Consider the following 71,244-nt stretch of genomic DNA (forward strand, 5'->3'; position numbering starts at 1 on the left):
ATTCAATACTGTCAAGATGCCAGCTCTTCCCAACTTGCACTATAGATTCAATGCAATTTCAGTCAAAATCCCAAGAAGTTATTTTGTGATATCAACAAACTGATTCTAAGGTTTATATGGAGAGGCGAAAACCCAGAACAGTCAATTCAATATTGAAGGAGAAGAAAGAACAAAGTGAAATGACTGACACTACTTGACCTCAAGATTTACTATAAAGCTACAGTAATTAGCTATTAATAGTTACTGAAAGCTACAGTAATAAAGGTATTGGTGAAAGAAAGACAAATAGATCAATGGAATGGAATAGAGAGCCCAGAAATAGACCCACATAAATACAGTCAACTGATCTTTGACAAAAGAGCAAAGACAACACAATGAAGAAAAGACAGTCTTTTCAACAATGGTACTGGAACAGCTGGACATCCACATGCCAAAAAAAAAAATTAATCTAGACACAGACTTTACACGCTTCACAAAAATTAACTCAAAATAGATCACAGGCCTAAATGTAATATGCAGAAGAAAACATACATGACCTTGGGTTTGATGATGACTTTTTAGATATGATACCAAAGGCATGATCCATGAAAGAAATAACTGGTAAGCTGGACTTTATTAAAATTAAAAATTTCTGCTCTGCAAAGGATGCTGTCATGAGAATGAAAAGACTAGTCATTGGACTGGGAGAAAATATTTCAAAAGACATCTGATAAAGGACTGTTATTCAAAATATACAAAGAACTCTTAAACTCAACAATAAGAAAACAAACGACACAATTAAAAAATGGGTCAAAGACCTTAACAGATAACTCACCAAAAAAGATATACAGATGGCAAATAAGCATATGAAGATATGCTCCATATGATGTCATTAGAGAAATGCAAATTAAAAGCACAATGAGATACAAATACTCACCTATTAAAATGGCCAAAATCCAGAACACTGACAAGGATGAAAAGCAGCAGCAACTCTCCTTCATTGGTGGGAATGCAAAATGGTACAGCCACCTTGGAGGACAGTTTAGCAGTTTCTTACAAAAAGAAATACACTCTTACCAAACAATCCAGGAATCACGTTCTTTCCAACCAAAGGATTTAAAAACTTTCAATGCAAAAACCTGCATATGGATGTTTATAGCAGCTTTATCCTAGTTGCCAAAATTTGGACACAAACAAGATGCCCTTCAGTAGGTGAATGGATAAATAAACTGTGGTATATCCAGACAATGGAATATTATTCAGCACTAAAAAGAATGAGCCAACAAGCCATGAAAAGACATAGAGGAACCTTAAACGTATATTAACTAAGTGAAAGAAGCCTCTCTGAAAAGATCACGTAATATATGATCCCAAGTACAGGACATTCTAGAAAAGGCAAACTATGGAAAAAGTAAATAGATCAATAGTTGCCCGGGGTTGGGGGAGGGAAAGATAAATAGGCAGAGCACATTGGATTTTTAGGCTAACGAAACTACCCTGTCTGATACTAATAATTATGGGCACATGTCATTATACATCTGTCCAAACCCATAGAATGTACACCAAGAATGAACCCCAATGTACACTATGGTCTTTGGGAGATATTGATGTGTCAATGTAGGTTCATCAGTTGTAACAAATGTACCACTCTGGTGGGATGTTAATAATGAGGGATGCTTGGGGCACCTGGGTGGCTCAGTCAATTAACTGGTCTTAGGATCGAGCCCTGTGTCGGGCTCCCTGCTCAGCAGGGAGTCTGCTTCTCCCTCTCCCTCTGCTCCTCCCCCCACTTGTGCACTCGCTCTCTCTCTCTCTCACTCTCTCAAATAAATAAAATCTTTAAAAAAATGAGGGGGGCTATGCATGTGTGGGAGAAGGAGGTATATGGGAACTTTCTACCTTCTTCACAATTATATTTATTTTTATTTTATTTTTTATTTTTTAAATATTTTTATTTATTTATTTGACAGATGACACCCCGGGTGAGAGAGGGAACACAAGCAGGGGGAGTGGGAGAGGGAGAAGCAGGCTCCCCGCTGAGCAGGGAGCCCGATGCGGGGCTTGATCCCAGGGTCCTGGGAGCATGACCTGAGCCGAAGGCAGACGCTTAATGACTGAGCCACCCAGGTGCCCCATTCTTCACAGTTTTACTGTGGACCTAAAACTGTTCCAAAAGATCAAGTGTATGTATGTATGTGGGTGTGTGTGTATATATGTATATGCATGTATAATTTTAAGTTCAAACATATAGTCTCTATAATTAAAAAAAAAAAACCACAGTGTGTCTTCCTATACTCATATACTAGGTGAAAATAAGGGCATTACTACTATCACATTCCCTAAGCTGCAGGTACTTGATACATTATGAGCTATTTTGTTTCAGGCATTGTGAGAGGGAGCCTAGAGTTCAACACAGATGAACAGTCTGCACTCAGAATTTAGATAGTCACATAGACCAACCAATTATTGAATTACAGTTGCACGGAGATGCAGCAGTTAAAAACATATTAAAGAGAAGGATGTGAAATGCAGTTAAATCCATCATTTTCCTATACCAATTTCCTGGATTTTTGTGTTTTATTATATAGGAAATGAGAAGAGAATAGTAGTAAAGAAAAGTGATAATGAATGATTCTTTATGGCAGGTGGGCTAAAAGGTCTGTAAAGACTCTCTTTCCAATCTCATATAAAAAGTATGTAATCATACTACAATTATAGACATAGAGAGGGGGTAGAGCCTATACTACTTGAACAGAGGCTAATGCAGCTGAAGGAACTATTACAGGACATCTGGCCCACCTCTTTCATTTTGCAGATGGTGACACAGCAGATGAGAGATTAAATGATATGCCCAAGGCCACTCAAAATTTCCCAACCAGTTAATGAGCTCCAGGACTAGAGTCCAGGCCTTGGACATGCTGACCCACCTGCTATGTGCTCAATGGTTAAAATGGACCAGAGCAAATAAATTACTTTATTATAGCAACAAATAAAATTATCCGTGTATTAGTATTCGCTATAAGATAATTGTATGCTTTTCAAATCTGGTTTTTAAAACTTGCTGATCTTAAAAACAAAAGACTTACAGAGGCCAAGGTGGACATTCAAGATAGCATCAATAAACAAAGATTTTGATTTAAGTCAAACCAACAAAAACAATCTCTTCAAAATAAGAAGCTGGTTCAGATGAAGCACGACAGTAAGAATCCATGAACATCTGCATATGAGTGCTCTTGGCAACCCTAGCTCATCGGAACACCATGAGGCTTAGAACCTCAGGTTCCGTTCTGCGTGAAGAAGGTTTTTCTACCACAGTGAATAATGGGCTCAGGGTCTGGTACCATCTTTCCACCTAGAACATTCTTTTTCCTGGCTGCTCCTCTCAGTATGATTGCCCTCTCAGTACCATTAACTATGACCCTCTGTATAATTTACCCAGATTTCATTCATGTCATGAGCTTGAGGGGAGGCAAGCAAGGGGGTCGTACACCACCCTTGGCCGTCAGACCCAGGATCCTGCCTGAAGACTGTGAACTGACCATAAAGTTTCACTATTATGGACACAAACTAAACCAGGAATAAGATCCCTGGAAATGCTAGGAAATAAGGCAAGGACGAAAGGAAGCTGTTAGCACTTGGGTCTTTACCAGTTTTTTCAGTCTTGGACCCAAGGCAGTTGAAATTTGGACATTGCCTTGAATCTTCGGGGTTTTTTTTTGTTTTTTGTTTTTTTTGCCTAGGACTCTCATTATTGAAAGTACTTACCCGTTACCCTCATGAAGCCCAGTGCACCAGGAAAAGGGCATTATGGGTTTTTCATTAAAGTTTGCTCATCATTTTGTCCCAAACTTTACACGGATACAATTATAGAAAGGGAGAAAATTGCTGAAGTATTTCATTCACATGGTTGCACTAAGCTCAAAATATGACTCTTTTGGGATATGTATTTGTCACCTGTCAAGCTAAAGGCATCCACCAAGAGGATGTTCTCATCATTCAGGAGAAAGCCAGAATCTACTTCCACAAGTCCACAACCCGATGAGAGCAAAGTTTCCCAGTACTACTCTTCATTTCTTCATTTCAAGCTACATCTTCCTTAAAGGCAGCCACCACAAGAGCCAGCGGGACAATAATGGGGAACGCAGACATGCACCTGCCTCCTTCTGTCGCTCTGGGCTTCATGAAGCTTCCATTGGGTTCTGCTTTTGCATAAGAGCTGTCAGCCGTGAGTCCTTCACAACAGCAGAAATTCACGAGGACTCTAAAGCAATGACAGGCTTCAACAGCCACGGGTCAAAGACAAAAACATTGCCAATACATCTGGATTTGTATTTTTTCTTCCCACAGAGGAGTTTCAGAGAACAGTGAACATGGGCTGGGCTGTCCCTCTTAAGGTGGCACTTCGTCCTCCCAGCAGAGCACCAGTGGTTCTCCCCAGGTGCCTCACCTACAGTAGAAAATGAAAGATCATGGCCGCCATGGGTACATAAGAACATAAGCGAAGAGGGCGCCTGGGCGGCTCAGTTGGTTAAGCGACTGCCTTCGGCTCAGGTCATGATCCTGGAGTCCCGGGATCGAGTCCCACATCGGGCTCCCTGCTCAGCAGGGAGTCTGCTTCTCCCTCTGACCCTCTTCCCTCTCATGCTCTCTATCTCTCATTCTCTCTCAAATAAATAAATAAAATCTTAAAAAAAAAAAAGAACATAAGCGAAGAGCTTCCTAACGAGGCCGTATCAACAGAAAACCGGAATTCGAAAGTATCCTCTCGTATCCACACATTCACCAAAGAAAGCTCATAGGCTCCCCCAAATGATATTACTTTTAGGAGGCAAGGCTAGAGGAGTAAGTTCGGAAGTATTTTCAAATTGTATAGATGTATGGGGGAGTCCGAATTTTAAATATGGTGCCTGGCTGGAGACCCCTCATGAAATTTCCTCCCTTGCCACTAAACCACCGGGATAGCCCGGATGTTCTACAAATCATTCAACTTCTGGATAGATTTCCAGTTTGCTTCCAGCTTTTGGCTTTCATGAACAATCACCAATACTGTAATTCCTTCTGGGTAGATCTCTCCACCTCTGATGTCCCACAGGCATTCCAAACTCAAGGGGACTTCAGAAGTTTGCTAAATACAATTAACAATGATTGTTGCTCGTATGCAGAATGAGGGAAAGTTGGGGGGGCACTGTGGAGAGAAGAGTGAATGAACAGCAATTTCTGTTCTCATGGGGTACAAATCCTGGACAGATGGCAGCAAAATGCAAAGTGAGGTAGGCTTCAGTGGCTCTAGGCCAGGTACTGATGAGAGAGAGAGATCACATTTGATATGAGAGTCAGGAAGAACTCTGCAATGGAGTAGTATATGCTGTCTTCAGGGCACCTAAAAGATAGGACTCTGATGGGCAGAGAGGGGAGGTGGTAGTAGGTAGGAGGGAGAGGAGGACATTCCAGCGAACAAAGATCCGGATAGCCAAACTGTGGAAAGAGCCCAGATGTCCATCGACAGTGGAATGGATAGAGAAGATGTGCTATATACACACAATGGAATATTGCTCAGCCATCAGAAAATGAAATCTTACCATCTGCAACAATGTGGATGGAACTAGAGCGTATTACGCTGAGTGAAATAAGTCAGTCAGAGAAAGACAATTATCATACGATTTCACTCATATGTGAAATTTAAGAAACAAAACAGAGGAGCTAAGGGAAGGGAGGGAAAAATAAAACAAGATGAAATCAGAGAGGGAGACAAACCATAAGAGACTCTTAACTGTCGGGAACAAACTGAGGGTTGCTGGAGTGGGGCAGGGGGATGGGGTAACTGGGGGATGGGCATTAACGAGGGCACGTGATGTGATGAGCACTGGGTGTTATATACAACTGATGAATCACTAAACTCTACCTCTGAAACTAATAATATACTATATGTCAATTAATTGAATTTAAATAAAATAAAATTTTAAACAAAGATCTGGAAAGAAGGCAGCACTGCTCTGTTCAGGAGATGGAGACCTAGGAGCTCATCCATCCACCCTGCTCTCCTCTCCTGTTTCCCTTTATTCCTTCACACAGGAGGCTAAATTGGGCACTGGCCTACGTAGGAAAGCCTATTCTTAAGTTCAATTGGCAATGAAGAGCCCCTGAAAGTTTTGAGCAAGTGAGTGGCATGGTAGGCCTCTGGCAGCAGGGGGCGGGAGTCTCTTGGGGCTAGGGGACAAGGGTTATTAAGACCTGGGGGATCTCCAGCAGACACCTGGACATGTGGATCTGGAGCTCAGGAGAGAAGTCGGGATGCTATATCCCACGTCTGGGAATCATCTTCCCAGAGAGGCCAACTGACGCTGTGAAGGCCGACCAGCACCAGAAAGGGGTGGAGGGACAGGAGGTCCAAAGGCAGAAGCTTCCCAAGCAGCCATCCCCAGGTGACCCAGAAAGGAACTGAAGCTGGTGGGGGGAGCCAGGGATGGTGGTCAAGATGCGCAGCCTGGAGGAGGACAGGGAAATGGAAGCCAAAAGAGGGGAGCTAAGGAGGCAGCTCTAAGCCAAGAGCTCAAAGCTCTGGTGTTGTTCATGCCCAAGGAGAAGCAGGACTAGAAGATGGATGTGGAGACAAGGCACCAGCTGCTATTCCTCCCGGCCAGGTCTCCCCCTTGACACCGCCCCTGCTCTCATCTTGCCCTACGGTCATGCACCCCCGCGCCCTGTAGATGCCACTTTTACACCCTCGTCAGCTGCGTGCAGTCTGTTCTGGCCACCCTTCCCATCCCCATCATTATCCCTCTTCCGGGCAGTTTCACTGTGGCACCAAGGCGACCATCTCCTGCCCCTGCGGAATTCCTTCTCCACTCCATCCCGTCCACTTCTGCCGGAGGACTCTTCCTAAAGTGAGCTCAGGGTGTCCTCTGCTCCAAGACCCTTAATGGCTCCCGGATACCTACTGACTAAAGGTCTCACTCCTCCTGATGGCAAAGCTCCGATCTGCAGCTTACCACTAGGGCACCTCCTACAAAGCTCAGCCGGCTGCAAACGAGCTGTTCTCCCTAGTTGCACTCATTACTCCTAGGCGCACCCCTGCATTCTGCCTCAGACCAAAGACAACGCTTTACTCCCCTGTGAGCAGTACTAGCCCACCCCCACTCCCTTCCGGTGCTGGGGTCTCCCTCTTGTCCACCTCTGGGCCTTGTTACATTCTTCTCTGAGAGGTCCGGTCCTTAAGGCTGCTCTTGCAGACAGGACTGAAGTCCCTCCCGGGAACTCAGAAAGAAAGGGGAGCTGGGCCCCGCAGGAGAGGGAGCCCCTGCCCTTCATGGCTTTCCTAGGGCTGGAATCTGAGTGTGGACGTGAGGGAGAGGGTTGTCAGTGATGAAGACGGCCTCTGCCCGAGGAGGAACTGGGAGGGCCAGCACTCACTTGAAGGGGCGCAGGTTGAAGACGACCAGTTTCTCTCATCGCCTTCTCTAAGTACACGTTTCAGACACCTGCCACGTACCAAGTGCCGGGCTGTGTGTCGGCAGTGGTGGGCTGAAAAGCTGGTAAGACAGAGCCCTGACTTGCAGCAATTGCCTGTTTCCATGGTATGAAGATTCATGCCATTGCTGATTTCCAGCTCGCCACAGGACGGTCCCGAACACGGAGCCGGGAAGCAATGCACACAGCCCGCTCCAGGGAGTGGGGCGCGGGGCCGGCTCCGGCACACCACGGCTGGGGCCGGGGCTGGGAGGAAGAGGGCCAAGTCAGTCATGGTCGTAGAGTTTGGTCTAACGGATTAGGTCACTGTTTTACTTCCACGTCCTCTCTTCTATTCCCCTGGTGGGCTGTCGAAGGCCGGGCAGGGCGGGAACCGCAGCTTATACCGGGCTGTCTACCCCTCCCCACCCCCCACCCCACACCAGGCAGGGTGCTCTGCTCACCGGATGCACTCCAGCCTGCAGGGCAGGGAGGGTATGTATGCACTGAAAATAGGCCCTCCCATACCTGCCACCCACCCCAGAGGAGCGGAAGCCACCACAAGCCACAGGTCAGCTTTGCGCAGCACAGGGTTGGCCTTTGGTAAAATGACGCCAGGGCGAGCTTACCTCAAACCTTCCGCACTCTCTAATCCCTCTTCCCCACCCTTGCCGATGGCTCGTTCTCAGGCCTGGCCTCAAGTTTGACTCTCCACCCTCACTGAGGCCTTAGGTGGTGATGCTGCAGGTAGGTTCTCTGACCTCCACGCCATGTGAAGAGTCAAGACTTGTCCCTGGCTTTTCAAAGGGGTCTGACACTTCCCTCCACCCCTCTTCTATCTCCAGAAAAGGTTTAGTTATCTAGGAACTATGTGAGGATTCTGGTCACTCTTGGGCCTTCCATAAAGAGGGACCCTGATTGAACCTCTGCAAAGAGGGGTGTGTGTGTGTGTGTGTGTGTGTGTGTGTGTGTGAGAGAGAGAGAGAGAGAGAGAGAGAGAGAGAGAGAGAAACAGGCACATCCCAGGTACCAGGGCTGTGCATATCATACACTCGCAGCCCGTCACACTCACACGTCCGCACTAGGAAGGAAAACTGCCACCCTCCCTCTTCGTGGAGAGCAAAGCCAGAGGCGGCTCTTGGCCCTTGCCCAGGTATGATAATGTGACCGTCCCCGGGCTGCCTGACGTGGGGATCTGCCTCCATCTCTGACAGCTGACATGGCACTTTCTACCACAGTCATGGATCTGGTTCTTCATGAGCAAGGCTAGACTAGGCGCCAGCCCCACGGATTACACTCCTTCTCTCCATCCACTCTCCTCTTTTTTCATATTCCCACCACAGAGCCCACAACGCTTCAAAGATCAAGGCTTTATTTTCTCTAGCTCCAGTGTCACAACTGTAGCAGCAAATCTGAGATATCCCCACACATAAACACACATTTGTCCCTGTTCCAAAGAGCTGGCAACAACTGGAGGCAGCAACTGTGCTATTTGCCCCAGGCCATTAAGAAACACTTGCTCACCCTTGTACATTGTGCGTCTTACAGGTAGGAAGCAGCAGTCCATTCGCATTTAACAGACACAATCATCCTTAAATAAAGTTAAATAAAACCTTATTGGCATAACAATGTGTTGGAGATGCAGCTTTAGGGGGACTTTGGAGGACCGCGCTTGGAATAAGACATCATCATTAAAGAAAAAAAAAGAAACAGAAATAGAAAACACACAGAAGGGTGTAGGCCAGTAAACAGCTAGATTCAATACAAAGTTAGGAAAAAATAGGCGTGGACTGAAGCTGTATCACCTCTGAGGAAAATCAATTTTCTATTCTAAAATAAAACTCTGATCTCCAAGGGACTGAATCTCACATCATGGCCTGGGCATAAGAGTTCACGCCTGTATGCACATGCACTGTTACGGAGCACCGTCCTCAAGGGGTGTGCCTTACTGCAGAGGTCACCCCAAACACATGAAAGACCAAGCACGTGCCATGATTATGTTAAGCTGGTCATCACCGGGGTGGGGCGAGAACATTTTCCTATTTAGTTACTTCTCAATGTCAAAGTCACAGTTGACAACTGGACTGTATAGTCTGCACAAAGCAACAACACAAACTTTGGAGCCCAGAGCAAGGAGGAAAATCAATTCCCGCAAGATTAAGACCACTTACATTTGTTCAGTGCTTCACAACTTTCAAAACCCGCTCAGATACATGGCTCATCCAGCCTCATGAAGGTCCAGGGGGGAAGGCAGGACAGGTGCATCGCCCCATTTCCTGGCCAGTCCATCTGTGCGGTGAGAGGAAAGTGTGGGCAGACCTTCCAGCTCAGTCCACAGAGCTCTCAAACCCCCTTCTCACCTCTCCTTCTTGCATCGCTTACCCAAAGGAGCTTTCCTAGAGAAGTGAACAGTTTCTTTTCTGAATACCATCAGAAACAAAATCCTGTGGTTTTTTTTTTTTTTTTTTTTTTTTTTTTGCAGCAGTGTGGCACATCTTAAGAGGAGGAGAAAGAGTGGTTGGGTAATTACTTTAGAATTCTCTCTCTAGTTTTCTTCCTTTTGCAGAATGTACCAGTAATACACAGCATGTTTTAGTAGAGGATGTAAATACTTCCCAGAGCACCAGGGTCTCTCTCCATGGGCTTTTTGCAACCCCAGGTAGGACAGAGGCTTGCTACAACTGGTTTCCAACTGGCAGAGGGTGCGGAGTGGTTCATTCCAAAGTGAGAGAGGCCAGCAGCTGAGCCCTCCCAGCCCAGGAGCAAGGTCCTTCTCATGGGGCACACATGGGAGCTGCCTGATATGGCACCCTTCCGTCTCTGACCTCAAAACGACTCCTGAAGGCGGCGTGCGGGGTCCCAAGATGAAACCTGTTCCAGTGCCACCTGGAGTTCTTGGCAGGAAGAATAGCCTCCAAAGGAGCCTGGGTCTGAGCCTCGGAGAGGTGCACTACATTGACCATGGGGCAGGTCAGGGGCAAAGGGCAAAGGCCGAAGGTCAGGGCCAGCCCCACCAGATTGAACATACATGTGCTTCCTGCTCATTTTTAAAGGGCTCCAGAAGGAAACTGTGAAGCCATTTGGGCTTCCCTTGGAGATGCCTGGCAGCCAATCAAAGGGCGTGGCCAGGGGAAAAAAGCTTGCATTTTCTTAGTGATAATCGGGCTCAGATGCACCATTTCAGAGAACAAGGCAGTTAGGCCTCGAGTTCTCAGCTGGTGCAGCTAAGTGAGGCTGACGATAGCTCTGGAGAGACATCCTGACTTGTGCACAAGCGTCTGGGTCTCACTTCAGCGGCTGGGCTTGGCCTGAGGGCCTGGCCTCTGTCACTGCAAGGTGAGAGGCTCCGTGCCAGGTGAACTAATGGTGGACAGAGGGATGGGCACGTGCCATAGACATACTTGCTATGCTTTTTTTAAAAAATCCCTGAAACAGCCCAGGGAAACAGATTTAGTCAACACACAAGAATATCTGAGGTGCCAGAGTTAAAGGCTGAAGCAGAAATAAGTTCTAGGGAGAATTTATCCCAATCGCCTGCTCAACAAGTAACAAAACCTTGGCATTTCAAGAGCTGCTGCGTGCTGGCCCAGGAAGGCAGACATCCGCATCCCTTACAAGGAGGAAGGGAATGGTGTCAGCAGGAATAAGACTAGTCATTGCACTCCTGCCGGCGGCCGCCATCCTCCAATGTGACCGATCCTGCCACCATTAGGTGTGCATGTGTATGTGCCTACAGCAAGAGAAAATGCCCCAGGACCGATCTTTGGTCCTGGAATTTTCGGTAAAGACAAAAGGAAAAGGCACACGCAGGTGACTGACTGGATAAAAGGAGAAAAAAAGTAGCTAGGAGTAATATATCATTATTTTGATTTTGTTTGCAACGTAAATTCAAAATATAAACTTTATTATTTTACATTCAAGTGAAACTTCCATCTGGGGGCTCCACACAATCTTAGGCCACATTCACTAATTTATCACTTTGGTGCCTTTTCACTTAACCCAATGGAAGAATTCAGCCCTCTTATCTTTTTAAAAAACAAAAAACAAAACAACTTGATATTCCCAGCTGTACCACTTATTCGCACACACACACACTGGCGTGCACACGCGCGCGCGCACACACACACACACACACGCCCAAAAACTTCTACATAGAAAAATAAAGGATAAACATTATCCATCTATTTTGTACTGTGTACTAGAACTTTTATATACAGAATTCTCTTTTTTTCTTTAATGCTTTCAGTCACTGCACATCTTCTCCCCTCCCTTGTGAGCTGCGATCGTAGGGCAGGAGACGGCTACAGGGAGGCAGAAAAGCTACATTCCTGTCAGGGGAGGGAGAGCAAAAGCCATCCCTCACTCCTCGTCCAAAGTCTTTCCCCACCTGCCACCTCAGACGTCCCTGTGGACGGCCTTCCGGTCAGCGGCTGTCCCATTGTCCCTGCTCTCTGAGGCGTCAGGGAGCAGAGGGCCCACCCTGCCAACACCCCACCAACATAACCTCGGTGTGAGGTCAAGGGAATGGAAGCAGGCAGGAAAAAGCCTTTTTAAAATAAAAGATTCTGGAATCACTGCCCATGGCCCGTTCCTTTAGTACGGAGCTCGATTTTCCAGCTTGTGCTTGGTGAGAAAGTACTTGAAGAACTCATAGACAGACCAGGAAATGGCCGTGGAGGGCATCTGGTAGATGACACGGGCCTGCATGCCTTTGAAATAGCCGGGTAGGCCATTGAGCTGGTACACCATCCTGAAGGCATTGGCCATGCCCGACAGCCGGCCGCTGATGTTGGCCAGGTTGAGGGCCATGTTCTCCTGAGTGTTGAGGAGGGTCTTACAGACGTCCAGGGGGGTGGTGGCGGCTGCGGCGAGGGCCCCGGCCAGCCCACCCGAGATGATGTGGGACTGTGGGTTGTAGCCCCGGTGAGGGTTGACCTGCTCCTGCAGGAACTCGTAGGTGATGAAGTGGATGGACTGGAAGGGAATGTTCATGGTCAGCTGTGTGGTGTAGCTCCGGTAGAAGGCCCCCAAGCCCTCGGTCCTCCAAACTGTCCAGACGCAACGGAGGGCTGACCGGTGCGGCGAGTCGTACATCTGCATGCGCTGCTTCACAACTGTGGTCAGGGCCACCGGCAGTCGGGCAGGTGGTTGGTTGGGTTTGGCCCCACCCCGGGTCGCAGTGAAATGGGCAGCCAAGCCATAAAGAGAAACAAGCAAGTTTAGACACACTGGTAACAGGTCCCAGAGAGCTAGCACACGCACAGCCCCAGCCTGAGAATCCAGAGCCGCCAGCTCTGGGCTCTCCCGTTTACAGATGTGACCCCAGGACCCGGTGCTCGGTTTCTCTTGCCTGCAGCCCGCGTAAGGGAGCCCCCGAACCAGGCAGCCACTTCAGACTAGATTCAGTGATCTGATCCCCCAAATCCCGGAGGCCTCCAGCATTGCACCTGCGGCAAAACTAAATCCCGCCCCCCCATCTCTCTACCCTCCACCGTCCCAGCTACACATGTGTCCCGTCTTTCATTCTCTGTATGTGGTCTGCACACGCCGTTTTTAGCTTCTGTATGTCACAGCACTCTTGGAAGAAACACTGGAATTATGTGAGCCCAAATTCAGTGACACACCCCAATGAAGACCCTGGCTTAAAATACAGAAGTAACTGCTGGTTCAAAGGCTATGAGGCAACCGGGGGCCTCAGGCTTGAGTCGTAATAGTCCCCACGCACTGCCAAGTGAACAGATGCAGTGCACTTTGCTTTACTCTTAGAGAAATGAAGTCCTTAATCAGTATGTCAAAGAGAAGAGAGGGAGTTGAACCTCACTTGTTTCTCTTTGAAAAGTAGAAACAAAATTCTTGCTTGGTTGACATGGGCTAACTGGTCACTGACCAGGTCCCTGGATGCACTGCCTTAAACACACAAAAACAAAGCCCGCCTCTCCCAGCCTGACCCATCAAGTCCCTGAAGGTCAGAACAAGTCCCCTGTCTGCGAGGGGCTGGGAGGCAGCTGAAAGCAAATAAGAAATGTTCACCTTAAAAGACAAAAACAGACAAACTCCTAACAAAAGACTTGAAATGTTGACATTTTACCTCTCATTTTCCCTTCTGGCAAGGGACCAATTTTTAGTTGGGGAGAAAGGTGGAGAGAGTCCTACATGTCACACCGAGAATAACCCAGCTGCGAGGACGCCCAGTACCAGGCCCCAAAGCTCCTCGCTGGACGGACCCGAGTCGGCTAAGGACTCACATCTGCACGGCTGACAACTGTTTTCCAGTGTTCCCCAAATTCAAAATAATAATTTAAAAAAAAGAGAGATAATGTGGGAGGGGCTGGCTAAGGCAAGATGGCCAAACGTTAAATCACAAGTAGAGTGAGGCGCACACGGCACTCCAAATACTCTTCTCTCTATGTCTGCGCACGTTTGAGATGGTCCGTAATAATTTCAACTCTCTTTTAAAAAAGCAAATTGAACCTAAGCCCTAATGAACGGCCTCTGACGGCTTCCCCCTACATCTGTCTGGGATTGATAAAGGTTAACAAAGGCCTGTGCGTGTGAGTGTGTATGTGCCTGCACGCACATGTACACACACACACAGGTTTTACAGGAGTGCCAAAGACTACTCAAGGAAGCTTGTTAAAACAGATTCCCTGTCTCTACCCCCCAGAGACTCCGATTTAGCAGGTCCGGGGTGGGACTCGAATTAGCATTCCTAACATGCTCCCAGGAGATGCTGATGCTGCTGGTCCGAGGATCACAGTCCCACTCTCTGTTCAAGAGAACAGGAACGCCAGAAGCTCAAATGCTCAGCCCCTTTTCGAGGCCTTTGCTAACGTGGTGAAGAATTCCGCTTATTCTGACCAGGGGCCGGAAGTCCCCTTGCCCAACCTTCGGTCTCCGCCCCCCACCCCGCCACCGCCCCCCACTGTTTTTGCTGCCCCTTCGCACATCCCCTCCTGCCATTCCCTGGGACCATGAAGCATTACCTTCTGCTGGATTCATTACCGCATCGTGGAGCAGGGTGGCCATACTCCCAGCTATCCCTGCAAAACAAACTCCAGAAAATTACCCTCCGCGACCGGGAGTTCTGAGGAAGTTCCTGGAACGGAAAATCAGATGGAACCCCGCACAGAGCTTTCTGAGAAGCAAAATCTATGCCCAGCTGCTCCCAGGTGAGCATTGACTCTTCAAAACGTAAAGTTATGATGGAATTGTTGAGAAAAATGAGGACGATAACATAGGCGCCACTGGCCACATTTTCATCCTGCAGATGTGTAGTCAATGCTGGGAAAGGTTAGACCTGCTGATGCCTGATGGTACCCAGAAACCACACTTCGTGGCTTTTCCCAGTGGAAAACTGTCCAGATTTTAATTCTCTCCTGTCCCTCACCTTTGTCTACAGACTAACTTACTCTGTCCTTGAGCTGGGGCAAGCAAAGGGGATGATATTATATATACAGCTAAGAGGGGAGAAAAAGAAAAGAAGTTTTAAAAGAAATATCCTTAATAAAATCCAGGCATTTTCGAGAAAACAGGCAGGAGAAGCAGACGTCAGGAAGCTCTGCATATGGCAGATTTCCAGGGTTGGTCTGCAAAGCGATGACTCATCTCAGAGATGGCAGACCCCATCTTGAGGCTCACATCTGGCCTGGTTTCAAGAACCAGGAACCTCTGAAGTCTAATTCAGGCCTGGAATTTTGCTTTTGGCTTTGGGTTTCCTCCCTAGGCAGGTGACACTGCCCAGCAATTAAGATTAGCCCCGGAAGGTGGGAGGAATGAGCAATACCAGGATAATGCTTCAGAAATGCATATAAAGCCCCCTTCCCCCCGCCACACACACTTACGATTACCACCAGAAAGGTCAAAATGCAACCACAGCATACATCGTCGCGAAGCAGTAACGGCGCTGGGCAGAACTGTGTTCCGTCCAACCACCTCCAAGGGGTTCAGTGACCAAGGGACTAAACCATTACACAAGGCAGTTTCAGCAAGAAGCAAACCTCGAGGCCACGGACTCAGGGGACAGCGTCAGAGTGTGACCCTTGGGGACTGTCTTGACAAATGCAACCAGGGGCCCATTTGAAAAAAAAAAAAAAAAAGCAAAATAAATGCCTGCAAACCAGCCAGGTAGTTATTATTACCAGGGTTTGCTGGTGGAAGGGATGCTTTTGGGTTCTCTCAGCACAAAAAGAAGGGGTAAAAGCTGTCGATGGTCACTCTCCCTCTTCCGTGTTGAAAAATTAGTTTTGTTAAAATAAGGACGCCTTATTCCATGACCAAACAAAAACCAACAAAAGCAAAACCCACAGGAGATGGGGAAAGAGCCACCACTGAGCCCACTGAGCCCACTGAGCCGGGCAGGTAGGAGCCGCCTGCCCACCCGCCCACCCAGGCCCCCTCCCGCCGCTCTCCCTCAGAACAACAAAGGAAAACTACTCCAGCCCTTGCTTGCTGAGAGAGGCAACGGAGACCAATGGAAGAGAACGGGGGCGAAACCCCCAGATCCCCAGAGGCTTAAGGTGGGAAAGGTGGCCTGCGCTGCAGCAAATCCTTTGTCAGCCATAAAACTTCTTGACCTTTTAAAGCTTAGTTAGATCTTGACGTTGCAGAGACCTGTTGAACCAGTTTTTAAATAGTCTCAAAGAAGCTGTCCAGATAACTTTTTTTTTTTTGAATCCAGCATTTAAAAGTTTTGTTTCTATTCAGGGTTTGTTTTTTTTTTTTTTCCTAGATCTGATCATTAATTGCTTTTCAATGTCTTAAAAAAAAAATGAAAAACCCACGCAACAATGCAAACTGAAACACCTCTGTCACCGACTTCCCCCAGGCTTTAGAAAGCGAAGGAGGGGAACAGAAAAGCGTGTGTGTGTGTGTGTGCGTGTGCACGCGCGTGTGTGTTTGGGTGTGTGTGCACACACGACTAGAGTTCTTTATTCGTAAGCAAGCACGGCGGAGATGAGGCGTCAGGCTGCTGGGTCACAGGGAGGAGAACCCTGGGGAAGGGTCTGTTGAAGGAGAGAGCTCTCTAACTCCAGACAAACGCTTTCAAAATACCGTTGGCTAGGTGGCTGTTTCCTTGGTGGTGGAAAACGGCATTTAAAGTCCTTTTCATGTTTTCATAGCAGGCAAAATACATGGCGTGGGCCGGCCCTGCGCCCATCATCATCACGTTGAGGCCTCGCAGGGGCCTCCAGAAGCCTTCAGTCCGAATGATTTTCTTAAGGGCTCCGTAGACACTTGTGTACTGCGCTTTGGGATCTGGATTCAAACTCTGCATTCGTGTCTGGCGGGGGGGGCAAGAAAACAGAAACGTGGAAGTTAACAAGCATAGTAAAGAGGAAAAAAAGACTCAGGGAGACAGGGAGAGCAAACTGTCCATTTTCAGTTTCACGGGATTTCTTGGTGAGGAAAACACCGATTCCCTCCTTCCTGGAGTACTCCCCCCCTCACATACGCACATTTGCATGGATTTCATTGTGGCCAGCAGCGGGGAAGGATGGTTGGGGGCAGGATATGAAATAGGAAGATGTACCCACATGCTGTGTGAGCCCTGAGGAATCCCTTAACCTCTCTGGACCTCAGGACCCCCCCAATTAAAAAAACAGGATGGTCACAAACCCTTAATAAACTCAGAGGCCTAGTCAACTGGAAGTATTCTTAACCTGTGGTTGCCCCTCTCGTCCTGAAGTCTGTGTCCTCACTTATCTGAGACCTCCATGTTCTGAATGCTCCTTTACAGCCCCCACTGGGAATCTCCCAGGCGTCCTCCAGACCTCATCCCACAGCTTCTCTACATTTTGTCTTTAGAAGTTAGCACTTACACATAAATGGTCCTGTTCTTAATTTCTTCCTGTGTGGAGCCTTGCCTCCTCGAAGCAGAAGCTCAGCTTTCCCCATCTGTCATCCCTGTCAGATGACCAGGGCACTTAAGTGGGTATACAGTTAATCTAGGTGTCAACGGAGCAAGACCATGGTACCCACAATGGCTCCAACTATGACCAAACACTAGTCTAGATGTTGCTATGGAGTTATTTCTTAGATAAGATTAACATTTAAATCATTAAATTAGACCCTGAGTGAAACAGATTACCCTGTGTGGTATGGTGGGTCTACACACACACACACACACACACACACACACACACACACACACACACACACTCTCTCTCTCTCTCTCTCTCTCTCTCTCTCTCTCTTTCTCTCTCTCTCTCTCCCTCCTGACTTGGTCTCTCTGGAGAACCCTGACTGGTTCAGGAGATAGTATCTGCCAGGTGAAAGACCCACCTTGGCTCAGTCCTGCAAAAGCAACAAGCATGTGCTCCTCCACTCCCCTCAACACACGCAGGCTAGAGGGGAGGGTCTCCAACCGTGAGCAGGGATACCCTTTTACCACCAAACAAAATCATACCCAAAGCTAATATATAAAATGGAAGAATTCTTCTAATTGAGAATGGGGGGGGAGGGCCCTGGGCTCTCTTCTCACTCTGAGGCAGACACCCCACACACACATGCCACCCCCCTCCCCAGCAACCCAGCAACTCCAGGGCTCAGAGGAACAGTGTGAAAACCAATGATCTAAATTAACACTCATATGTGGAATCTAAGAAACAAATGAACAAACAAAGAAAAAAACAGACAACAAACAAGACTTTTTTTTTTTTAAAGATTTTATTTATTTATTTGACAAAGAGAGACACAGCGAGAGAGGGAACACAGCAGGGGGGAGTGGGAGAGGGAGAAGCAGGCTTCCCGCTGAGCAGGGAGCCCGACACGGGGCTCGATCCCAGGACCCTGGGACCATGACCTGAGCCGAAGGCAGATGCTCAACGACTGAGCCACCCAGGCGCCCCAAAACAAGACTCTTAACTACAGAGAACAAACTGGTGTTTGCCAGAGGGGAGGGAGTGGGGGATGGGTGAACTGGGTGATGGGGATTAAGAGCCCACTTACTGTGACTAGCACTGGGTGATGTATGAAAGTCTTGAATCACTATGTTGTACTCCTGAAACTAATATAACACTGCATGTTAACGACACTTGAGTTTTAAAAAATAAATTTTTAAAATTAATGGTCATTTTCAGATGTCCCCAGCTAGTAAAAACCACAAAGAAAATGGGCACATCACTGGCAACTTGTCGTTTTGCCAAGAAAGGCCATAAAACAATAACAACATGAGCAACAATCACCACTGCCCTCCATTACGACCATTTTCTATGAAAGGACATTTTTAATGCCACAAAAAAAAAAAAAAAAAAGCAAAGACTACCTCTGATTATAAAGCTGTTCCTTAAATTAAATTTAGCTTTATTAAAAACTCCCCACTTGGGGCACCTGGGTGGCTCAGTCGGTTAAGCGTCTTGACTCGATTTCGGCTCAGGTCATGATCTCAGGGTTATGAGATCAGCCCTGCCTGGGCTCCGCGCTGGGCGTGGAGCCTGTTTGTCCCTCTCCCTCTGCCCCTCCCCCACTCTCTCAAAAAAACCACAACAAAACAACTCACCACTTTACCCTTTGTTTTCCGGTGAAAATGCCCCCTGGCCCAGCCCAAGGCAGCTGCCCCACATCTGGGTCCCCATTCCAGGGAATGCCAGGTGGGAATGGATGGGGTCAGTTGTCCCTGTGCCTTTTGTTGAACTATTTTCTATTCTAACATGTTTCCAAAGGTGTTCGAGGTGGCTTCATAATGGAGGATACATTATACGCAAACATGAGCAAGGGAAGGAGAAAGAGGGAATTTGTCAACCTAGAGGGCACCTGACGCTGCTCGGCGGGTGCTCCTGGCCAGAGTGAACCGAGTATGGGAGTGCAAAGTGTCCACTCCGGAAGAGGCACACACGCTTCCTCAGGACTGCTGAGGCTACCCAGGGCACTAAATCCTCAACAACACTTGAAATCGCTCACATTTTACAGCAAAGAAAGCTCCGTAGTTCCCCCCACCCCACCCCCCGCCCCGGCTTTTTCCTATAATTGCCCCTGATGAAAAGCAGGGGCACCAGGCAGGAGGCGGCACAGAGCAAACAGGGATGGAACCCAGATCCCATCACTTAGGCTGTGACTCTGGGCTAGATGGTTACCCCCGCCCCGCTTTCGTTTCCTCCTGTGACAGAATGGTTGAGAAAATTAAATGTCTATGACCATCGTTACTGTTAATGACAATAAAGGCTGTGGTTCTAGTTATTTAGCCCTGCAGAGGTCTAAGCTCCATGGGGGCGGGGGGGGGGGCTACGTCTGTCTAATTTACAGTTATCTACAACGCCTATTACGGTGTCTAACTCACACGGGGGTCGGGGGGTCCAATAAATATTTGCGGAACGAATGGGTGAACAAACAAATGTGTGCAACTTAGGGTACCAACGGGGGTGATGCGGTACTAGGTCTCTTATTGCATTCTCCCCCTAAAATATGAGTAGCTTTCCTGGAATTACCTGTCCCTCCCACCACCCTTTCCCTATTGATTTAAAAAAAAAAAAAAAAAGTCCTCATTTTGCTGCATTTCTCAAGCCCAGGGGTGATCTGCTGAGCCACATGCAGAGCTGAGGCAGCCTGTCCCTGGGACCCGTTGGTAATGGGTGGCTCCTGCCAGTCCTGTGCCCAGGGGAGAGCCCCTGGGGATGGACTGGAAAAGCTTCCTGCCTTCTCCACCCCCCCACTTGGCCCCAGTTTCTGGCCTTGGGCAGCAAGACCAGCCTGTGGTGAAGGCCTCCCTTGGGTCCCAGTGGGTAGAAACAAAGGAGCCCCTTACAAGCAGTGTGAGAAGACACACAGGACCTGGAACGAAGAGCTGAGAGGCTGGATTCTGGACCTGACCCCAGCTCCAACAGGGCCAGGGGCCTTGGCTATGGCATCTCATCTCTCTGGTCTTCAGTGTCCTCAACTGGAAAATGAAAGAGAGGACTGGAACCGTGGCTAGTTACCAGAATCATGGGGAAATGTTTAACGATGTACCTCCGAGCACCACTCCAACACATGTGGATTCTAAACTCTTTTTTTTTTTTTAATTCCCCAGATGATTCTGATCATCACTCAGTTTGGAGGACCCCTAAAAAAAGGGCCCTCTCGGCCTTAGCAATTTCTAGTAACATTCTGCATCCAGCCTTGGCAGAAAGGGGGGGCACCAGGGTTAAGTGAGGAGGGGGTGGTTGGGGAGGCGGTGTGCACAGAGCGGGGGGCCAAGGCAGGAAGCTTTAGAGCCGGCCAGTCCAACCTTGTAGGTCTGAACTCCAACGCTGGGACCTTGAGCAGGTTCTTCAATGTCGGGGCGTGGAATAACCCCCGCAGCGAGCTCCCAGAGAGCTGTCGGCAGCCGGAGTGAGTTGACCGTGGGAAAGGCCTGGCTGAAGCTGGGAGGCAACGAAGACCACCTCTTCTCCTACCCCCCCTTCTCCCTGACAAAGCCGCTCACATTGGCCAGCTCTCAGACTTACACGGGAAATTTGGGATTGATTTCTCACCTCTTTCTTTTTAAATTAGGGGTGAGGCAGCTGGAGTAAATTTTACTGAACCAAAATGCCCCACCCCCTGTGAACAAGAAAAGGACAATTGGGTATCTCTCTGTCCCGGGGAAGGGGCGGGGGGAAGAGGTCTACTCAAAGGAGGCCACATTTAATGACACAGGCTTGGGACAGAGGCAAGCGGCCCCTGAGCACAGAGGAGGACTCAATCAAGGACCTTCTGGGCCCACCGTGGCCAAGCTCGGGGCCAGAGCCCCTTTCGTGCGAACTTCATTTCTTCAACCTGCCTGCAGGGAGCACCCACCCTCAGTCAGGCACCAGGATGCAGAAGGGGAGAATCGTTGGGGAAATAAATAACAAGGAACGTGGGAGATACGGTTGAGAAGGACACAGACCCTCTGCGTGCCCCAAGGGTGGCCAATTTGCACCAGCATGGTCGTGGGAGGGGCTAAGAGAAGCCGAGGTGGCCACGTAGTGGCCGGAGGAGTGGCCAGAGCAGTGGAGACCCCTCAATTTAGCCTCTCTTTCATTTTCAGTGACTCTACTTGCAAAAGGTACAACTCAGGGCCAGGCATTTTTTAGTGACCTGTGGACCAAAGAAGAATTTGGGGTTGAGTGGAAGCCACCCAAGCGTCCTGTCCCTCGATGGATGAATGAATAAACAAAAAGGGATCCATACAGACAACGGAATCTTATTCGGTCTTAAAAAGGAATGACATTCGGGCATAGGCTACAGCTTGGGGGAACGCAGAGGACATGATGCTGAGTGAAATAAGCCAGCCAGCCACACACACACAAATACTGTTTGAGTCCATGTAACACGAGGTACCTGGAGTTGCCAAAACCATAGAAACAGAAAGTAGAATGGTGGTTGCCAGGGGCTGGGGGAGGGGAATGTGGTTGTTTCCCGGACCCTGAGTTTCACTTTTACAAGACGTACAGTTCCGTGAATGTACTTAATGCCACCAAACTGGGCACTTAAACATGGCTAGGATGGCAAGTTCGATGTTAGGTATATTTTACCACAATGTTTTTCTAAAAGCCCAGGCGTGAGGGTAAACAGAAGGAAAAAGACAACAGAGAAAGGGCAGAGATTAAAAAGCACAACCAAAACCAACCAAAAAGACGGAGACAGAGAATTTCACAAACCGCCTTTCCTGTCCTGGGTTTCAGTTCCTGCTCAGGCCTAGCTGCACTGCACGCCCGCCCTTTCTTTATAATAAATTCCCAATCTCCGCCTTTTAATTCTCCACTCTTGGAAATTCAGAATGCACATTAGCATATTAAAGGCTCTGGGAAGTCCTTCAGGAAAGCACTGGTGAATTTTGTTTAACAAGGCACTTGTTACTGTTTGTCTTGGGCGACAGAAACCCTGTCTCACGGAATAACCAGTTCCACCTTGCTGAACACACTTTGAGAAAACAGCAGTCGCCGGCATGGGCCCTGGACGCAGGAAGTGCAGAGGGCAGCTTGGGGTGTCAGGAGGAACCCCCCGGGGCATCCCAGGCACAGTGTGGCCGGCACGAGCCGGAAGACAGGCCCGAGAAGCAGCACGGCCGGGAAGCAGCATGAGCCTCTGGGCGGGTTATCCAAGCACTCTGGCCCAGAAATCAGGAGACCTCAGGCCTGGTTCTGCCACTCCCTGTGTGACTGAGCAAGTCTCCTCCAGCCCTAGAAGGGCGATTCTATAGGAGGGCTCCATGCCAATGATACAAACTCTGTATTCGCATTAAACGGGTTCCATAAGCTCCCAGCAAGGCCAGAATGGAGTGAGTGGCAAACTTCCCCCTAAAAAGACAAATCAGGATGAGCCTACCTTTTCGTCTTGTTCTCTTCTTGAGGGGAAGAGGGTGGCTGGAGAGTGGAAAATGTGTCCTTTGCCTCAGGTGAGCTTGCAGGATCGTATGACAGGAGCTGCAAGGGCCCTGGGCAGAGGGCACACGTAGCTTGGCACCTGCCTTTTCAGTCAGGAAAGTGGTGCCCAGCAAAAAAAGCTAAGGGAGCAAGCCAAGCCTGGCGGGGAGACCTCTGACCTCCCTGCATATCCTGCCCAGCCCAAGGACCTGCAGCATCATGGGGTCACTGTCCTCCCACCTGACCCGGATTCCAAGTCCTCCTTTCTCAGTATTTCCAGAAGATGAAGAACAAGTGGGGCGTCTCGCTGGCTCAGTTGGTAGAGTATGTGACTCCTGATCTCAGGGTCGTGAGTTCAAGCCCCACACTGGACACAGAGTTTACTTTAAAAATAAATAAGTAAAGAAAGAACAAATAATAATATGAAAAACTTCCTGTGTCAAAAATACACGCACTATCAGGACCAGGAGAAGATAAGGGGAAATCTACCCATTCATCCACTCAAAAGCATTTGCCACGCTCCTACTTTGGGGCAGGTGCAATGGGGAGACAGGGCAGGAAGGGGTGTATGCGGGGCTCCCGGGTCATGGTGTGAACAAGTATCACAGCATAACAGGTGGGCACAACACGCACCCACTGAGGGACCAGGGCTGGGCCCCAAAAGGCTACCAAGGAGTCTCTGCTGTTCCAGACTTGCTCCCAGAGAAAGGAAATTCAGTTCAGGCACCCACAGAGTGCTAGGAAAATGCCAAGTCATATCAGCGTCTGCCGCCCAGTGTCCCTTGCAGAATTAGCGGTCAAATCGATGTTTAATTCTATCCCGTCTGCCAAGTGGCACTGACAGTCAGTAAATGGAACCACAGCCAGGCTGCAGGTCCCAAACCAAGCCCCCTCCCAATTTTCCAAGCCCACAGCCAGCCACCCACAGGCGCACAGCCTCCTTCAGCCCTGTGCCTGAAGCTCTCCCACTTGCACCCACAGCCCATCCATGACACTGTGTGTCCCCGGCACTGGGGTCTGCTGGTGACCCTCCAGCTCCCATCCAGCACCACCCAGCGCAGACATCGTCAAGCCAAGGAGCCTGTTCCCACGCAGGTCTCGCTGGCTGAGACATGGGCGCGTGGATCCCTGCAGGCAGCCGGGAGAGAGGCTTTTTTGGCACTGCTCTTTGTGAGGAAAGAACTGTCTTCTGGAATGAAGCTACAGACCTCATCAAGGGCTTAGAAAGTACTATCCTCGCCTCGGAGAATCCTTAGGAGTCACGCACAGCAGAGAAGAAACCCAAACCACATCAAGGAGAACCATGCAGACACAGTAAAGCCTTCAGCTCTCTTGAGTTCAACACTGCCAGGGTTCCAACTCAGAATCTGCGTCCCAACCTGGAATCTCGTCCTTACTATGTACGATACGGAAGATGGATGATCACACCCTAGCCCTTTGAAAACACTTGCAGAAATCATCAAAATCGAGGCAGGAGGAAAAGGCCCGGCATCATGCCCCCGCCCCACACACACATTAACCAGGAACAGAGCACTGCAGGAAATGCTTTCAGGAGAACCACATTGTTCACGGCAAGCAGAGGCACATTGAAGTTTATTCTCAAGTTCAAAATTCCCCCAATCATGTCTTCTTAAATCTCCCAAATTGGCAAAAGTATAGACATAAAGAGAATGTTACTCTGTCTCTCTTTTTTTAATCAAAAGGAAAATTTGATCCTCTTCAAGTTTAGGAACCAACAAGAGAAAAAGGACCCCTTAAAAGAAGTCCTTGCCTCTCCCTCCACCACCCCCAAATCAAAGGGGGCACAAGGTAGGGGAACGAAGCATGTGGTGACATGGTGCGTGGGGAGTACCAGGCACACACATTCTGAAAGCCCCCCTATTTTAGGGCAGGCAGAGGTGCCAGTTCACCGTACCGTCAGTGGGAAGAGCTACACCAAGACAAAACAGAGAGATGAGAGCTGGTGGGAACACACCTCCAGCTAAACCGTGTTGGGACCGATTTCCCTGCCTCACCTAGCAGAAGGGCCAGACTCCCCTCCATTCCTAGTCACCCGGATGCTCAGGGGAGGATTGGGGGGGGCTTACACACGCGAGAGCAAACCAGCAAGGCCGCTCTGTCTCTCCGCTCACGTCCCACAGGAGACCCGATTTTCATGTGAACTGACTAGCCACGCTCCAACGTTCCCAGTTATCCACTGCCTCTAAAGTGTGGGCCTGCGAAGCGTTCGCGCCATCTCTCACTCATACTCTCCGGACGGAGTCCCGAAACCTCCAGGGCCCATTAGGGGTGTGCTTCAGGGCACTGCTGTTTCTAAGGATAACATGCCTAAGCATTCAGTAGAAAATACAAATCCCACCAAGACAACCAAAACCAAGTGCCTCGGCCTCCCAGGGGATAAGCCACGGCCCCAAACACAACTTCTCCTGGGAACAGGCCACAGCGTGAGGAGTCAGACAGACCCCAGATCACATCCAACCCAGAAAAGGTGGCGGAAGAGGGGCCACTTGAGCCGTCCCTCGAAGGAGGAACAGTATTACAATTGGTAAGAAATGGAGCTGTCTTTACGATTCCTTCCATCTGACTTGATTTTTGACTTTGTGCGCGTGTTACTTTGATTGAAAAAATAAATAAATAAAAAAGGCCAACCAGGCAGGGAGAGGAAGTGAACGATTCTGCCAAGGGGGAATGTGAATGTGCAGGTGGGTCTGGGAACCAGAGGAAGGTATGGCTGAAGGGTATGCCTGAGGGGAAATGCAGAGGTAAGGTGCAGATGGAGAGGTAGTCCTGGGCTCAGGAGGGTGGCTGAGCATTAGATAATCAATAAATGCTTGCTGAGAGAAAGGCAGGTTGAGGCTGGACTATGGGAGGCTCTGAACAGCTTGTTCAGGCATTTGGAATTTACTTTATATTCCAGTGTTTTCCATGGTTACGTACTGCACATGACGGGAGCTATGAGGAGCCACACAGTAACTAACACGGATGGGGCCTCCAGCGTCTGGGAGGAGGGTTCAGGCCCAGGAAACAGAAGTCCTCCCTGCCGGGTCTCGTTACAGGCTGGCCACGCTCTGCTCTCTCCGAAGCTGCGGCCCCAAGCAAGGCCACTGTGCCACCACCCCACACCCACGGGTAGCAGCTCACTGCCCTGCTACGGCTCAAAGCACTTTCCCACAGCCCTTTATCCTAGGAGCTAAGCCTGGCCATTCCTCCCCTTCTCTAGAAGATTCTCCGGCAGATGGAGGGAGGGATGAAAGAATCCGTGCCTGGCTCGGACCCAATGTACCCAGGACATACTTAGAACATCCAGTCTGTGGTCGGCCCAAAGGATTAAATTATTGCTGCTCTACAGGTGGGAAAGTTCCCAAGATTCCAGGTAACAGGGCTCAGAGTGCACGGATGGGATTGGTGACCCCACCGGGAGATGGCATGTGAGGCTGGAGGGAAAGCCTGAACCACCAGTCACACCTATCCACCTCGTCTGGCTCTAGCAAGGGTCCCACATTCTAGTCCCACATCTGGTACTAAGGACTGTGTGGCCTTAAGCAGGTCAGCTTGCTTCTCTGAGCCCCAATACCGCCATTCACAAAATAATTATAATAACAAAACAGTCATACTAGCAACTAATTATCCCCATCTTACAAACAAGGAAACTGAGGCACAGAAGGGCTAAGCAACTAGCTCCCAAGATCACAGAGTACACACAGACTGGCTCCAGAGCCATACTCTGAACGGGGAAGCCACCCAACCTCTCGCTAGGGGGTGGACAGTTAGGGATCACAGGTGATCTCCAACTTCCTTCCTGTCTCTGATGTGCTCTGCTTCTCCTACCATGCTAAGTGATACGTACAACACTCCATATGCGCCCGACCTTTTTGAAGAGGGAGTAGCCCCATCTATGTCAAAGTCCCCCAAATCCTCACTGGTTAAGACCACGAAGCTTTTGAGGGATCTACGTCCAGGCTACAAGCAGGGTACTTACAGAGAGTCATGAGCCCAATCACACGGAGGTCACAGAGCTTTGCTGTTTCGCATTGCTGGCCATCAGCCTGGCCACAGGTCCCAAGTGGACTTGGGTAATAGTGGCTTGTTCAGTACGAACCCATTCTCTCTCCTCAAAAAGGGCTTGAGCCATTCGCCGTCCCAGCTCGTGGGCAGGAGGGGCATGTTGATGGATGAAAGTCTGGCACTCCCACAGTATTCAAAGGCTAAGACTGAATATTCCAAAGTTCAGGCTGCTTTCGGGAAAGAATTTAATTCACTGCGTGATCCTGGCCTCGGCAGGGCCTCCCCTGACTCAGCAGCCTTGTCTATGTCATTGGCTTATAAAACGCCCCACCTACAAGTAAGGACAAGATGTCAGGGGCAGAACTGAAGAAATAAATACCTCATTCGCAAAAGTGTTTTATTTTCCTTGCACATTGGTAAACATCGCAACGCCACATCAAAGAACAAATTTAATGCAAGATTCCACACGGAAATACCCTAGAAGCACATGACGCCACCCCAAGGCACCAGGATTACCTGAGTGCAGAACAGAATCCAGGCACTGATTCTCCACATGATCAATCTGGGCCCTGCCCTCTACCTTCAGCCCTCAAGGCTCTGCCGTCATGGTTTGGTATGGTGGGGTTCCCGATGGGCTTTTGTTTGACTTCAGACTTCTGCCACCCATCGAGCCCCCCAACCTCCACTTTGTCTTCTTTAATGAGGAAGCAGTTATGTGACCTGAGCCCATAGCTCCAAGAGCTGATCACCACTACGCCAGCACTGACCAGCACTCTAGCTCCCAGACCCTGCCCTGCTGACCATCCTTCAAGCTTTTGCTGAAAATCCCAACTGTGGAATCTCAAAGACACCTTGTTCAACCACCTACCGGCCTGACGCTCAGATGGTCCCTGGGGTTTGAAATGCATCCATCCAATCAAAAATTACATGGTGGGCTTCTACTCTAGGCCTGACTCTGTGAATAGGACCCGAGGACACAAAGACATCCCGTATCCTCAACCACCTCACAATCGAAGTCCTATTCTATTTTTCAGCTGTATGCACTTGGGGGAAGTTACTCAACTTCTCTGAATGGCGGTTCCCTCATCTGCAAAAACCCCTCCCTCACGTGCTTCCTGCAATGGATCCTCAAGAAAACTTTTCCACACATGGATCACCTGGCACAGTACAGGAGGTGCTTAACACATGTTTATCATCTTTGTCATTATTTTTGTAAGGGCTCCAGCATGTTCCCTAAGTGGTTTAGGGAACCACCTATGTTAATAAAAAGGCTTTGAAATCTTATTAAGAATCACCAGCAAAACTAGCTTAATCTTGCCGGGAAGGTGTGGGGCTTTTTCTCCTGCTTGCTGACAAATGGCTGTTTGGCACAAAGGATCTCATTACAGGTCTGAACTGAACATCAGACTACAGAGTAGGACAGGCCATAAACCACACACACAATAGACCCCAGGGTCCCAGAAGGAAGCGGCCGGCCGGGGGGCCCTGGTGTTGAGGACTCCATGCCCCAGTCCCTATAACCTCACAAGGTAGGGAGAGGAGTGAAACCCAACCCTCACCCCCTCTGATCAGAAAGAGGCTGGACAAAGCGAGGTGGCCTTCTCATTTCCACTGGATTCCAGACCCACAACGGCCAGCACCGTAGGCTCGAGGGCTCCGCCTGAGTCTAACCCCCCCCCCCCCCCCACTCTCCTGCTTCCTCCTCACACCTTTGCACCTTTGGCAAGTTACTCAATCTCTCTGAGCCTGTTCCCTTATCTGTGAATAGGGGACCATAACAGCACCTACCTCCTAACGTCTCTGTGAGGATTAAAGGAAATAATGAACGACAAGCCCTTTGCCTGGGGTCTGGCATGTGTGGGGTTTTTGTTTGTTTGTTTGTTGGATAAACTGCAAATTCCTAGGAAGATGTAACTTTTACCGTAATTCCTTCAGAAAACCCTCATTCCCTCGGAGGAGATCAGCCCTGGTTGGGGGCAACACCCCGCCCCCCACCATTACCACACACTGAGACTAGATTACCTGAGTCACCCTCACCACAGGCCGAGCAGCTTGTATTTTTGCTGCCTATTAACAGAAGAGAAACTGAGGCCCAGAAAAGCCAGGGCACTTGCCCACAGCACCCACAGGGACCTCTGTCCCTCCCACCAGCCCCACTCCCGCATTCACCTTTTTTGGCTCTCAATTTCTAAACAAATGGACCTGGTTGCTTACATTAATCCTGGTTATGTAACAAAGGGAGCTTGGGTAGCCTGAAAGGTAGAGGGAAAATCACCAGTGTCAGTTTACACGGGTACAGAGGGTCCAAGATGACAGTGCCTCAGGAAGCTGGCTCGCCGGGCCTGGCTGCTCAGCGCCAAGGGTGGTTCTGGAAAACCTTTAACCATTGCTAAAGTTCCAAGGTTCCCTGACACTGCTGACTGCAGCCCATTCCCTCGAGGTCACCACTGTGGAGAGGGCCCTCCCCGTGCTCAAGGGCTGGCTCCTCTCTGAACCATACAGAAATAGCCAGATGGGGCCAAGAGGGGCCACAGCACAGGGCACGGGGTGTCCTCTGTGGGTTCTGCCCCTGGCTTGGGCTCCACGGTCACCCTGCAGGACCTGGGCCCTCGCCATGGGCATGGGCAGGCTCGCAGGTCCCTTGGATTCTGGGGGATCGAGCCACATGGCGCTGCAGGGCACGGATGTTTCCACCAAGCGTGTCTCACTTTCCCAAACAGGGCAATCTCCCCAAAATGTTTCCTTAAATGTGAGTATGATCAAACGGACAGAGTCCTGTTTCAAGAGTGAGAAGACCCAGACTCCAAGCCAGCTCTGCCCTCAAATCTCTAAGGACCTCGAAGTAATCTAGCCTAGCTGGGCATCAACATGGGTTTCCACCAGCAGGTAAACACCAGAAAAGATGGGAGATTTCTTCTGTTTTGTTCACAATCTATTACAATTGCAAGTATCTGTCAAATGGATCAATGGAGTTAATACTGATGTCTCTAAGGAGGTCCTTTTTGGCCTCATACAGTCTAAACCTATGAAACCAGTAAAGAATCCTTTGAAAAACAAATGTGTGTGGGTTGTGTCTTATTTGGGGGAGATAAATCTATGTATCTACATTACTATACATCAGGCCTACTTGCAGCTTTAAAACACCTGTATTTAAAAGGAAGGAAGGGAGGGAGGGAGGGAGGGAGAGGAGAAGAGGCGAGGGAAGGGGAGGGGAGGGGAATCCAGGAGATACTGGAAGCCTTGTGTACTGTCCTTGGGAATGTAAAATGGTACAGCCCCTATGGAAACAGTACAGTGGTTACCAAAAAATATTTAAAAACAGAATTATCATATGATCCAGCAATCCCACTTCTGATTTATAACCAAAAAAAAACTGAAAGCAGGATCCCAAAGAGATATTTGCACACCCATGCTCACAGCAGCATTATTCACACCAGCCAAGAGGTGGAAGTAACCCAAGTGTCCATCCGTGGGTGAATGGACAAACAGAATGTGGTCTATCATACAATATTATTATGCAGCCTTACAAAGGAACGAGGTTCTGACACAGGCTACAACATGGATGAAGATGAACATGATGTGATAAACCCATCACAAAAAGACAAACACTGTATGATTATCACTTCCATGAGGCACATAGAGTAGCCAAATTCAGGGACAGAAAGCGGAATGGGGGTTGCCAGGGGCTGCAGGCGGTGGGGGGGAAGGGGGAGTGATTGTTTAATGGGGACAGTTTTACTCTGAGAAGATGAAGAAGTTCTGGAGAGTGCCTGTACAGTGTGAATGTACTCAGCACTACTGAACTACACACTTAAAAATGTTAAGAGGGGGGCGCCTGGGTGGCTCAGTCGGTTCAGTTGTCTGCCTTCGGCTCAGGTCATGAGCTCAGGGTCCGGGGATCGAGTCCTACATCGGGCTCCCTGCTCAGCGGAGAGCCGGCTTCTCCCTCTCCCTCTGTGCTCTCCCTCTCTCTCTCTCTCTCAAAATAAATAAATAAAATCTCTTAAAAAAATGTTAAGATGGTCCTGTACACCTGAAACTGATATAACACTGATGTTAACTATACTGGAATTAAAATTAAAAACTTAATGAAAATGTGAAAAAAGAAAAAAATGTCACGATGGTAAATTTTATATGTATTTTACCACAATCTTTTTTTTTTAAGATTTATTTATTTATTTTGAGAGAGTGAGAATGAGAGAGAGAGAGAGAGAGAGAGCACATGGGGGGGAGGGTCAGAGGGAGAAGCAGACTCCCTGCCAAGCAGGGAGCCCGATGCGGGACTCGATCCAGGGACTCCAGGATCATGACCTGAGCCAAAGGCAGTCACTTAATCGACTGAGCCACCCAGGCGCCCACCATAATCTTTTTAAAATTCTAAATCTAATCCATAGCTCATTCCATATCTGAAATCCTGTCACAATCAAATAATTCCCTAGACTTCCTCTAACACCTGAGATAGCATTTTTTTGTTTGTTTGTTTGTTTGTTTTTGGTGAAGGCAGCCAGGGGTCTCGAATGCACAGCGCGATCCCCCAGACACAACAGTATTCCTGGCTCCAGAGCCTGCCTTGGAAGGCAGCACCTGGAAGATCAGCCCAGGCGCTCTCAGAAAGAAGGCAAAGCTTCCACGGGAGGCAGAAACGGCTAAGATGCAGAGTTTGACTCTCCGTCCTTTCCTGTAGGCTGGCCCCCAGCCTCAATGAGACAGCGCTTCCCTGTCCAGGGCACTCTGGCCTGGGCCACCCCAAAAGATATCATCCCAGGGATCAGTACCCCAACTGCTCAGGCACGGAGGGAGCTGTCAAAAGCCAGCCACGTGTTTGTATGTGACAGACTGGGTGACGACACGGGTGACAGGCCATCAGAGCCACAGAGCGGAGGCGACGGCCCCCCTGGAATCCGTCCCAGACAGGCCCAGGGAGCCGAGCACCTCTGAGGCCCTGCATGCGCTTCTCAAGTCAAGTGTGGTCCTGTCAGCTTCTGCAACACCAGCTTCCACACCCTTCACGGAGGCTCCACCTTCTAAAGCATGCCCCACTATTAGCCTGTTATCCACAGGAAGAAAAGACTTCTCAGAACGGCCCTGTCGTCAGCCTTCTCCTGCTCATTTCTCTACTTATAATTATTATCAGGTGACGCGTCTGCATGCCTGTCTTCCAATAAAGTCTGGGGACGGCCTCACGCATTTGCGGTCTCAGTGCCCCAGCACCGTGCTTTATAAAACGGACACACTCAATAACCCATGGTCAAGGACGCAGAGGGACACAAAATGTCACCCACGGGCATACACAAAGTAGGCCCCTGAAACCCCGCACGCACGCCCCTTGCCAAACAGCTGTCTCCTTGCTGCTTGCTCCCCCAAAGGGTTACACACTAGCTGAGTCCCGCATGCACGATGCGCCTTTCTGGGGCCTCCCGCACAGGGGATAGCCCCATCAGAGCTGGGCTCCAGAGTTCAGTGTATGCTAGAGGTCTAAGCAGGGGTTCAGGGTAAATTTCCCAGATGTTACTGAAGCCAGATTCCCTACAAATGCTGAGATCCAATTATCTCCATAATGCTGGCTGATTTATGTGTGGGTAGGGTCAGGTCACAGCTGGAGAGGACGTTCTCCTGCTTTCTTCACACACCTTGCACACCAGCCAGTGACAGAGAAAGAAACCCCAAATACCAGAAACACCACGCTTGATGTTCTCCGGGTCTCTCTCAGGGGAAAGAGACCAAAGGAAACATCCCGAAGATTCCCCTCCCAGCCTCCGGAATCCACTTACACGTACAAATGTCTGCATGGACAAATTGTTTCATAAGCTTTTGGGGGAGTCATGTTTACATTTTCCTGGATGCCGAAGGCAATGGCAAGGACCTGCAATCATGGGTGAGCTTTCATGCTGACTAAAACCCTTGTCCTGGAAACCAGGGCTTTAAAGGATTTAAACTGAAGCCGTCTGACGAGAAGGGTTTCCAGAAGGCAGAGCGGGAGCCTGGCGTGGTCAAACTACGGGGGTTTTTTTCCCCACTGCACAAACATCATCAGTGTGCCCACGGGGGTGGCTAGGGCTGAGTCCTTGCCTTCAAGGGGTCTGTCGTCTTAATAAGGACAGCGAGAGTAAACCAAAAACCATGCAAATAAAAAAATAATAATAACAAAGTCTAAGGGCCCTGAAGCAGAGCAGAAGGGGACAATGCAAGGAGAGCAAAGGCAGGGAGCCTCCTGTACATGTGGGGAGGGGTCCCGGAAGGGCCTCTGAAGCCCGGGGGAGTCGGGCAAGTGGAGCTTAGCGCACAGGGGCTACCTCGGGCACGGGCAGTGGCAGGTGGGAGGGGGCCAGAGGCCCTGAGAAGGCTGGTGTCCCTGGCAGCACCTGGAGCTGCCCTGAAAACCACGGCAGCGGTGAGGATCATTTCACCCTTCTGTCTGTCTGGCTCTGACCTCCGGCCTTGGATGTGGGAAAAGAGAAGGAGGAAGGGGGGGAAGAAAGGAGGTAAAAGACACAGGAGAACGTTTCTCACTGTGAAATCTAAACGGGAGCACAAACCATGGGGAGGAGTGGTACTCCCGTCACCGTCACCGTGAGGGGACACCACCGAGAGCCTCCCAAGTGAGGAGCCCACCCCACTCTGTCACTCCTAAAAGCGCTCCCCCAAACGCTCGGGTCGTCTGGGCTAACCCATCTGTGCTGCTGGCAAAGCTGCCTGACCTTGGCCATGCCAGCTGACCCCTCAATGACTCAGCTTCCTGGTAGTGAACTTATAAAAGGTCCCCGGCAGGATGGAGTCAGAGTTATAAACAGGGCCTTCCAGAAGCATCTGCTACATGGCTCCCCTTGATTCCAGGGTGGGGCTGTGGCCATTCAGCATTTCTGGAATTGCCTGAATGAATGGTTTGCAGTCTTTAAGCATTGTAGTTGGACGTTTCAAGGAAATTACACAGACTATAATTTCTAGTAGTCTAGTAAGGACCAGCAGGCACTCTAGGATGCGGGGACCCCCAAATGGTATATTGGCACCTGGTTCCTATCCCTGCTCCTTAACCCCCTGGTAGAAATTCCAGGGAAGGGGTTTTCCAGTGTCCTCCTCTAAAGAGAAGTGTCTCCAGGTCTATACATGCAAAGTCAGAAGAGGATGTCCCAAAGTTATAATGCCCCATGGAAATAAAGGGTGGAAATTTTAGAACTGGAAACTTCCTAAGAAAACATTTAGTTTGGGTTCAATCTTGCCATTTTACAGATGAAGAAACTGAGACTCGCACAGGTGAAGTGCTTTTCTCAGAGGCACTCGGTTGGTGGGCCTCTGGTCATCTTAAGCTAATTACAGTTCACTCTAAAAGCAACTGCTAAAGAATATAAAATAAAAGGCGAATGCTAATGTACAGAAAGAATCCGCTTTGGCCTCACTTTTCCTTAGTTTGTTCACTGCCCTCTGTGCTCAAGTTCTGGGTTGACAAAGGTTCTCCCTGTCCCTTAAACTGGCTGCTCAGAGATCAGAAATCTGTTTCCAATTTAAAGCAGTTTCTTTTTCTTTTTTTTTTTTTTAAAGCAGTTTCTGGTAAAAGTCCAGCTTTGTAGTGACTTTTGGTTCTTAGGGTCGGAAAGAGAATTTCAGAAACTGGCTTGTGCCTGGATTATCAGAAAATACAAGGGACCCTTGAAAGAGACACCCGGGGGGGAGTTGAAAACGAGACTTCTTATCCAAGGTCAGGGAGAGCATCCGCAGCCGGCGTCAGAAGCCCGTGGGGGAACAGTGCCGAGTCCAGGGAGAAACGGAACCTGCTTCCACCTGAACCTGTCCCAGCGTGCACCACCCCCCGATCAGGACAGACGGCAGTGCCAACCGCTTCTCTACCTCCTCCTGAAACTCGAAAGATTCTTTTGGAAGCACAGAAGGCACTGGGTGTCCTACCAACTTGTCAATATATTCCTTATTGCTATTACATTGTTTTTGCGATGAAAAGCCACTTCTGAAGCGGACATTCTTAAAGCTCTAGCTGCGAACAATAAATACGCAGTAATTAGCGACGAAAGCTCACTTACCGCGCCATCCTTCCTGGACTGCGTAAATACGTGTACGTTAATTCAGTTTATTATCTGAGAAGCCAAGATTCAAGGGGGAAAAGAAATGAAGCACAATCACATTAAAAGAGAGCTCCCAAGTGTCACATACTATGTGGGATTTTAGCCATTTCACTGATAGTTCCTTGTCCTGATAGGACACTTTCTATGGCAGAACTTCAACCAGCTCAAATCCTGGCTTCTCCACTGACCATTTCTTCTGGGTTAACAGCTCAGCATTGTCTAAGGACACTGAAAGGGCCCACACATGTCCTCCTTCAAAACACTCAGCCAACAGATTTGGTAACAAAGACCTCCTGTGCCAGGGGAATCCGCAGACACAGAGAGAAAGGGCTGGCCTTGGGGTCAGCCGATTCTTGCCCATGTCACCGGACTGGCCTTTTAGAGAAACAGGACTCAGTCTCCAAAAGCTGCAAGTTCCAAGAACTTCTGTCTAAACCCTGGACTAATGCAGACACCAGGGGGAACATTCCTCAGGAGTCCAGTTTCAGGCTCTTTATCAAAACTGCCACAGGCAGATGGGACAAGCCCTGGGAACTGTACTCTCTGCATTTTGTAGGAGACTCTACCGCAGACAGATAGGCTAAAAGGGAAGGGGCGCGGGGGAAATGTCCAGCTCCACGGTGGCCTTTAAAAAGCGAAAAGGAATGACCTTCAAATAGGAGTGTCAGGAAGAGGTCCAGGTGCTATGGGGCTCCAGCTCAGTCTCTGTCCTCAGGAAAGCACACTGGTCACCTACACTGTTTGTCAGGTCTCTCCCTCATAACCCTACAAACCATGACCTGTGCCAGTAAAGGTCACTCAGGCAAACCCTGACCCTCCACAAGTCATGTGACGGTATTTAATTTTTAGCCACTTATCTGGCTGCTCCTGAAGCTGGTATCTGCCACCAATGCCACCCATTAATTATGAGCCAGTTATGAGCAGAAATGCCTTCGGTATGACAGCTTTCGTCCCTCCCTCCTTGTTCCTGTCTCCCTCTGGTCTTTAGCACTGCTGTCCCACTCAGGGAGGGAAAGCCACCAGGCTGTCACTTGGGAGCCGGACAGGGAATTAAAACCCCAGAACATGAGGGAGAAAAAGAAGAAACTGCCGAGAAGTGGGGGGGGGGGGGGGGCAAGAAAATTCCAGAACAGGGGGCAGGTCTCACGTGGAGGCCCCGGTGTGGTGACCTCGAACCACGAAAACTGTCTCCGGGGATTCTGCAGCCAGAAGGCTCCAAGCAGAATCCCAAAAGCAGAGTGTCAGAGGGGTGCAGGTGTCCTGATTATGGCCAGGCACCTTGGGGACAGGACGTGACAGCCTAGGGGACAGAGAGAGAATGGCACAGCTTTGTTCTAACATCTGCAACCCCTTTGGTCTGGATACAGATACTGAGAGAATTCCTGGAGGGGCTCTTTCCCGACCCCTCCAGACGAGGTGCAGGGTCCCTGAGGGCAGGCTCAACACCCACTACAGGAAGGATTCATCAATCTATCTGTCCCCCCTGCCAGATGGGGGCTTCCGCGGGGAGAGACATCCGGGGTGTCAAGCCCTCGGCTCCCTGGTACCCAGCACATGCAGTCACTCTCTGTATGTCCTTGCTCCCTACTTTCATTCAGTGAAGTCCAGCAGATGAAGCTGCATTGTTGCAAAGGCCTTTCAACTCTTCCACGGTTCTATGAATCAGGCTAACACAAGCCCACATTTAAGCAAATAAGCCACAGAGACAGTGACTAAGAAAAGAGACTGACTTCATTCTTCATTTAAGACACACCCTGGGTCTGCCCCTTCCACCGTCACACATGTATACATATACCACCAACATCTTTCCTTTGGAAAGGCTTCCCTGCTCTGGTCTGACTTCTTTATAGAGCTGCTCATCAGCTAACCACCCTGCTCCTTTAATCCAGGCTCGTGACAGCGCCGGGACATCCTTGGGACCTCCCCCATTCCAGGGTGCTGGGGGAGTGGGGCACTGCAAGTCAGAGGCAGTGCCCGGAGTGTTCCTGTCCTGAGCAGGCCTGGCTGGCAAGCTTCCTGTGGGCTGCCCGTGTCCATCCACCACCTTCCGCACCTACTGCCAGGCCCGGGGCAAGCAAGGCGCCAGCAAAACCGTCACAGCGGGCAGCATGCGGAAACAAGGACCAGAGGACCTCAAGACAAAGGCGTCTGTGTCCTACCTCCTTCCCCTCTTACTTTTCTATGACACCAGTTGTGAGAAAACAAGGAAAACAGAGACAGGAGGGACCACAGTGGGAAAATCCCCAGCCTCATCTGCCTGGCACTGGAGGGGCAGGCTCACTTAAAAAGTAAAAGTGAGCCTACAAAATGCTGACCCCGAGAGATGAACGGGGCCCTAACTGCCCCGGGGCACCCTGCTGTCCTCCCGGCACAAGGCCCTGTCATTCACGGTTCTTCACCTCAGTGGCCACACACAGCTCCTCTCAACACCAGCCCTACGGGATCAATTTTGAATGTGTTTCTGAGCAGCCTCTGAGTATAACCCAGCGAACGAGGCGGGAGAGGGGGGCCATCCCAGCCTTCACTCAACAGATGGGAGACACTGTGTAAGGAGAGAGGTGAGGCGCCCGTAGGCCATGCAGCGAATCCCACAGAGGCTGGAAATAGAGCCTGGATTTTCCATTCCGATGAGCTAACCTTACCCCCTTCACAGGAGCCCCATTTGATAATAAATACCATGACCTGGCACCTGCAGAGAGCTTTATACTCTTTAAACAGTAGAAAGGTTTGTCTGCCGCAAGCCTGGCTCTATTTTCTTCCTAGAGGCAGTGAGCAGACGGGAAAGGGAGGGAAGACGGGGTGGTCTTTGCTACTCTTCCCTGCGTTAAGGGAAGGAAACAGCTGCCCTAGCAGACCAAGGAGCAATGACGTAGTGCTCTTCCCAACAGGCCATCTTGATCCTGGGATTTGGAAAGGCTTCTCAGGCCAGTCCAAATTCAAATCACTATACTGAGCTCCACGTTTTAATTCCCTGCTGACATGAGAAGGGGCCACCGCAGGGGCAAGTCGCTCCAGAGAGAGGCCAGACAGAGCCAAAAATTACCTACAGCAATTTGTCATCATCCTCTTGCCCTCAGTTACCGGAGTATCTGACCAAAGAACTCCTACTTATACGTTAGAGCCCTGCGTTCCATGTTGGACTCTGAGTCGCTGCTGGTGCTCCCTTAACTCCAGTTCCTCCATCCCAAGAATGCAGCTGGGGCAGCATCATCTCATCTCAGAACGCAGCTCAGGGGCTCTGCTGCCATTAACATGTGAGTCTACTCCCCAGCACCTCACTTGCTTGCTCCTACCTGCTTCCTTCCTCACTGTCCCCCTTTAGCGCTGGAGTAACAGAAAATGCCCGACTTCCAGAGCATCTTATTTTTCTGAAGTTCGGTTTTCTCATCTGTGAAATGAGAAACAGCACATGCCTTTTCCCACCTTCAAAGGAGAGCTAACAGAATCCAATGACAGAATGCAGGTGAGAACAATACAAAAATAGTGCAGTATAAAGTGCAAAAGCAACATACAAGCATAAACAGGTGTTCAAGTAATAACACTTACAGAAATGATAGAGGAGCTAAAATTAACCAAATGCTTACCAGGTACCTGACGCTATTCTTAACACTCGAGGTGTATCCTAATTAATTCTCATAGCAACACTCTGAGGTGGGTCCCGTGATTATCCCTGTTCTACAGATGAGGAAAATGAGGCACAGAGTATGTCAGTAGCTTGTCTAGGCACCGTCCCCGGGCAGTCTGGCCCCAGACCCTGTGCTGTGAACCTGAACCGCTCTCCTCTCTTAATCATTAAGCATATTGCCTCCGATACGATCTGGCATTATCTGGGCAAGTCCAGGTTTACAAAAGCCGCCCACAAACGCGATCCTGCCTGAGTTTCTCAACAGCCCCGTCAAGTGGGTGAGCAGCTGCTGTTAGCCTAGAAGATTAGTATTAGTCTGTGAGATAAGGAGACACCAGCTTCGCCTAGAGAAGTAACTTGGCCAAGGTTTCAAAGGTGGTCCATGGCAGGCCCAGGGCCTACTGGGCCCCGGGGCAGTGCCCACTGGGCCCCAGGGCAGTGCCCTTTCTAGAGGCTTCCACGCCAGCACACACGGCCCTCCCCAGCCCCTGCCCCCAGGAGCATCTCAAATGGAGCCTTTATGGCCGTGCCAGGGAACCAAAGTTGTCACCACAACGAGCGACCGGGGCAGGGGCTTTTGCCAGCCAGACCTCAGGGTGCCGTCACTTTCTAGGTCTCTCGCTGGATGCGAGATCCAGAGGCCCCAGAGGAAGTCCTCTCAGCAACACGAAGCTGCAGCCCCCCACTTGACCCAACAATGGCCAGACGTTTCTTAAAGCTGTTATGCAACTCTTGCTTCAGCCAAGCTGCTGCTGGGATTTATATTTCAACATGTTTTGTTTTCTCTTCAGAGAGAAAGCATGAATGTGAAACTGTAACACCTCTTAGTGACCAGACAACGGCCCTTCCCAACTGTCTGGGGTTACTGGTAGGGTGGAGGATGTTTTCAGAGGCACCTTCTGGGAGCCAAGTTCAGGTTCCAGAATGACTAACAACCTCAGGGGTTAGGAAGAGGATTGGGGGGTGGGCGGTGGGTAGGACAACTGAGGGCCATTGTCTCCTACCAGGGAAGGAGCCAACTCAAGACTGCAGAGCAAAGAAGCCCAGAATGATGCTCCCTGGACGGCCTCCGGACCTGAAAGATGGCAGCTTAAGCACCCCAGAGTCCAGACACCCCAGACCTTGCGCCCCTTTGAAAGTAAATACCAAGTTAGGCCATTCTGCCCCTCAAAGGGAGCCAGTCCTGCCACCTTAGCTCAGGATCTAATTATAGGGAGCGATGCTCTGGGAACAGGGGCCAGGACTTATTTTTGCTGCCCAGTGTCTAGCACAGAGACTGGCAGGGAAGGCTCTCAGTAAGCATGGAATGAAGTGGGTGGCCAGATGAATTAACAGCCTCATCGGGATAGAACTGTGGCTTGCGAATTCTACTGCAAAAAAAAAGGGCAAACAAAAGGGCTGAGAAAGTCTTTCTATGGGCAAGGTACACATGGATTCAAAAACAACACACATCAAAAACTTAAAACTAGCATTTGTTTAATCGCATGTTTCAAAGCACTTTTTTCCCCACATCTCTTCTCTTTTTTTTTTTTTAGAGATTTATTTATTTATTTTAGAAAGGGGGGGGTGCAGTGGGGACAGAGGGAGAGACACTCAAGCAGACTCCCTGCTGAGTGTGGAGCCTGATGGGCAGCTTGATCCCACAACCCTGAGGTCATCACCCAAGCCGAAAACAAGAGTCAGACACCCAACCAAATGAGCCACCCAGGCGCCCACCACCACATCTCTTTAAAACTGTGCCTACGTTCATTCAACCACTATTCACAGAATACCTTTATCTGTCTCACTCTGGTGGACAAGTCAGAGGGGAGCTGGTCTGGGTCTCTGCACACTGTTCAAGGTTCAGGCTTTATTCTGCAGGCAACGGGGACAGCTAGGGGCATATGAGGCGGAGAGAGAGACCACCCGATATGAGACGCAGAAGATGGGGCTAATTCTCAGCCCCGGCATCGGCTCTGCTCACGCGCAGAACAGGCTGGATTTTCCATTCCAATCAGCTAACCTTATCTTTTAACAGGTTCCCAGTTTGATGAAACCATGACCTGGCACCTGTAGAGAGCTTTATACTTTTTAAATTATGTTCACTGTTTAAACAGAGTTCACTGCAAACCTGGCTGCATTTTCTTTCTAGATGTAATAACTAGACCTGAAAGGTGGGGATTGCAACTCTTCCCTACTTAAGAAGACAAAGCTGCAGCCTGCACGGAAGCTGCAGGGCTCAGCAGCGAGCGCGAACAGGACCAGCTATGAATGATTTACAGGAATTCATTCAACAAATCCTTAACTGAGCACCTACTATGTGCCAGGTATGGTTTCTGGCCATGGGAACATACCAGAGAACAAAAGAGCAAGATTCCTGCCCGCTGGGAGCTTACATTCAAATAAGGGGAGACAGACCATAAATAATAGTCTAAATATGAATAAAATACGCAAAGACTATAAGTAATAAATGTAAGTAAATGGCACTGTGCGTTAAAAGGTAACACACTGGCTGTGGAGAAAAACAGCAGGGCCAGGCGACAGGGAAGTGGGGGCCAGGGGAAGGAGGGTGTACTCAGTTGCGACTCGGGTGGTCAGGGACGCCATCAATGCAAAGGAGACAGTGAGTCCCCAAAACCAAGGTGGCAGCCGTGGGAGGGAGAGGAACAAAGGCAAGAGCTACTACGGATGCACCAGTGGAAGGGTCCTGAAAACATAAGGAGGGGGGGTCGGGGATGGTGGGGACAGTGGGCAGAGGGAGGAGAAAGGCTGAACAGGGTCACCAAGTTCCTGAGGGAGGGGGCCCAGGCTGGAGGGGAGGCAGGGATGTCTACACTGCACATCCTGGACACCGAGGCAGCCATGTCTATGACATGTCTGTGAGGCAACAGATGCCCAGGTCCCAGAAAGACAGGACCAGAGACACCGGTGTGCTATCCGTGAGTGACTGGGACCCAGGCGGAAACTGAGGGAAGAAGGGAGGGTGGCAGGCTGACTTCTAAGGAAGACCAGGCAGCTGCCCCCTCACTGGAGGGGCCAGGAAAACAATGACTGAGTTTATTAGCAAGGAGATCATAGCAGCCTCCAGGAGGTTTCCAGCAGAGTGGTGGGCACAGAGCCAAAGGCCTGGCCGGTGAAGGATGGGGGGCGGACAAGGTGAGGAAGCAGAGACCAAGTGTCAATGATCCTTTCCTAACACTTGTTATTTTAAGGAGAAAGACCCCTGGGGCCCATGGGGTCAAGGTGAGACGTCCGGTGTTTGTTATTTAAGATGGGACAAGTTTGGACTGTATAAATGCTTTAAAGAAGGAATCACTGGTCGGGGGCAGGCGAAAGATACTGAAACCGAGTTACTCATGAGAGAGATGACCAAAATAGCCACCAGCATGACCATTTATAGCACACTTATACAGCAGACTCGGCAGCAACAGCTTTTCGGGAGATGCCTCATTCAATTCTTTCACCGGCCCTGTAAGGGAGGGCTTGGTATTAACATCCCTGCTCTGCAGACAAGGACACTGAGCTGACAGGGGTCACTCGCGCAGCCCCATGGAGGCAGGACTGAATGCAGGTGTCCGTGGCTGGTTCCCACACACCGCCTTGCCCCAGGCCCGCTGATCCACCTTTGACAAAGGAAGGAGCCTCTTGCCTTATGACAGTAGGAAGGCGGGGAACAGCATGCTGGTTGGAAGGACAGTGACAGGAAAGCGTGAGCTTGACCAGGGTCCTGCTTTCTCTATGAACGAGGGAGCAAGATGCCACCCAGGGGCTGCGAAAGTGGAAGGATGGGAGTTTGAGGAGCTGCTGAGGAGGATGGAAACAGGCTGACGGAAAGACAAGCTGAGGGCCCCAGAGGCACGCGCACACAGGGCACCACCAGCGGAGGCAAACATGCGATTTTTCTCCAGAAGGGCTCCAACTGCCCAACGGGGCGCTGGGTCATCCAGGACTAGGGTTTGGGCAGACCAGTGAGGCAGGGAAAGAGAGGTCCCTGGAATGGCTGCAGTGGCGGGCCACAGGCTCCCGTGTGGATGAGGAAGACCGGGCCAGGCCGACAAAGGTGGATTCAAGATCTCAGAGGCGGAAACCTTCGGGGTTAGGATGAGGCCCCATGGAGTTACAGGCCATCAACCTGAGGGGCATAAAGACCCCAGGGATTTGGATGTTAGTCCAGTGGCGCCCGGGACGGGACATTCTCAGAGTGATGATGGGATTCATTCGTGGTGGAAGCAGTCTGTGAGCCAGACACCAACGTCCAGAGAGAACGGGGAAAGTAGCTGCAAAACTATGTTGTTGACGATGCCGGAGATGAAGGTGAGTACTGAGCCCCAGAGAGCACTCAATGCACAGCAGGCTCCCTCATCAGTGCTTTAGGGACTGAAGCCTCACAGCCCCTCTCCCCTTTGCACTGACAGGAAATGGGGCACAGACAGAAGACAGGAGGAGGGACCTGCCCAAGGTCACACTAAGCGGAGCCTGGACCCAGTCCACGCGGTCTGGCTCGAAGGCCCCTGCTCCCCACCACTCCGCCTCCTGCCTCTCACTGTAAGTCAGGCTGGAGGCGGAGGTGAGCAGATGAAAGAGACGGAGAGAGAGAAGAGGAAGGACCGGAGACTCCAAGAACAGGGGAGGCTAAGAGGCTGGTCGGTCACGGTGAGACGGCAGGAGCCCCGGAGGTGCCTGGGCTCGAGCTGACGGGAGTCTTACACTTGAGAGGCTTCCGGGAAGGAGAGGCCTCGGAAGAAGAGCTGCATTTCTATCAGGACAGGGAGACGGGAAGGAACATTCGGTGCAGGTATAAGGGAGCTTGTTCGAAGGCACTTCCGCGGGGTGTGACGAAAAATAAAGGAAGAAGAAGGCAATGGAAAGCTAGGTCAGGAGAGAGAAACCAGCGAGAAAATTAGTATCTGCACTTCACAGACAAAGCAATTACAACTCAGAAAAGCAAAGTGGCTCTGCCCCAACCAGTAAGTCAAAGACTCCCCAAGATAGTTCTCTGAGGGTGAGACACGTGGCTCAGAAAGAGCTTGAGGGGAGGTTTAGAGCTAAAGACAAAGTGATTAGATACAACCCCCCTATGGAAAATGTCAGCCGTAAACATTCGAGGTGGAGGCCGGGAGGGGAAGGGCAGGCTCAGGGCTCACAATGCCCCCCGAAGAGCTCCCGCAAACAACAGGACTGTAGAGATGCGTCTGCAGCCAGCCCCGAGGGGGCCGGAGGGCTCACTGAGGATTAAAAAAAGAAAAGGAAAATTCTCTGAGAAGGAAATGTTGGGTACTAGGAGAAATATGAAGAGAACCAGAACGTTCTGGGGTTTAAGAGAGACTGCCAAAGGCTTCATTCAACACAGAAGCTAGTTCATCCAGTGGGCCGGGGAAAGGCAGCCCTCCTGAGGTTGGAAGGGGGTCAAAACCCCACGCCCATCAAATAGGGAGCGTGGACTACGGTCGGTCATTGCTCCGAAGAGCAGATGGGACAAAAGCTCTCATGAATGACACGGCCAAAGGTAGTTAAAACATGCCCAAAAGAAAACCAGGAAGAGATAGGGGACACACACACTCCACAGAGCAATGCCCTCTCCCCTGTGACACGTGCATACCCCTGGGCGCTTTAAAGTCACAGTCAGGTAAATCCTCCATTCAGGCCCAACTGCCTCTCCCTACTGAAGAGGTGAGGGCACCTTCCCTGCCCACTACAATCCTAGGGGCGCCCCCTCAAGCCCTGGCCCAGCGGGCCCCTCCCCCATTTCCGGGCGGAGGGGGCCGGGTTGGGTCTGCCCCCTCCTCCAGCAGCAGGCCTGCCAGGTGCAGATCCGGGCGGTGGGCAACGGCACCAGTGGGCAGGAGGCAAAGAAAAGGACACGAGTTCCAGAGTCCGCCTTTCTTGACTCCATGCCCCTTCCAAATGCACCTCTCAGAAAAACATCACCCACTTAAGGACAGAAAAAAAGGGAGGGGAGGAACCTGAAGGAGACAAGACGGGAGAAGAGAGACAGAAAAATCACTATAATTTTCTTGCAAGAACTCGAGCAATTTGGGATTTCACGCCCTTTTGAAGCTGAATGGCAGCTACTGAACTGTACTTGGTTTTGAAAACACTGCAGTGGGTGGGAGGGGACTCTGGCTGCCACCCTCACCCTCCCGCTGAGCACCCTGCCTACCAGCCAGCCTGCATGACTGGAACCCTGAGGAACAAACTCAGAAGGTGAGGAATGCTGAGCCGTCCTGGCACCTGCCTGGTTCACTGCGGCTCAAAGCTCAGCAAGGCCAGCTACAGAAACCCCTGAGGCCAACCGAGCTTTCCAACTGGCACAGCACCCACCAGCTAGCTCCTCGAGAGAAGGCTGAGCCTCACCCCCTCGCTGCCCGCTCCTCTCCATGGACCGCACCCAGCTGGGAAGGAGGGCTTCGCCTGGCACAGTTAAAGGCAGCATTTCCCTGAGAAGCAAAGGGAAGGGCCGAGAAAGGGTCAGCGGAAGTTCCCTCTCTTCAAATCTTTCCTGTTTTCTTTTGCCCCCTGCTTTCACCACCACGGGATTCAGCGTGGTCTAGAATGGTGTGCCTAATCTGGTTGGAATTTCCTCCTCCGCCCACCTGGCATTCTCTCCACGGTCTTGAGCACTCCCGACCAGGGCTTCTCGCAGCCACCCCACGTGCTGGTCTAGGTGACCACGCCACTTGCCACTCTGGAGCACCAGCTAGAGAATCATGGAAAACCTGCCGCAAAGCCCCAGTTGGGAAGGAACGAGTAATTGCTACTGGTTGGCGAAAGCGCTGCGGAGCCCCCATGCTCCTTCCCTTGGTACCATGCAGACCATACAGTTACTGGGAACTGACAAAGTCCGAGTGGCCTGGCCCTTTATGGATTCATAAGCACTCACAGTCCACCCCCAGGGACTACATGAGAGAAGAGGGCACAGGAAGGAGCAGAAAAGTTGCCGAAGGTCTTCCAAACAACCCTTTAATAATCACAAACGGCTAGAGCTTGAGAGACATTAGTGATCATTAGGTTCAGTGTTCTTCATACTTTTTTGGCCATAAGCCCCAGTCAGAGGGGATTTTACACAGCCATCCAGGACACACACACACAACCCAATTTCACCAAGCAACACCTCTTACTATATGCCACACACACTTATGTTTTGTACTCTGACCATTAGAGAGGCTAATCTTTCTTAAAATGTTGATGCCATTAATGGGTCACAACGCACAGTTTGAAAAACACAGGTAATTAAAGTGACACTGAGGGGGGGTTAGGATGTGGCTTCATGGGAAAGCATATTTAACATAGTAATTTTAAGCATTAGTAAGGTTGGCTTTCTGCCCGTGACCACAGCAGCAAGCAGCTCATCTGGCTCAGTGGTCAAAGTGACCAGCACTGACTTCCATGGTCTACACCATCTAGGACAGAAAAACTGGGAAAAGCGGGCCCACCTGATACTCTCACTTAACCTCAAATATTCAAAGTTCAAAATGTGTGACTTATAAAATCAGAGATCATTTTTTTTCCAGCATATAATTTACATTGACATGGCTTCGACTGTAATAATTCTTTGGAATTTCAAGTACCATAAAAGAGGTCAATGGGTGTTCTGTGTAAGTGGAAAGGGGGACAGGTTAAGAATGGGGAGAAATACTGAACTGGCCCATAGCCCCCACTTTACAGACACAAAACCAAGGCATAGAACAGTGCATAAGGCATGAAGCAAGTTAGGGGCAGGGCTGGAAACCCAACCCAGGGCTCCTGACTCCTTTACTCACGGTCTCCATCACCCAAAATATTTAAGAAGAACACAGTCGAGGTTTCCTCAAGCGAAGCATTTCCATGACTGAGGGATGGATGCGTCCCCGATATGTCACGCTGGGCACAGACAACTGTGCTGATCTTGGCAGACCTTGGCACCCGCCTGCAGCCTCCCTGGGATCATGCAACAGGGCTCACACCACTACACTCTCTCTGTGCCTTTTGTCTCAGCTGAAAAATGAAAAGAATCCTTGCTACCCTCTTCTGAGAAAGTTGTAGTGAAAAACGAGGTGCTTTAAAACCAAACCTGCATGCTTAAAAACAGAAGAAGCCCTTACTAGTAAGCGGGGCCTTCATTTTACAGTCAAGCCCCATAAGGTGAGTGACTTGTCTGGGACAGCCCCGTTACCTATCCGCAGGTGAAAACTGCTATGTAAAGTAATACTAAGTACAGAGTGACAACTGGATTAAAACTTACGACATCTACAGGGCAGAAGGAGCGGCAGGGAAGGAACTAAACACAGAACACACAATTTAAACATATATGACGAATGCCTCTTTAGACTGACATAGGGAGTTGAAAAGGCATGACTAATTACATCTAATCCTAAAGATAAGCTACAGTGATGCTCTGAACCACACTCAGCAAAACCTCACATGTGGCATGGTTTCTCAATGGAACGTTCATCTCTGCCACCCTGTGGATCCGGTGCCTGCTCAAATAACATCTCCCTGCCCCTAACTTTCCCCATACTCTGTCCAAGGCACTGGAGACAACAGCTTCAAATATGGGAAATTGTATTACATGTGAGGGATTCCTTCCTGTACAAATGCCACCTGGTATCTGTCCAGGGTCTTTCCTGGAGAAGCTGTGAAAAGCTATGAGGCAAGATCTCCCCCATGCCCTCCATAACCCTGGCAGCAAGGGCCGTTCCCCCTGGGGATGCTGGAGGGTCCGAAGAGGTGATACCTCAGGCCCAGCAGCATCATCAAAGGCTTGGGCCTCACCTTACTGCAAATGCCCACGCTTTCTCTCACTGGACTCCTGTCTGTCCACTGACTGCCAGCTCCCAGAGAGCTGCCCAGGGCAGGGAAAACCCTGACTTAGACATTCTGGTCTTCACACCTTGCAAGTGGGGCCAGCATCAGCAACAAGATACAGCTGCCAGTGGGGGAGCTCGGTGGGCCCTGGCTTTCAAGATAACTGCCACCCAGAGAGGTCCCAAATCTCGGAAAGCACTCTTGGGCTGGAGTCAGAGGAAACATGTGGAGTATGAGCCCAGGCAGGTGAATCAGTTCATAGCTCTTTGCCTCAGTTTCTTCATCTGTTAATCCCTGGGTTGCTGGATGAATTCGACGAGTTATGCCTACAGACGGGCAAGATGTCAATACCTGCATTACCTTCCTGAACAGGCGGCCAGAAGGCAGCTCTCAGGCTAACAGGAAAAATCCGCCTGGCTGACGCTGCCTCTTTGCAGAAATGCACGTAAAACTACCTGGGGAAGTGACAGGCAAACCGAGTGCCTATTACACAACCCACAGTAAGAGTTGTATAGCACATGCTCTCCTTGCCTGCCCTCCTCCCTGCAACAAAAAGAGAAGGCAAATGTCACTGCAGGGCTCACTGCCTCTAGGCTGCTCAGCCGCCCGAACTTCTGGGGGAAGAGATGTAGAAACCCTGAGAAAAGGGGCTCCCGTAGGGCGTCGCTGAACCGGTATTCCCAAGAGAGCTGCCAAGAACCAGGAGAACCCCTGCCACTCCTACGCCTCCCCAGAGACCCGGGGAGCTGAAGCCACACACCCGGGTCGGAGCGCGCACGGCCGAGCAGGGGCCACGTTTCTCGGCGCTAGCGTGGTTAGCGCTTCCCGGCCGCCAGCTCCCTCGGAAACTGCGCACGTGTGGACAGCCGTGGCCACCCTGCACGGACCGGAGGACGGCTCTCGCCGCGGCTCGGACACTGGGCGCGCCAGCAAGAGCCGCGAAGAGCTGGAACCCCAAAGCCCTCGGATCGCGCGGGCAGACGTAGTAAGACTGTGCAAAGCGGCACCGATCGCCCTCCCTCGGGCACCCCGCCGCCACCGCCGAGACCGGGGTCGCTCGCCAATTCTTCTCCCCCGCCGCAGCGCCGCCAGCAGCCCGGGTGGGGAAGGCGGTGGGAGCGGCGGTGCGTGGCGCCGGTCGGAGCACCCTCGTGGGCTAGGGGCGCCCCTGGGGCCCAGGCGCTCGGCGGAAGGAGCGGCCTGGCGCGCTCGCGGCGAGAGCGGGGGTGCCGCGCCCCACGCCCGCCGCAGCCAGGAGGAGAGGTGGTTTCGGGGCGCTCCCCCAGGCTGCTCTTGCGCGGGATGCAAACGCACGCGCGCGCACTCCCCTGTCCGCTCGCTCCGTCCCTAAAGTCTCCTCGCGCCTCACCTTCACTGAGTCTACCGGGTACATGACCGAGTGCTCCAGGATCCCGGCCATCGCTCCGGCTGTCATGTGGGTGGATAAGGAGGCGCTGGTCGGCAGGTTCTCATAGTCCTCCGACCCGGCGTCCTTGCAGCCGCCGCCGCCATCTCGGCTGTCCCCATCCATCCTGCGCCCCACAGCCTGGCTCCCTACGCCGCCGCAGCGCAGCTCCATCCGCCAGCTCCGCGGGGCGCGGGAGCCTGCAGGAGGTGGGCAGGGAGGGGGAGGGGGCGAAAAACTTCACTTCTTAAAGTGGGAACCACCTCCCCGGTTTTGCGGCGCCTGACGCCATGGCGGGCTGGGGTGGAGCAAAGGGGCCCGAGACACCAATCGCTGGAAAAGAAGAGGCCCGCCGCGGCCCCACCATTGGTGTGCGGGACACTGGGGACCCGCCTTCCTGTGTGACGTCACTGTCCAGTGCAAATTTCCAAGCAACCGGACGGGGGCGAGAGGAGACATTGGGGTGTCCCGGGAAGTTGTACTACCTCCAGGGTGCCGCTGCCGCGCTTGGGGCAGGCTGGGCGGAGGAGGGGGTCTGGTGGTCACTGGAGAGGGTCGTCCGGGCCCGCAGGGGGGACATGCCCAGGGGTGGAGGGAGATCAGGAACAACGGATAATCCTTTCCCAGAGCCCGGGGTTTTGCAAACAGTGTTGCTCAGCAAGCGTTGGCATTCCTAAGGCCTGGAGAGGGGACAGTTGCCGCGAATGCCATTTATGGAGCAGTTATGATGGCCGGATAGGGGGTGAGGGCGCACGTGGGGGTGGAGTGGAGCTCTAGAATTGGAGACACTGCGCGATATCAGTGGTGCATCGCCTTTTGTGCAACACAGGGCATATATCGTGGAGGAGACAGAGTCAAGGTCCTGTGCTAGGCTGCTTTGTTGGGGAGAACACTCATTTAGTTGAAATTTTTTTCCCTCACTGGAAGCACATAGAGCTAAATTTGTTCCTCTTCTTACTCTCACAAAGAGGCTTAAAGCTACCCTGCCCTCGACTGATCAAGACATGAGTAGTCATCAGAATGGAGCCTTTCTGAGGCACCTTCAGCACATTTTTCTCAGGACTGATATGCCTGGGAGGTCTTTAGAGGCTGATGTCTGAGTCAGGTGCCAAGTGGTTCCGAGTGAAATCTTGCAGCATTGCATCTACCTTCCTTTTAAGACTCTGGTCTCCTGGTTCTTAAACTCATCCCAAGCTGACTTCTTAAAGTGTAACCCAGGCTGCTTTATTTCAGCCTCAACAATATTGTCTTGCTCTTATCTCCGGGATGAAGGAGCAATCAGAAAGTAGGGGAATAACCTGTCAGTCTATGGAAGTCTCTGTGAAAGCATGGCATCTGCACATCTAAGTGTACATGTTCTGGGGCTTAAGATGTGACACTTCTGAGATACCAGACACCTTATCCAGGGAAGCCTTCTGGTCAGGAGAGCTGGGCCTTGAGATATGAAAGGGTGGGGGAGATCCTGAAGATGCTGCACCCACTCTACCCTCAGCCTGGTTCCAAGGTTCAGGTCACAGCAACCCAGGCACCTCTCAGGAATTTGAGATACAGTGATGTGAGCATTGTTGATCAAGGCTTCCAGGCCGAGGGCACCAATTCCCCATTTTTGGTAGCTGCCAATAGTAGCTCCCAAGGCAAGTGCTAAGGATGTCACAGGTAGAGGCAAGCTCTGTTTAATGATTGGCAGAGAAAATTTTCCCTGCTTTTACCATAGGTGATTTTTAAGAAACATTAATCGAAAGCCACTGATACTCATTTAAAAATGGATACCTTTTAACCAGTACATGTTATTAACCAGTTGTCCCACTTCTGGGAATGTGCCACAAAAGTCTACATACGCGAAAGCTCCTCTTCAAAGCACTATTTATAGTACTAAATAATTGGAAACAACTGAAATGTTCAACTAGAAGGTAATGGCTGAGTAAATGATGACATGTATATTAGTGACCTGTTATGGGGCCATTAAAAATTGTAGTTATGTTATGCAATAAGATGAGAAATGATTATGATACAATGTTGGGTGAAGAAACAACACAAAACTCTATGACATTTACAAAGATGTAAATATTATGCACACAGGAAGAGGGAAGTGGTCATTGTGATAGTGATGTAGAATTAAAGGTATTTTTACTATATTTTTCAGACCGAAATAATACATGTATTATTTCTGTAACTTAATTCTTTTTTAGGATATAATCGCCTAATGGATGAGAAGCCTTCTGAACTTTGCAAATGGTGATATTGGTGAAGAGAGCCACCCTCTGGATGATTAAGGGGACTCCTGGCAAATGTGAACAGGCCCATAATCTTCAGAGACATCAGACTTTTAAAAATTTCATTAAATAAATGTTAAGCCAGAGCCATTTAGAAACTCTTTGGAATATTTATTATAAGCATTCAGTATTTTTTCTTCTCCTATAAGGTAGATATGGTGAGTTGGCACTCAGCATCCGTCTTCAACTCTTTCTTGTACTGCAGCGGCCAGAAATTTGTAAACCACATTTATCAGATCCTTGCAGCTAGCCTAGACGTGAATTATATTCTGCCAGTTGGATGAACTGGAGAGATCTGGGAGACAGTAAGGAGATGGAGATCACCTTCCTGCTGCTTTGATGTTTTCTGCTGCCTAGCAAAGCCATAGACACTTGGGTAAGGAGCAGTTGGGGTGGGCAATGGCTTTCCTATTGCAACAGCTCTGCAGTGCCTGGTCACCAGATTCATGGAAGTCAAGAAGCAATGTGGCAGTAGGAATGGCAGCAGGAATGGTAGCAGCCTCTGATCCCTGCACCATAGCTTCAGTAGGTGCCTTCCTCACCTTTCAGGACATGGCAGGGGATCCCTTGGAAGGCCAGTTTGGCAATGTGGATCTGAGAGTTATTCCTGGAGGCCCAGCCTAGGTTTCAGCTCTAACAATATTGTGTATAGTAGCAAGACAGCATAATAATGAAGGAGCCATTCCTGAGTATCAGAATACAGCCTCCAGCCCTGGTCCTAGACCTCTGTGCAAGGCCCGTTTGGAGGGAGTTGACATCCCAGATACCATCACCCAGTGCTTTGGCCACACTGTCAACAAAGAGGGAGAGCATAGGGACCCAGGGGCAGCGCAGTGATCCTGTCTTGTAGGGTGCACCTGGAGACTCAGAATGACTTGGCTGGTTCCACTGGGGTCTTATGTAAAGTTCCTGAATGTTGAAGTTTTGAAGATGTCATCATACTGCCCTAGCCCATCTGGGAGCCAGCCTCCATTTCAAAAGCAGGGCGGGGTATACAGAGGGTAGAGGGTGAAGAGCACTTGACTTGGAGTCATGGACCTGTTCAAACCCTGGTTCCATCATTTACTAGCTATGTGGCTCTTGCGCATTGGTTGGCATGCTTCCTCATCTGTTGGTAGGCATTCGTACTTAACACATGGTGAATGAAACACAGAAAAAGATAAAATAAAAATCTCGTTGTGAAGGATATATAATTTGGGAGTATTGAGAGCAAAGGAGTTGAGGGTACAGAGGTAAGAGGTCCAGACTTTCTCCAAAATCTTACTTGTTTTTTTTTTCCACAATAATTGCTCCAACCCTGGCACCCACCTGCCCACCTGTGCAGCACACAGACATATTAACACCCCACCCAGATTTCAGCCAATGCCGTGGCTCCCACCAGGGACACACTTGTCTGCCAGAGAGGAGGCTCTGTGCCTTGGAGCAACTGCAGCTGGTATGATGTCTCCTAGAACAAAACCATGTGGTGTGGTACTGGGGGGTGTGTGTGTGGGGGGGGGTCATTTTGTCTTTGTCTTTCTCAATGTGCACTAATCCACATATCCATTAATTTTAAGCCAGGTTTATCTGTTGGGAGGGCTGGGATGACCTCTAGATGTGCAGGATCCCTCCCATTTATATATCTGGCCGTGCATTCCCAGAATCTCTCACTTTCCCAAAGACAGTGCTGTATTTCCTAAAAGCTCTGTGATTCATACTTTGGAATGAATCTCTCCATAAAACAGACAGAAGAAATGGAAGCAAAAGCTAGTCTTACTCCAGATCTGCATGTCAAATAAGGAAGTAGTGGGTGCGAGCCATCAGGCCCGGAGAACACAGAGATGATTCACTTTACTGTCTTTTCAAACGATGGTGATGGGCAAGGGTCAGACCTGGGGGTTTAATCAGCAGATTGGGAGTGGAACGTTGACCTGCTCACACGTCTGCAGACTCTACTGCTTGAGTCCACTGGTAGTCGTCCATGTGATGTGGCTGGGACCCCCTGCTGGGGGACAGTCCCCTGACTCCTGTTCTGTGGATGCCTGTGCCATCTGCCTTACCAGCTGCCCCATGCATTTTCACTGATGAGACCCAATGATGTCAGTTGCCTCCTCCCCACATCGGAGGCCACACTGTCCTCGCGCTGCTGCCATGCACACTCCACTCAAGAGCCCATCCCCTAGTGAACGGCTCAAGGCTCCAGAATTGGACAGGGGTGTGGCAGAGGAACACTAAAGCCCCAGTGGAGGGAAAGCATTAGCTAAATTCTGGGTGAGAGGCGCCATGTCTCTGTGTTTACATGGGTGGACTTGGGGCCATCTGGTAGCCACCCACCACAACTGCTCACACCTGTCATTTTTCCCTCTCCTCACCTTTCTCCACAAATATACTTGATTCTCCACGGCTTAAAAAAAGCCCTCTTCCCTGCTCCACGCCTTAAGCTGTCGCCCTGTTTCTCCCTCCTCCTGAAGTCCCTGAAAGAGTAATCTCCCCTTATCTTTCTGTACTCACAATGCACTCACTCCTGAAGCCTCTGCATGCCAGTTTCTAACCCCTGCGCTTTTCTAAAGGAGTTCTGGGAAAGGTCACCAAGGACCTCAGTGCCAAATCAGCCCAGTCCGGTCCTGACCTCTTGACTTCTGCCTCTTCTGGAATTCCTCACTTCCGGTCTCTTCTCGCACTTCCGGCAGTGCCCTCTGCCTCCTCTACCTCGTATCTCCAACACCCTGTCCTCGGAGCTCCTTTCTTTTCTTCGTTTGCTCCTTTCTTCTCCTTCCTTTGCTCCTTTCTTCCGTCCCCACACTCCCATCACCAACCCTGGCTCTGTTTTAATTTGACTGTTCCTCCGCACTCGAGCCCCACATTTTCCTGTGCCTCACAGACAGTGCCATCTGAATACTCCACCTGAACCGAAAGCTCAGAAGGCGCATCTGCGTCCCAGGGCTGCCATAACTGAATACCACACACTGGGTGGCCTAAAAAAACAGAACTATACTCTCCCATGGTTCTGGCGGTGACAAGTCCCAAATCAAGATGTTGGCAAAGCCACGCTCCCTCCAGAGCCTCCAAGCGAAGATCCCTCCTAGTCTCTTCCCAGTTTCTGGTGGCTCCCGGCTATGCTTGACGTTCTTTGGCTTGGAGATGTATCACTCCAATCTCTGCCTCCACTCTCACCTAGCGTTCTCCCTGTGTGTCTCCATGTCCACTGCCCAGATTTTCCTCTTCTTATAAGGACACCTGTCATATTGAATTAGGGGGCTCATACTACACCAGTATGACATCATCTTAACTTGATTATATCTGGCAAAGACCCTATTTCCAAATAAAGTCACATTCTCAGGTTCTCAGCAGACATGAATTTAGGAGGGACGCTATTCATTTCAGTACAGTGAGGGAGAGAGGCAAAAGCTGCAAAGGGGCGGGGGGGGGAGGGCAGGTGACCTAGGTTCCTGTCCTGACTAATGTGCTTGGCCCCATTTCCTTTACCTGTGAAAGGAGGAGTTGGAGTCAGTGGTGTGCAGGGCTGCCCAGCTCTACCTTTCTGATCAAAAACTGAATTCATAGGGCACCTGCGTGGCTCAGTCAGTTAAGCATCTGCCTTTGGCTCAGGTCATGATCCCAGGGTCCTGGGATCGAGCCCCGCATCGGGCTCCCTGCTCAGCGGGACCCTGCTTCTGCCTCTCCCTCTGCCCCTCCCCCTGGCTTTCTCTCATTCTCTCTCTCTCTCAAGTAAACAAATAAAATCTTAAAAAAAAAAAACTGAATTCATAATCTTTCCTTCTAATTGGCAACTCCTTCTAATGTCATTTTTATCTCTATTTTACCAGGCAACCAAATGGCAAGCACAGAGTCGTTACTGACTCCCCTCTTTTTCCTCCTTGTTTTAATTGAAGTCTAATTAACATACAATATCCTATTAGTTTCAGATGTGTGTTACAGTGTTTGATATTTTTATACTTTATGAAATGATCCCCACAATAAGTCTAGCTACCATCAGTCACCATACAAAGTTATTACAGTATTATTGAGTATATTCTTTAGGCTGTAAATTACACCCCCATGACTTATTTATTTTATAACTGGAAGTTTGTACCTCTTCATCCCCTTCACCTGTTTTGCCTACTCTCCACCCCCTTCCCACTCTGGTAACCAGCAGTTTGTTTCCTGTATCTTTGAGTCTGTTTCGGTTTTGTTTGCTTTGTTTTTTAAATTCCACATGTAAGTGGCCTTTATTATGTTGAGGTACATTCCTTCTCTATCCCCTTTTTTGAGAGCTTGTAATCATAAAAGGATGTTGAATTTTGTCAAATGTTTTTTCTGCATCTATTGAGATGATCATACGATTTTTATCCTTTGTTTCCTTAATGTGGTATATCACAGATTTGTGGATGCTGAACCATCCTTGCATCCCTGGAATAAATCCCAATTGATCATGGTTTATGATTTTTTGATGCCTTATTGAATTCAGTTTGCTAATATTTTTTGAGGATTTTTGCATCTCTGGCCATCAAGGATATTGGCCTGTAATTTTCTTTTCTGTGTGTTGTCTTTGGTTTTGGTATCAGGGTAATACTTGCCTTGAAAAATGAGTTTGGAAACATTCCCTCCTCTTTAATTTTTTGGAATAATTTGAGAAGGATATGTACCAGCTCTTCTTTAAATGTTTGGTAGAGTTCACCTATGAAGCCATCTGGTTCTGGATTTTTGTCTGGGGGAGTTTTTAAATTCCTGATTCAACTTTATTACTTGTAATTAGTCTATTTTCTATTTCTTTGTGAGTCAATATTGGAAGGTTATATGTTTCCAGGAATTATCCTTTTTTTTTTTTTTGGTTTTCTAATTTGTTAGCATATCATGGTTCATAGTAGTCTTTTATGATCTTTTGTATTTCTGTGGCATCAGTTGTAACTTCTCTTTCATTTCTGATTTTACTTATTTGGGCTCTCTTTCTTTGTTTCTTCATGAGTCTGACTAAAGGTTTACCAATTTCTTCTTATCTTTTCAAAGAACCAGCTTTTAGTTTCATTGCTCTTTTCAATTTTTTGGCGTCTCTATTTCATTTATTTCCTCCCTAATCTTTATTATTTCCTTCCTTTTAACTTTGGGTCTTGTTTGTTCTTATTCTACCTCCTTTAAGTGTAAAGTTAGATTCTTTATTTGGAATTGTTTTTGCTTCCTGAAGTAGGCCTGTATCACCATGAATTTCCCTCTTAGAACTGCTTTTGCTGCATCCCAAAGATGTTGGAAAGTTCTGTTTCCATTTTCATTCATCTCAAGGTATTTTCTGATTTCTTCTTTGTGTTCCTCACTGACCCACTGTTGTTTAGTAACACTCCCCTCCTTTTCTCCCTCGAAGATCCTGTCAGCCATATGGAGATTTGGCCTCTTAGAGAGCGTCACTTATAGCTATGGTGACTATATAGTTTATCATCCAAATGGGAAGATTTTTTTTTAAAGATTTTTCTTTATTTATTTGACAGAAAGAGCGAGAACACAAGCAGGCGGAGAGGCAGAAGCAGGCTCCCCGCTGAGGAGGGAGCCCAGTGCGGGACTCCATCCCAAGACCCTGGGATCATGACCTCAGCCAAAGGCAGACGCTTAACCAACTGAGCCACCCAGGTGCCCCCAAATTGGGATTATTTTTGAGAGTAAAAAGGGGGTGCTGTTAACAATTACACCAGAACAGAAAATATAAACTGAGACCTTCCTAGGAAAACTCAGACATATGGTCACCCTACATAGAGCCACCCGTTGCTTTCCATCCACAAACCTTCATCGACCTGTAGCCCTGTCCCATCCTTACATCCTCTTCTAAGGGAGAGCTCTCCGTGTCTCCACTTGCTGAAATGGTACTCATTTCTCAGTTCAGATGGCTTTGCTTTCATGAAGCCTTATCTCACCCAGAAAAAGTGAGCTGAACCCTGTCACACTTTCATGCTTCCTTCAGGGCTCTTGCTACCTCTCACTTCACATTACAGTTCTGGTAGCCATGTCTTAGTTCTCCCACTACATTCTAAGTTCCTTGAGGATGTAAGCTGAGTAAGCAATCAATGTTTGTTAAAGGAGTAAGAGTTTCTTTCAAAAGAGCTCCAATTCTTATATAACATTAAAACATCACAGACTCATGATCTCCAGGAAATTAAAGCATGTTGCACTTGAGATCCCAGGGCTCTGAATATAGTTTGTGAAGAAGGGAAAAAAGTGGCATTTCTTTTCTTCCAAAGGACATGTCCCAAATGCTAACTTCAGTTGCTACTTTTCTTAGGAACTTGAAGTTGCAAAACCGAGGAACTGGAAGAGACCTAGAATGTGATATAGTCTGTAAGTCCCATCTCACACGTCACAAAAGAGATCCAAAAGGCAAAGCAACTTGTCCAAGGACACAAAGTGGTTAATGGCAGAACTGGGTGCAAAACCCAGGTGTTTCATTCCATACTCTTTCACTCCACACCTTTGAAATAAACCCTGAGACTGATAAGACTCCTTTATTGCTGCCATTAGTCATATCTCAGATGGCTGCTGTATAAAAATCAATAGTCATCAATCCTCCACTCTGGCCAGGTTTGCCTGACACAGCACATTAGCACATGACCACATTTGCCAAATTCCATATGTGAGTTTTACACTGAGCTCTGGGTCTCATAAATAAGAGATGGTGATCCTTCAGACAGTACAGTGACCATTTTCAAACATCTCAAATAGACCACTGAGCATAAAAGAGGTGCTCTTTCGATGGACTTTGAAAAACAAACTGAGGGCGCCTGGGCGGCTCAGTTGGTTAAGCAACTGCCTTCGGCTCAGGTCATGATCCTGGAGTCCCAGGATCGAGTCCCACATCGGGCTCCCTGCTCAGCAGGGAGTCTGCTTCTCCCTCTGACCCTCTTCCCTCTCGTGCTATCTCTCATTCTCTCTCTCTCAAATAAATAAATAAAATCTTTGAAAAACAAACTGAGGGTTCTAGAGGGGAGGGGCTGGGGGGATGGGTTAGCCTGGTGATGGGTATTAAGGAGGACACGTTCTGCATGGAGCACTGGGTGTTATGCACAAACAATGAATCATGGAACACTACATCAAAAACTAATGATGTAATGTATGGTGATTAACATAACAATAAAAAATTTTTAAAAAAAGAGGTGCTCTTTAAGGAAATATAGGAGAAATAGAAAGCATGTACTTTGTGGGGCACCTGGGTGGCTCAGTCAGTTAAGCATCTGCCTTCGGCTCAGGTCATGATCCCGGGGTCCTGGGATCGAGCCCCGCATCGGGCTCCCTGCTCCAAGGAAAGCCTGCTTCTCCCTCCCCCCTCCCCCTGCTTGTGTTCCCTCTCACTCTGTCTCTCTCTCTCTCTCTCTATCAATTAAATTAACAAAATCTTTTTAAAAAATAAATAAAAAGAATAAATAAAGTTTATTTATTTAAGTTATCTCTCCATCCAACATGGGGTTTGAACTCAGGACCCCGAGATCAAAATTCACACGCTGCTCTGACTGAGCCAGCCAGGTACCCTGCCCCCCAAGTCACTCTTTACCCATTGCTCTCTCAACTATCTCATTTATTTATCCTCTCTCTCCCTCCCCCAATTCTCTCCCTCTCCCTCTCCCTCTCTCTCTCTCTCTCACACACACACACTGTAAGCTTCAAGAAAACAGACAATGGGTGTCACATCTTCGTGGCTGTGTCCCCAGTGCCTGGAAATACGACTGGCACAGAGCCAGCTATCACTAAATAGATGCGAATGAATAAATGCAATGTCACTTCCTCCAGGAAGACTTCCCTGACCCCAACAGCCCACACACATCTCTCTCCACTGAACTTTTCTAGGATTTGTTTGCTACATCACCCACATGACATTCATCATTCACTACTTTGTAATATGGTTCATTTCAGTACCTGCCTTGGTCTCCCTTGTAAGATATCAAATCCCTGGAAGGCAGAATTCCTGGTTTAAACTTCTTTCTATCCCCAGAACCTAGCTCACAGCAGGCTCCAAATCTCCTGCTCATAACAGGAAAGCAATAAACATGTGCTCAATCCATTGAGGAGGAAGGAGAGCATAGTAGAAAAGGTGAACTTTGCAGTCAGAAGTCCTGACTTACCACTTATTACCTAGCTGTATGTCCTTGGAAAATTTACTTCGTATCCCTGAGTCTAGATTCTCAATTATAAAAGGAGCGCAGGAATTCCTACATCATAGGATTTAAAAAGAAGTTCTATAAAGCAGTGTGTGTGTGTGTGTCTGTGTGTGGTGTGTGTATTTAAAAATGTCAATTCCCCTTTAATGTTTGACAAAAGTTTGTCATCTCTGACTGTAACCATGGACATATTGCATAGCATGCTTATGTTCCCCAAAGATTTTCTCTTAGGCAGCAGTTAATTCTGCTTAAGTATTCTCCTTTATCCCCCCCAAAAAAGCAAGTATATAACATGTTTATCAGAGTGTTTTTGATAAATGCAAGTGTATAAATCAGGGCATGAACACAACTTGCTCAATTTAATAGGTTTCATTTCGATGTTATAATAAACAAAACCAATTCAAATTCTCACCATTGATTTTACATCCACAAACGGGACTTCAACAGCAATAGCAGTCTCTCAAAACTGATCAGCTTGGTACAAGTAAGGGAGGCCCTACTGTAGCACGTTTGTGCAGGGAGGAATCCTTCCCTCATCTGCTGTGTGACAGCTTCATGCACACTTAGCCCCTGTGCGTCTCCATTCCCAGAAGCTGGCAGCCAAGTCTAGTAAAAAATGGCCACTGGTGTCCCTCTGGAGAACTTTCCAGCAGTTTACATGTCTTATCTAATTTGATTCTGTTATTAGGGAGTAAGATGGAGAAGTGCAGGCTGTGTAATATTATCGTACGGTTGGGTCAATCTGTCGTTGTCCCCCGAGGGTTGGTTAATGGGACTTGTATCAGCACGGAGGCAGGCGTGACACAGGACCCTGACCTTGACCAGGTTCGATTCAACTACTTTTTTTAATCTGCTACTAGGAAAAGTCATGGCATACAGACTTATCAACCTCTTAGAAGACACAATACCAGGAGGAGTAGCTTCCCAGAATGCTAAAAGTCAAGGTTGTTTTTAAAATCTCTAAAAACAGAAAATTTTACGCTTAAATCCTACACAGTATGGATATGCTGAACAGGCCAGAGCACTTGAGGACTGCTAAGTCTTCACATGACCGTAGTTGCCTGTAAGCTTGGCACAAGCTCCAGCTTCTAGGGCATTTTTCCTGGCTCTCTTCACTTGGATAGCCACCCTTTGTCCTTCCAGTCTCCATTTGCATGTCCCCTCCTTTGGGAAGCCACCCTGATCCCACACTCTGACAGCTGGTTGCTCAGGCCAAAAACCCTGGAGTCATCCCAAAGTCCTCATTGTGTTTACACAGAACACCCCACCTATCAAGAATCATGCCAGCCCTACCTGCCACTAGACAAGATAGTTGTATTTGTCATTTATTAATGCATAACATGACTTGTACTATTTATAGTTTTATTCATTGTGCTTTTGTCTATCCTCCTCCAATACCACGTAGGCTTCACAAGAGAGAGGTCTTTGATTTGTTCCACTGATAATTCTCAGAGTCTACGACTTACCTCAAAGGAACCTAGTAAGTATTTATTTATAAGAAATGAGTGAGTGTTGGGGTACCTGGGTGGCTCAATTGGTTGGGCATCTGACTCTTGATTTCAGCTCCAGTCATGATCTCAGGGTCATGGGATCGAGCCCCACATTGGGCTCTGTGCTCATGTGGGAGTCAGCTTGGGATTCTCTCTGTCCCTCTCCCTCTGCCCCTCCCCCACCGCGAGCTTGCACTCTCTCTGAAAAAGAAAAAAAAAAGAAATGAGTGAGTGTGAACAGAGGTGAGTTAGGTGCCCCACTTTTGGGCTCCCATATCACCCTGTAATTTTCTCATCAGAAGACTTAATACACTGAGGGGCAACTGGGGTTTATTTCCACTTAAAAAAACATATCTTTTAATTATACGTTGGCCCATGAATAAATTCTGGTTGTCATGTAATGGTTTACTTGTCTGGCCATTTCACTAGACTGCAAACCACAAAAAGCTCAGAGCTGGTCTGCCTGGCCCACTACTGTGCACCCAGCACTGGGCGCGGTGCCCTGAGCAGTGAAATAGCACGTTTATTGAATATCAGGCACACTTCTAATGTTTTACATGTGCTAATTCATTTCATCCACACAACAACCCAATGAGGTGCATTCTATTATTACTCCTATTTTATAGATAAGAAAACTGAGGCTCTGAAGAGTGAAGAAATGTGCCCAATGGCATCCAGTAAGGGATGGATCTCTGAATCTCACCTACAAAGTCTGGCTCTGGAGCTCAAGGCTCCAAATGACTGCCCTGAATTGTCTCACCTTTACGAGGCACCCAATAAAACTTGTTCAATAAATGAATCAAGGAAATATGGCTGCCAAAAAAGGGCAATGCGTTCTTTGTCTGTGTTAGTAAAGGGTTGAGATAAGAGAGGTTGTAGTCCCAGAATAGAGTACAGGTCAGCTCAGTTTAGGATAATTCCTGGGTTTTTTTTTATGATTTATTTATTTTTTTGACAGAGGGAGAGAAAGAGAGCACACGAGCACAAGCAGGGTGAGTCCAAGCTAACAACAGGGCTCACGTCTTCCTATGCTCTCTTGGCCTCCTCCAGTAACTCCATGCTGCCTCCTGCTCTTTCCTGCTCAGCCCTAGGCATCAAATGCCCAACACGGGCATTGCCAGTCAGTCACAGAGGCGCTAAGTTGCCTTCAGGAAGGCACATCCTCACATACCTTCTGAGGGTGTTGCTATGGCCAGAATGTCTCATGACAGACAGAAAGCCTGGCCCAGCACAGGCTGTACCATTAATCTTTCAGGGTCAAGATTCCCGGGCAATAAGCAAGTTTCCTTGTTATTTCCCTCATAATTTCTCATGTCACAACTTCTGTGTTCCCTTACTTAAAAGCAGACTGTAAATGATGGTTTGAGAACAAAAGCTCTTGCATAGACTCAAAGCCTATTTTAATTTTATGAGCATTGTGCTTTATATTCACCATGGTCTTTAAATGCTTTGAAGCAGAGTCTAGACCAGCACGGCCAATAAAAATACAACGCATGCCGCATATGTAATTTTAAATTTTCTGGTAGCCACATTAAGAATGTAAAAGAGGGGCACCTGGGCGGCTCAGTTGGTTGAGCATCTGACTCTTAGTTTCGGCTCAGGTCATGATCTCAGGGTCGTGGGATTGAGCCCTGCCTTAGGCTTTACACTCAGCGTGGAGTCAGCTTGGGATTCTTTCTCTGTCTCTGCCCCTCCTCTCCTGGTGTGCATGCTCTCTCTCTCTCTCTCTCTCTCAAATAAATAAATCTTTTTAAAAAGACTGTAAAAAGAAACAGGTGAAATTAATGTTAGTAATATGTTTTATTCCTCTCAGTTGGTCCAAAATAATTATTGATGAGATATTTTACATTCTTTTCCATATTGTCTTTGAAATTAGTGCATATTTTATACTCAGAGCACGTCTCGATTCAGACTAGCCACCTTTCAAACGTTTACCAGGCAGGTGGAGCTGGTGATGACCATTGAACAGTGCAGGTCTAGTCTCTGCTTTTCAAGGAGTTTGATGGTGAAGAGGAAACAGAAAAAAGGCATGTTTTAAGGGGAGCTGGATCTTGTGAGAGTTTTTGCTTAGTATAGAATTCATGATTACATGTTGATTATGGGGGCTAGAGGATGGTGCTTCTCACGGCTTTGGCAATGAGGAACATTTGGCTTTCTTGTAAGTGCTAAACTTGAAAATCTATACACAATACATTGGAGATATGCAGTCTTTTGGAAGAGACGAAGATGCCCAGGTCCATAAAATCTGACTGGTAATTGGTTGAAAATAGCAATATTTTAGTGAAAGGGAAAAAAATGGACCCTGAGGCCATTAAGCTAAGTGAAGTAAGTCAGGCAGAGGAAGACAAATCCTGTGTGATCTCACTTACGGCAGAAATCGTAGAAAAAGAGATCAGATTTGTCGTTACCAGAGGCCAGGGGTTGGGGGGGGGGGGATTGAAGGAAGATGGTCTGAAGGTACAGACTTTCGGTTCTAAGAGAAATAAGTACCCAGGATGGAATATATGACATGATGACCATAGTGAACACCACTGTGTGGTATATTTGAAAGTTGTTAGTAGAGTAAATCCTAAAAGTTCTCATCACAAGGAAAACAAAAATTTTTCGTAACTGTATGAAATGATCGATGTTAACTTATCATAGTAAACATTTCATAATATATGTATGCCAAGTCATTACTCTCTACACTCTAAACTTTTACAATGCTGCTAGTCAATTTTAATTCAATAAAGCTGGGGGGGCAGGAAAAATGGGTTAATCAGAAAGGGTTTTAAAGTCTAGAAGTAAGAGGAGAGTCACAGATAGAAACCTCAGCAGCACTGGTCTGGGCAGAGATGAGAAAAGAGGCAACCTTCAGTGTCCCGTCCTTTGACAGCCTCCCTGGTACCAGGACACACCGGAGCGTGAGTGCCGATGGCATGTTAGGATTTCGTCCTTTGGCTGGATGGTTACATAAAGTCCTGACACTTAGGGTGTCAAGGAACATCTAATTCATCCAAATGCCCTGGTTCTGGCTCTGTGCTCACCATGTCACCATTCGGGTCACCCTTTGGTTTCCATGAAGATTGCCTGCAGAGAGGGAATGGGCCAAGGCCCCCACACATTTATGTCTCATGACAAATGTATGGGCAACCTGGCACCCTAGTTCTACATATTATTAATCTCGTGTGTTTGATTAATACAAACAGCTGCCTGAGGAATCAGAGTACCCTTGGGGCACCAACAAATGTGGGTTTCTGAGTCTGGAAGTCCGTGGCCCAGCACCCTGGACAGTGTGGTCATTTGCCACCACGTTAATGAATAACACCCAACAGGAAGTGGCTGTGCCTTATTCACCTGACACATCATCTTTGAGCCCCTTCTTAATGCTAGACACGAGCCGAGTGCTGGGGACACCAAGCCCCTACTCTCTTGGAGCCTCCGGTGTGGGTTCTACGGCAACTTTCAGGGAAATGAAAACAACAGCCTTTCCCTACCGTTCTCAAGCCAAAAAACTAACTTTTAAAAAAAGATAAAATAAATGCAGGCTGAAGGAAACTTCTCTAGGCCGTCCTACCATGCCCTCAGGTTTTGCTGACATGAAGTTTGTCTTTTAATGGGTGGTTTCCCATTATGGGCTCCTTCTTAAAACCTGGCTCCATCGTCCCTGTGTGCTACCTGGACAGGTGAGCAGGGAAGAGAGCCAAGGCTGTCTGGATTCGGGGGGGGACTGCTGGGAGGGACGGGGTTGGGGGCCAATCAGATGTGCGGACACCCAAGAGACAAATCCTCCGTAAGGTTCAAGCCATTACAGAGTACCCAGGGATCCAGCTGGGTCCCACTATCTTTCTGTTTAATAGTGTTTGGAAGTGTTGGCACGGTTATGAAGTTGTACAAAGGGCCCTTAATGGGCACTAAGTGGAAGCTGCTGGCCTGTCCATCACTTGTTCACATTCCATATCTAGCCTCCATGGGGCTCCTAGGGGGGAGACCTCAGCTGTATTTATCTCCCATGGACTTGCCAGGTCCTTTTTGGTTGATTAGGAGAGGGGTGGGTTGGGCCCTGTATCAGAAACCATCTGCACTCAGGCCAGAGACACATGTATGAAGCGAGATGTCTCCGAGAGGCGGTGGGTAGGCTAAGATAAGCTGGGAGTGACTGGCCAAGGCAAGTACACCCATCCTAGGACCCAGGAGAAGAAAGGCTCTTAAAGGTGCCGAATGAGGGATGTGTGTTTCCCGAGCTGCTTTGATTGTTCAGAACATTCAGCTGTATGATTGTGGCTCACAGGACACATAGCTAACTGTCATACATTGTAGCTAACTGAGGACACAGCATTGTCCAGTGACAACTAGTAGCATATGTCACTTTTATGTTCTCTAGGAAGCAGTTTATAAAGGGTAGCTACTCTGCGGAGATCATTTAGAAGCAACACTTCAAGGTGTTATTGAAACAAAACAGGGCTGCCTAAGAATTACTTGATGCTGAAATACAGATTTCCAGGTCCCACTCCCAGAGATACCAATTCAGGAGGTCTGGGGGTAGGACCCAGGAATCTGCATTTTAGCAACTCTCCTCTCTACAGCCCCCATCTCTCCTGTGCCCTCATTTACACACCGGATGATTTGGACAAGAAATATCCGAGGACCCCACTTGGAGAAAGTCTGTGAAAAGGACTCTGGGCCTGTAAATTGAAGCCTGGATTTGGGCGTAGCTGTCTGACCTTGGAGAAGTCCCTTCACTTCTCCGTGCCTTCATTTCTGTCTATAGAAAAAGGGACCTGCTCTTTCAGGCCCTTTCCGGGGCCAGTATTCTAGAAGTTTAGGCATCCTCACAAAGGCTTTCCAAGGCTGTGGGTGTTGCACATTTCCTAGAATGGGAACCCACCCTCAGACTGAGCTTTACCCTAAGGAGGACTGGTCAATAAACCAGAGCTTTGTCCCAACTTCCCACTCGAGATTAGGGCTTTCAGGAGAGACCCCAGCATACTTCCCTCTAACACAATCCCCTTCCCCCTCACATAATTCTGAGGGCTTCCACAGGCATGATTTATTTTCACCTTACGGAAGGCTAGACTTTAGGTGGGGCAATGGGCGAAGCTCCCCAGGGATGGAAGGAAGACTGAAGCACAGGGGAGGAAGAAGCCAGGAGACATTGGCAGCCCATCTGGCTCAGACGCCCATGCTTTGTCCTGGGGTCTCCATCCTCATCACACTTCTGGTGCATGGGCTGGAGATGAGTGTCCCTGCCCCTGGATGAGACTCATAAGCCAGCCACTTCCTTTTGGTAGTATTTCTGTGAGCGTCGGTGGCAACATGCACAACCCTGACCTCTTTAAAGTGAGCACTCTTTCTGAAAGGCAGGGGCACTTTCTCCTACCTGCTTTTACTAGATCAGCTCACCGCCACTGCAGTTAACATCTAATGAGCCATAACTTCCTGCGCTCAGAGGGCTGGGATCTGGTTGTGAGTCACCAGCCCTTTGGGTGAAGAAAAGCGAACAGTGACATACGAATAAGAAAAGTCCTTATCTGTGATACTTGAGCAAGGCGGCCCTGTTTTATACTCCCTTACCTTCCCACGTCCGATGTTGCCAAGAGGAGGCCTGAGACTATAGGCATGGCTCTGCACAACCCCCCACACTCCCGGTTTTCTCAGCAGGATGAGGTGGTTTCTGACAAAGACGTCATTAATAATCATTTGCTGTATCTCAGGGAATTCTTGTATAAACCACAAAATCTTGTAGCAGATACTGTATGACTCCAGTTTCTGTCTCAGGTTAGGGCTATTCAGACATGCCATCTGTTGGCATCTCATTTCTGTGGCAAGAACCCTGTGCCGAGAGCCAAAACTGTGACCTTGATAGAGATTGCACTAGCGATAAATGACACCCTCTTTCCTCTCTCCCCCTGTTCCACCTTCCAGAATTGAAGCCGGCACTTGAGAACACCACTGACAACCAGAAGGAAGTAAAAAATAAAATCATAAAGTTCGTGTGTTCTTTTATTTTAGGGAATCCTCCTAGTGTGAGCTGAGGACTTTACAAACCCCTCCAAGAAGTTAACTTCTAAACCCCTGGTGGATTAGAAAGAAAGAAGGTGCTCTAGATGAATAACTGACGGTGAACTTGGGTCAGGCTTTGCACATGGCAAAGCCAGGAAAGCTTTAACTAGGTGTTCTGTGCTCTGTTTAAAAAGGCAGAGAAGTAGATAAAAAAAAATTCTAGAAATAGCTCTACTGCAAATCATTATAATGAAAAAAAATGTAAAAGACATTAAAAGGATAAGCAAACCCTCAGTCCTCTGAGAAGACTCATTCCCAGAAAGGAGCTACAGTTAACTGTGTTAAATATTTATTGTCAGTAGTTGTAAGTCACGTCCTTGGGGTGTGCTGGGTAATAGAATGCTGGTGAGTAGAGGGCAAGAGCCATTTACCTAGAACCTCTTGACCCAGCTTTGGCTAAATGAATGCTGGAACCTTCTTTTGTACTTCCAAACTTTGGGGAATTACCTAGTTTTGCAATAAAACCTGCCACCCTTCCCAAACTCAGTGCTGTGTGTGTATCTAAGTTGGGGGGGGGGCGGTTATATTTAAAGGTAACCTAAAACTACCTTTTTCAGAATTTTTAAAACTTTCATCAATCCTTGACAAAATAACCCTGTTAAGAGTGCCTGACTGGCTCAGTCAGTGAAGCATGTGACTCTTGATCTTGGGGTCATGGGTTCAAGCCCCACATTGGTTGTAGAGATTACTTAAAAAATTTTTTTTCTTAATTATAAAAAAAAAATGACTGTCTTCTTATCACAAATGTGATGGACCAAAATTTTGGAAATTTTAGAAAATGTAGATAAGAAAAAAAAGTAAAAATCACTCATAATTGCATTCTAAGAGTAAGGACGGCAAAAATGAATCCTTCCAATCTTTTATCTTTTATTTTTAATGGAACAAGGGATACATAAATACATGCACCTTTTAAAGAAAATCAGAACATCAGAAATAAAACCAAATTATCCATTGACCACCTCCCATAATCCCATGCCCTTCCCTCTATCCAAGTGACCAACCGCTTTTGGGAGTTTGGTGTGTTTCCTTCCAGAGTTTTATAATTAATTATAACATATTTTGTGGGTTTTGTTTACATAAAAGGCATCATACTATAAGTATGGTTTTGCAACTTAGCCAAGTTTTGGAAATCTAATCACATTAATATACAGACCAAACTGATTTCTTTCAACTGCTGAGTAGTATTCCATTGTATGAATATGCCATATTTTATTTATCTTCTCCACTTTTAGTGGACATTTAGGATTGTTAACAATTTTTCTACCTCAAACAATGTTACAGTAAATATCTTATTTTTCCACATCTCTCTATTTTAAATTCCTACAAGAGGAAACTGTGGGTCCCAGGCTGTGCCCCAGGTGCCTCTAAAGTTGCTGTGCCGAACCTTCTTGCTTCCCGGCAGTTGCCACGACCCTTTACCTTCCAGACCTTTCAATGTGGCCAGTGTAGTAGGTGTAAACTGCTATCTCCTCATTTTTTAAATTAGTATTTGCCTGATAAAAACTGTTTGAGTGTCTTCTTATAGGTTTGTGGCCATTCGTATTTCCCTTTCTGTAAATTGTGTATTCATATCCTTTGCTCATTTTTGTAAAGGGTAGGCTTTTTTTTCTTATACATCTGTTACACTCATTCTTTGTTACATGTGTTGCAAAATTTGTTCAGTCTCTGGCTTGCCTTTAATATTGTTTGGGGTATCTTTTGCTATGTAGTTGAGCTTTGAATGACTCAGGGCTTAGGAGCATGGCCTTCCCCCATCCTCAGTGGGAAATCTGCATATAATCTTAATTCCCCAAAACCTAACTACTAATAGCCTGTGGTTGACCAGAAGTCTTACCTATAATATAAACAGTCAACTAACACATATTTTATGTGTTATATTGTTACATACTATAGTCTTACAATAAAGGAAACTAGAGAAAAGAAAGAAAAGATTAAGAAAATCACAAGAAAAAGAAAATACACTTACACTGTACCATAAGACATCCACATATAAGAGGACCCGTGCAGTTCACACCCATGTTGTTCAAGGGCCAACCGTACAGCTCTTTTTCTTATTTACAATTTAGATAACACTTATTCATGAACTTAATTTAAATTGTTTGGACTTTTACTGTTCAAGTTTTGCGTTCCATGATGTACTCAATGTCTCCTTTTTCCTGGGATCATATTTCCCCACACTTTTTTCCCCCCTAATACTTAAAAATTTTTGTTTTGAAGGTTTAGGTTTTTAATTCATCTATGGTATAATTTTGTGTATCACATAAGGTAACTTGCTTTCATTTATTTTGTCTACATATAAATACTGATTCTCTCAGGGTACCTGGTGGCTCAGGTAGTTAACCTGATTTTGGCTCAGGTCATGATCTCCGGTTGTGGGATCCAACCCCAAGTGAGGCTCCCTGCTCAGTGCAGAGCCTGCTTCTCCCTCTCCCTCTGCTCCTCCCCCTGCTCGTGAGTGCTCTCTCTCTCTCTCTCTCTCTCAAATAAATAAATAAATAAATAAATAAATAAATAAATAAAATCTGAAAAAAAATAAAGTAAATCCTGATTCTCGCAATACCATTTATTAAATAGTCCATTTTCCCCCACTGATTTGAAATGTACCATATATCAGTTTCCTAGTATTATTTCTGGATTCTTCTCGAAATCATGTTTTATTGACCTTGTTCTATTCTAGTCTTACAAAAAAAATGACACCAATTTACTTGCTTTGCAGTGTGTGTGTTTATTTGTTTTATGCCCTGCTCTTTTTTTCACAACCTACTTTTGTTTTACAACCTGCTGTTTTAGCTGAAAAATTTGTAACAAGAGAATAGATAAGTTCTGATAATCACACAGTGGAATACTATATAGCAATTAATAGAAACTAAAGCCATACATATCAACATGGACACATTTCCCCAATATGATGTTGAATAAAAAAAAAAAAAGTTTCAATACAGGGGCGCCTGGGTGGCTCAGCCAGTTAAGTGTCTGCCTTCAGCTCAGGTCATGATCCCAGGGTCCTGGGATAGAGTCCTGTATCGGGCTCCCTGCTCTGCGGGGAGCCTGCTTCTCCCTCTGCCTGCCGCTCCCCCTGCTTGTGTTCTCTCTCTCTCAAATAAATAAATAAAATCTTTTTTTAAAAAAATTTCCATACAAATATCACAGAGATTATCATTTACAGAAAGCTTAAAAATAGGTAAAACAACACTCAATATCGTTTAAGAATACATATGTAGCAAAAACAAAAAGGAAATTCATGGGAATGATAGCAACCAAAATCAGTATTAAAGGTGGGTCTACCATCAAGCTTATGAAGCTAAAGCCCCTCACTCACATGGACCCCTCATGAGATCCTACACTGAAATTCTATTTCATCATTTTGTACTTTTTTATTTTCTTAAAGAGGCTGTCCTTTCCCAGATTGTATTAGCTTTAAGCCTATCCATGGAGCTAGGGTAGGGAAGGGAGACGGGGAAGGAAGGGGAGGGGAGAGAAGAGGAAACAAAGGGTCTCTCCCAAAAGACCTCTGGCTCTTCAGTGCCTGCCCTGGCACCACTGGCTGGCTTTGGGGCATTCGAACCTGGCTGGGGCGGCATCTGGATTGGACTTGATCTGTGGTTCAACGCCTTGCAGGGCTCCAGGCCGGGAGGAGACCTCGCGGCAGCCGCCCGACCGCAAGGAGTTCCCGGGAGCACTGCCCGCTGCTCAGGGCAGGGATCAGTCCATTTTTCCAGGGACAGGTTTTCCAGGCCAGAGGTTTTGTCCAGGAGGACGGTCTGAGACACCAAAGCACCCTAGAGCTGCAGTTCTGCTCCAGTCCTTTAAGCTTCCAGCTTCAATCTTGCTTCTTTCACTCAAAGTTTATATCATTTTAGAAAACAAACCAACTGGAACAGAATAAACAGGAGTTCTTTCACCAACGGAAATCCACCCTATGAACATCTTTCCATGTGGGGAAATATTCTTCTATAACATCTTTCATGGCTATGTAGGAAATGTCAAAATTGACTTAACCCATCACCTATTGTTAGATGTTTAGATTGCTTCCAGCTCTGCTCAATGCCAGAACACACATTCCTACGGCTCACCCCTGGCCTACGACCTTAATTATGTCTTTAGAAAAAAAAATCCCATAAGTCAACTCCCTTGGCCAAAGAGTCTGATTATTTTCAAGGCTTTTGAGATATATTGCCAAACAGACCTCCAAAAAGCTTGCATCGATTGACTCACCCACACATCAGTATAGGAGAGTCTCCTTCGCCAACTGAAACCAACACTATTTATGTTAAAAAAAATTGTTGTTGATTGGGCAGACAAGAAATGGGATCTTACAGCTTTAATTTGTCATAGGTCACAAGGCTCAATTGCCTTTTGGCTGTCAGACACCATGTTTCTTCTGGGTCGATTTTACTATTCATGTGCCTTGTTCTGTCCTCTGTCGAGACATTCCCCTTTGCCTTACTGGTTACTGAGAACTTCTTTCTTATGATATTAACTCCTTTTCATGTACGTTGTTAACACTTCCCTTTTTGTTCTGTCATTTGCCTTTATATTTTATTTTTTGTGTTTTTTTGACAGATATTTGTTAGTTAAATATATTAACATTTTCCTTCAGATTCTTTGGCTTTGTTTTTTTTTTAATCTTTCCCCCCAAATTATGTAAATATTCACCTATATTTTCCCCCCATCCTTCCCTGGCTTTATTTTTGGAATTTTTTTCTAGTCTGAAGACTGAAATGGGACTCC

At 48.3% G+C, this 71,244-nt stretch overlaps 1 protein-coding gene, 1 long non-coding RNA gene and 1 other non-coding gene across 10 annotated transcripts; 2 read left to right on the plus strand and 1 right to left on the minus strand.

Moving 5' to 3' along the window:
* Positions 1-11,308: 11,308 nt before the first annotated feature.
* On the minus strand, positions 11,309-48,931 carry SLC25A37 (solute carrier family 25 member 37). 8 transcript variants are annotated; one of them, XM_025873818.2, is made up of 4 exons: positions 48,562-48,931; positions 16,477-16,705; positions 14,409-14,465; positions 11,309-12,539 (listed from the first exon to the last, which is right to left on the minus strand). In XM_025873818.2, exons 1-4 carry the CDS (start codon positions 48,769-48,771, stop codon positions 12,019-12,021), a joined length of 1,017 nt encoding a protein of 338 aa, XP_025729603.1. In that variant the 5' UTR covers positions 48,772-48,931; the 3' UTR covers positions 11,309-12,018. The 8 variants fall into 8 exon arrangements, with proteins under 8 accessions (XP_025729603.1, XP_025729604.1, XP_025729606.1 ...); XM_025873819.2 differs by lacking the exon at positions 48,562-48,931 and adding an exon at positions 47,544-47,662; XM_025873821.2 differs by lacking the exon at positions 48,562-48,931 and adding an exon at positions 27,601-27,730.
* Positions 23,029-23,101, plus strand: TRNAR-CCU (transfer RNA arginine (anticodon CCU)). The gene has a single exon. It is a non-coding gene; the product is annotated as a tRNA-Arg (tRNA).
* Positions 47,691-50,968, plus strand: LOC112825719 (uncharacterized). The gene is made up of 2 exons (XR_003208791.2): positions 47,691-48,177; positions 50,787-50,968. It is a non-coding gene; the product is annotated as an uncharacterized lncRNA (long non-coding RNA).
* Positions 50,969-71,244: the final 20,276 nt, after the last annotated feature.

Source organism: Callorhinus ursinus, unplaced genomic scaffold (genome assembly GCF_003265705.2).
Source record: "Callorhinus ursinus isolate GAN/ISIS: 27379988/994484 unplaced genomic scaffold, GSC_fseal_2.0 scaffold4, whole genome shotgun sequence".
NCBI lineage: Eukaryota > Metazoa > Chordata > Mammalia > Carnivora > Otariidae > Callorhinus > Callorhinus ursinus.

Coding starts and splice junctions, on each gene's coding strand:
- SLC25A37 (XM_025873818.2), bottom strand. CDS start 48,771: ATGGAGCTGCGCTGCGGCGGCGTAGGGAGCCAGGCTGTGGGGCGCAGG. Junction 14,466..16,476: donor AAACAGCCACCTAGCCAACG/GTATTTTGAAAG, acceptor TTTGTTTTGCAG/GGATAGCTGGGAGTATGGCC. Junction 12,540..14,408: donor GGTAATGAATCCAGCAGAAG/GTAATGCTTCAT, acceptor CCCTGACCACAG/TTGTGAAGCAGCGCATGCAG.